Source organism: Bos indicus, chromosome 1 (assembly GCF_029378745.1).
Source record: "Bos indicus isolate NIAB-ARS_2022 breed Sahiwal x Tharparkar chromosome 1, NIAB-ARS_B.indTharparkar_mat_pri_1.0, whole genome shotgun sequence".
NCBI classification, from domain to species: domain Eukaryota; kingdom Metazoa; phylum Chordata; class Mammalia; order Artiodactyla; family Bovidae; genus Bos; species Bos indicus.
Genome location: NC_091760.1, coordinates 108,910,856 through 108,982,944, shown reverse-complemented (window position 1 = coordinate 108,982,944; position 72,089 = coordinate 108,910,856).

Sequence of the window (72,089 nt, the reverse complement as noted above, 5' to 3'; positions counted from 1 at the left end):
CACTGAAACGTAAGCTGTCTTGAGAGCAGGGACTTTGATCTGCACTCTGCCATATTCTTGGTGCTGAGAGTAGTGCCAAGAATAGCTCTGTCCAATAGAAATTTAATATAGCCCATAAATATGAGCCACATATGTAATTTAATATTTTCTAGCTGCTACACTTAAACTGAAAAGAACAGATGAAATTAACTTTAGTAATATATTTTATTTAACCCAGTATATTTTATATGTAGTAATTTCAACATATAATGAGCATGCTGCTGCTCAGTCACATCAGTTGTGTCTGACTCTGTGTGACCCCATAGACAGCAGCCCACTAGGCTCTGCCGTCTCTGGGATTCTCCAGGCAAGAATACTGGAGTGAGTTGCCATTTCCTTCTCCAATGCATAAAAGTGAAAAGTGAAAGTGAAGTTGCTCAGTCGTGCCCGACTCTTAGCGACCCCATGGACTGCAGCCTACCAGGCTCCTCCGTCCATGGGATTTTCCAGGCAAGAGTACTGGAGTGGGTTGCCATTGCCTTCTCCGATAATGAGCATAAAAATGACTAATATAAGATTTTATATTTTTCTTTTTCTGTGAAGTCTTGTGTGTATTTTACATTTACAGCACATCTCAGACTAGCCATATTTCAAGTACTGGGTAGTCTCATGTAGCTAGAGGCTATCGTGTGGGATGTGCAGGTGTGGAAGATAGTAGGTGCTCAATAAACATGTTTTTAGAAAGAATATTTCTTGATGAGTTAAAGAACTTTTAGACATTCAGGATACTGTTTTCAGAAATGCTGGTGCTCCCTCTTATGTTACAGTGAGGCGGGGGAGTAGAAGAAGATGGGGCTCTAGGATTTTGCCTCTGCCTTGAATGATTAAGATATCCTCCTATCTGGTCTCACTGTGTCCAGCCTTGATCCTGTAATTGTGATCCCCAGGAGAACTTTTTCCTAGAAAGAAAAGCCCAGCAAGTCACCCCCTTGTTTAATAACACTCCAGCGGCTTCTCTTAGACTTTAAAGGCTGAGTTCCTTACCTTGAATTGCAAGGCCCTGGATGATCTGGCCCTAGCCCTTTTCTCCAGAGTACCCTCTTCTGCTGCCCTCCTTGAGCCCCCTGCTCCTGCCACATGGGGCTTCTCTCTCTCCTTTCACAAGGAAGGCAGGAAATACCTTCCCCTTGTGTCTTTGTTCATGCCACTTCCTATTCCTGTCACAGTCCTTCCTCCACGCTCCTTTCCCTGCTTATTTCCTGTATATCCATCAGGTACAGGTTAAAATGTCACTTCTTTCAGAAAGCCCTCCCTGAACCCGCTGTCCTGTCGGGCTCCCTGATTCCTGGTGCTCTGCACCAGTTGGACGTTCCTCCCTCTCATTTCTCGGAGCTGTGCCCCCTGCGCTCTGAGACCTGGAATAACTTAGGAAAGAATACAATCGATATGGATGAGGGAGGCCTGGGAGACTTTACTGTTGTCATAAAGTATGCCAAAAGTCTTGGAACAAAAGGAGCAGATATTTCCTACCTGATAAAAATATGCACTGTGGGCAAGGCTTAAATAAAATACAGAAATCCTATTCCTCATGGCAATCCCTTCCCTCTCCTCACTGCAAAGACCAGAGGATTTTTCTAGAGGGGCTCAGCCATCAAATGTAACCTTCCCTCAATTGCGAGATGTTGGTTATTGGAAAACTTATGACTCATCTGTCCTTGAGTGTTGAGGGTTCCTCCCAGGCCCTCCTCCTCCTCAATTAAAATGACTTCCATAGTAGTTATGCTTAGTGTCTGTATCAGCTAGACTAGTGATTCTGAACCAGAGGAGCATCTCAGAATCACTGGGGAGTTTTCCTGAAGTACAGCTGTCTAATACTCATCCTCCCCCAATTCCCCTCTAGACCAATGACTCAGACTCTCTCAGGATGGGGCCCAGGAATGCATATTGTGAACAGGCTTCTAAGCCAACTCCAATATTTAGTCTGTGGTGAAGAATCACTGAGCTGGAGTGCAAATCCCTGAGCTGGGATCCAAGAAAGCAAATAGTCTAAAACCAAAGCCATTTCAAGTTATAACGGGTGCTTTTTTAATGAGGTGCTCTAGGGTCTAAGGGCAGTGACATTTCCTACTCCAGGAGAGCAGTCTGGGAGAACCATTAGCCAAGGCAGAAATGGCATCCTGTAGGGAAGGTGGAAGAATGCCATACCTGAGTGATCAGGCTTTATCTGTTCCTTGTGCAGCTCATAATCTTAACTTTTTATTATTGCACAGCTGCCAGTTCAATTTTACAATGCAAATAAAAGTCTGACATGTTATGACACTTAGCATGTATTGTTCACCGTATCTATTAAGAGATGAAATAGTTTATTAAAAATTGTTCTTAAACCACATTCAAGTGCACATTGATAAGCATGTTAATATAGTAAAATCTGATATTCCATATTCCACTGACCATGGGGCTGGACACTGAGGATAAAATGTGGTGCTTCTGTGTTTGGGGACCTGGGTTAAAGGAAGCCGTCAGTGTTGATTCTCACAATATTTTTATTCATTCAATTGCTACTTATTAAGGCCCTGTATCAGGGTCCTGTTTCTAGCAATAAAAGAAGATCCAAACCTCTGCCCTGTGGAGCTTATGTTTTAGTGGAAGTGATAAAAACAAGCAAAATAAATAATTACTTACATTAACTATATAGAGATAGAGATATGGTAATCACTAGGGAGAACAATAAAGCCTGAAAGGAGGATAGGAATTACTGCATGTGGAATGTTTTTTGAAAAAATTATTTACTTATTTTAATTGGAGAATAATTACTTTACAATGTTGTGATGGCCTCTGCCATACATCAACGTGAATCAGTCATAGGCATACTTGTGAGCCCTCCCTCCTGAGCACTGCTCCCCTTTCCCTCTCCCCATCCCTCCAGGTGGTCACAGAGCACTGGCTTTGGGTTCCTGTGTCATATATCAAACTCCCACTGGCTATCTGTTTTACATATGGTAATATATGTTTCCGTGCTGTTCTCTCAAATCACCCCACCCTCTGCTTCTTCCACTTCTACATCCAAAAATCTGTTCTTTATGTCCGTGTCTCCTTTGCTGCCCTGCATGTAGGATCATTGGTGCTGTCTTTTTAGATTCCGTGAAAGTGAAAGTGAACCTCACTCAGTCGTGTCTGACTCTTTGTGACCCCACGGACTGTATAGTCCATGGAATTCTCCAGGCAAGAATTCCCTTCTTTCTCTTCTCCAGGGGGTCTCCCAACCCAGGGATTGAACCCAGATCTCCCACATTGCAGGTGGATTCTTTTACCACCTGAGCCACAAGGGAAGCCCTTAGATTCCATATATATATGTGCATTAATATATAATCTTTGTCTTTATCTTTCTGACTTACTTCACTGTGTATAGACTCTAGGTTCATCCACCTCATTAGAACTGACTCAAATGCATTCCATTGTGTATGTACCACAACTTCCTTATCCAGTCATCTGCCAATGGACATCTAGATTGCTTCCATGTCCAAGCTGTTGTAAATAGTGTTGCAGTTGCTGTGTGTGGATGGACAGAGGTGGTGGTGGTGGCGGTGATATTTGAGCACAGACCTGAAGGAGAAAAGGGGATGAACTATTCAGGTATCTGGGAGTAAAGTGTTCTATGTGGTACAGTAAGTGCAAAGGCCCTGAGACAGGCAGCAGCATATTTAGAGTGTCTTCAGAATCACCACACAGTGAGGCTGGTGTGGAGAGAAGAGGGAAAGCAGGTAGGAAATGAGGTTAGGGAGGTGACAAGGGGCTGCAGCAAGGAGTTTCACTCTTACTCTGAATGAGAGGAAAAGCCAGTGCTGGCGTTTGAGCTGACGTGTAGAAGAGACAGCTTAATTTCAGCAGGATCACTCTGGTGGTAGATGGAAACACCCTCTACAGGAACCAGGGTGAAGCAGGAAGAACCTTTAAGAAGCTGTTGCAATATCCCAGGTGGGTGATAGAAGTGGCTTGAATCAGGGTGGCAAAAGCAGAAGTGGGAGAAGGGGTTAGATTCTCGACATATTTTGGAGGAAGAGCAAGCAAGATTTGCTGAGCATGAATGCCAGAGAGAAAGAAAAGAGTTAAGGATGAGACAGACCCGTGACATGTGTGCACCTGGAGAGATGGAATGGCAGTTCACTGAGATGAGAAGGATCACGGGGAAGCAGGGCAGGACAGTGCCCAGAAATTCAGGAACTTGTTTTAGACCACTTTACAAAAGCAAGTGGTGGTTCCCTTGCAGCACTGAGCTTGCTACTGTACACGGTTGCTGCTTCTGAAGTCTTAATGCTTCTTGTCACCTTACTAGCTCATGTCAAATGGCAACTTTTATTGGTCATATGCTTGTGAGAAAGGAATTAGGATGCTCCCAAATTTTGTTTACTGATATACAATTATTCCTTAAAAAGAAAAGTTTTTTTAAAAAAGTTTTCTTTAAACATTATAGGATTAATTTCTTAACCCCTAATTTGACTCTTTTCTGTGTGTCTGATTAAATAATTTGTCTTCCTTTTCAGAATGTCTGCTTCCAAGGAGCTGGATTAATTTCTCTCTTAAGTTGTTCCTTTTTAAAGAGAGTGACCCCACTCAGCTTTCTAACTTGTGAGAAACAGATTCATTCATGTTCCCCTTAGTGGTAAGAATTCATGGTAAAGATTCTATAAAATCCTTTCTGGGAAGAAGGATTGGGTGGGATTTTTTTCTTGCTTGATTCATTATTATATTTTTTGCATATGTATATATATCATAGAAAGAATGTAAGATTGCAGTTGAATAAGTACATAAAATATAAACAAATATGTGAGCTCATAGTGACACTAAAAATGAAATAAAACTCATTGGTCACCATTGAAGGTTGCTAGGGTACCACCTCAATATTCTGAAAACAATAAAATAATAAAAACAATCTAGCAATTGTCTGTCTTCCTTTTATACTGTACTTGAATCTAATCAATTGTTAAGGATTTGTTAAGGATTCCTTATAGAAGAATTGACCGAATTCAGACTTAAATTGAAGAAAGTAGGGAAAACCACTAGACCATTCAGGTATGACCTAAATCAAATCCCTTATGATTATACAGTGGAAGTGAGAAATAGATTTAAGGGCCTAGATCTGATCGATAGAGTGCCTGATGAACTATGGAATGAGGTTCGTGACATTGTACAGGAGGCAGGGATCAAGACCATCCCCATGGAAAAGAAATGCAAAAAAGCAAAATGGCTGTCTGGGGTGGTCTTACAAATAGCTGTGAAAAGAAGAGAAGCGAAAAGCAAAGGAGAAAAGGAAGATATAAACATCTGAATGCAGAGTTCCAAAGAATAGCAAGAAGAGAAAAGAAAGCCTTCCTCAGCAATCAATGGAAAGAAATAGAGCAAAACAACAGAATGGGAAAGACTAGAGATCTCTTCAAGAAAATCAGAGATACCAAAGGAACATTTCATGCAAAGATGGGCTCGATAAAGGACAGAAATGGTATGGACCTAACAGAAGCAGAAGATATTAAGAAGAGATGGCAAGAATACACAGAAGAACTGTACAAAAAAGAGCTTCATGACCCAGATAATCACAATGGTGTGATCACTGACCTAGAGCCAGACATCCTGGAATGTGAAGTCAAGTGGGCCTTAGAAAGCATCACTACAAATAAAGCTACTGGAGGTGATGGAATTCCAGTTGAGCTATTCCAAATCCTGAAAGATGATGCTGTGAAAGTGCTGCACTCAATTTTGGAAATTTTGAAAACTCAGCAGTGGCAACAGGACTGGAAAAGGTCAGTGTTCATTCCAATCCCAAAGAAAGGCAATGCCAAAGAATGCTCAAACTACCGCACAATTGCACTCATCTCACACACTAGTAAAGTAATGCTTAAAATTCTCCAAGCCAGGCTTCACCTATATGTGAACCGTGAACTTCCTGATGTTCAAGCTGGTTTTAGAAAAGGCAGAGGAACCAGAGATCAAATTGCCAACATCCACTGGATCATGGAAAAAGCAAGAGAGTTCCAGAAAAACATCTATTTCTGCTTTATTGTCTATGCCAAAGCCTTTGTGTGGATCACAATAAACTGTGGAAAATTCTGAAAGAGATGGGAATACCAGACCACCTGATGTGCCTCTTGAGAAATTTGTATGCAGGTCAGGAAGCAACAGTTAGAACTGGACATGGAACAACAGACTGGTTCCAAATAGGAAAAGGAGTACGTCAAGGCTGTATATTATCACCCTGTTTATTTAACTTCTATGCAGAGTACATCATGAGAAACGCTGGACTGGAAGAAATACAAGCTGGAATCAAGATTGCTGGGAGAAATATCAATAACCTCAGATATGCAGATGACACCACCCTTGTGGCAGAAAGTGAAGAGGAACTAAAAAGCCTTTTGATGAAAGTGAAAGTGGAGAGTGAAAAAGTTGGCTTAAAGCTCAACATTCAGAAAACCAAGATCATGGCATCGGGTCCCATCACTTCATGGGAAATAGATGGGAAAATAGTGGAAACAGTGTCAGACTTTATTTTTTTTGGCTCCAAAATCACTGCATGTGGTGACTGTAGCCGTGAAATTAAAAGACGCTTACTCCTTGGAAGAAAAGTGATGACCAACCTAGATAGCATATTGAAGAGCAGAGACATTACTTTGCCAACAAAGGTTCGTCTAGTCAAGGCTATGGTTTTTCCTGTGGTCATGTATGGATGTGAGAGTTGGACTGTGAAGAAGGCTGAGCACCGAAGAACTGATGCTTTTGAACTGTGGTGTTGGAGAAGACTCTTGAGAGTCCCTTGGACTGCAAGGAGATCAAACCAGTCCATCCTAAAGGAGATCAGCCCTGGGATTTCTTTGGAAGGAATGCTGCTAAAGCTGAAACTCCAGTACTTTGGCCACCTCCTGTGAAGAGTTGACTCATTGTAAAAGACTCTGATGCTGGGAGGGATTGGGGGCGGGAGGAGAAGGGGATGACAGAGGATGAGATGGCTGGATGGCATCACTGACTCGATGGACGTGAGTCTGAGTGAACTCCAGGAGTTGGTGATGGACAGGGAGGCCTGGCATGCTGGGATTCATGGCATTGCAAAGAGTCAGACACGACTGAGCGACTGATCTGATCTGATCTGATCTGATAGAAGAATTTCAGTGAAAATGAAGAAGGAATTATGAAACCATAAATAAATGGATCTAGGCCATGTTCATCAGTGGGCGGTAAAACCATTGTGGGAAAGGCAGATGTGGAACTTCATGATGGATGGGCCAGGCTGACAACACCTGAACCCACTGATCCGGCAATTTCAGCATGGCTCGAGGTTGGACACTTAAGGGGATAGGTGCATAGGGGTTCATTGTCTTACTCTATTTTTGTGATGTTTGAAACTTTTCATAGTAATACAGTTTTAAAAGACAAAAATATGTTTATATTATGCACACACAACATTTTGAACTACAAATAAGATTATATTTTCTATATTGCTTGCACTTACCCACTGAACTGATTTTCTGTGGGTTCAATATTGTTCAATTTAACTGGTCTCTAGACTTTCATATAGGGTAACTTTGCTGAGAGCTTTTATTTATCAGGACTGGTAGTGAGTATAGGAGATCAGTTATCAAGGACAAGCAAGTACTTTTCTTCCAAGACAGGCTTGCAAAGTGTACTGGCAGGGACCTCTTGAATCCTAAGAGATAAAAAAGAGAAACTTTAGGTGAGAAATGTCAAGGAAGCAGAAGTATTTGAAACTGTTTTCCTGAGCAGAGAAGGGATTCACAGACTGTCCACGCTGCCTTTTGGCGTCTTTAACCTTGGAGCAGCTTGGAGAGTGGTGGGGGGTGGGGGCTGCTTCCTGACCGTGGGTCGAAAGCCTCCTCCTCAGTATCTCCAGCTGTGCTGGCAGTCAGTCAGCTTCAGCCTCTTTCCCCTGGGTTCCAGAACTCCAACTTCAGCAGTTCTTCCTGGAGAGTTTGAGTCTTTAGGTCTGCTGCCTGGCATCCCAGAGGGTATAACTGTGGCCAGACACACGGTGCTTCAGCAGTGGCCAGATATCTCAAGAGGCTGCTCTGCTGAGAGGTGTTTGATGGGTAAATAGGGAGAGCAGCCTGGTGTGTGTGGAAAGAGCATAAACTTTGGAGTCAGACACAGATTTGAATGGTGGTTCTTCATCAGCTGTGTGTCTGTGGGCAAACCAGTTAATCTCTCTGTGCTTCCATTTCACTCCTTTGTAAAATGCTATTCCTGCTTTCTGTGGCTGTGATAGGGCTCTGTGATCCTGTATAAACTAAGCCCATGACAGTGCCTGACACTTGGCAGATAATTTAGGAATGTTCAGTTTCGATTTCTCTAAGACTAGGCTCTTAGAAGCTGTGCTACAGTGATTAGAGTTTAGGAGATGCAAGTGAGGGATCCTGGTTTGGGCCTCTGAGAGTCTGGGCTCTGTGGACTGAAAGCTGGTTTCTGAAACTGACAGGATCCAGGGTGAGGCTTCTCAGAGCCGAGGACCCTGCTTCCAGGAGGCACAGCATTTACCACTGCTTGCTGTCCTGCTGGCATCATTGTGTTTGCCTGTCTTAGCCAGGAAGCTCCAGGACGTTAGGGCCTGCAAGCCTCTTGCTGTCTGTGCTATCCTTCAATGCCTCATGTGCCACAGGGACTTTATACTGATCCGTACATGAGTGAATTAGTGTTCATGGACGCAAATACAAGTCAGAAAAAGGAAAACGCACCCTTAACCTAATCCCCCATTACTAACATTATGGGTTTTTATCCTTTCAGTCCTTACACTTATAATTTACAAAACTGGGGTCATATGGTTTGATAATCTGCTTTGTGAAAACGTTTTGACCATTTAAAAAATTTGTGTATGTTTTCCTATAAAATAATGACTACATAATAATCTTTGTATGTACATACTATGATTTTTATACTGGATGAATTCCTTGTCTTTAGACATTTAGGCAGTTTGTGCAGTATTTAGCTGATGTAAACAGCATTGTAATATTCTTTAAAAATTTTTATTTGTTTATTTTTGGCTATGTTGGGTCTTCCTGGCATTGTAATGAACATTCTTGCTGCCACAATCCTTGACCAAATAACTGATTGTTGTTGTTCAGTTGCTAAGTCATGTCGGATGCTTTGTGACCCCATGGACTGCAGCACGCCAGGCTTCCCTGTCCTTCACCATGTCCTGGAGTTTGCTCAAACATATATCCATTGAGTTGGTGATGCCATACAACCATCTCATCCACTGTCGCCCCCTTCTCCTCCTGCCTTCAATCTTTCAAGCACCAAGGTCTTTTCTAGTGAGTTGGCTTTTAGCATCATGTATGGCAACCCACTCCAGTACTCTTGCCTGGAAAATGCCGTGGACAGAGGAGCCTGGTAGGCTGCAGTCAATGGGGTCGCAAAGAGTCCGGCACGACAGAGCGACTTCACTTTCACTTTTCACTTTCATGCATTGGAGAAGGAAATGGCAACCGACTCCAGTGTTCTTGCCTGGAGAATCAAGGGGATGGGGAGCCTGGTGGGCTGCCGTCTATGGGGTCACACAGAGTCGGACATGACTGAAGCGACTTAGCAGCAGCAGCAGCAGCAGCCAAAGTATTGAAGCTTCAGCTTCAGCATCAGTCCTTCCAGTGAATGTTAGCTTTTCCATTTGAATACCAGTTTTATTTTACTTTTTTTTTTTTGAGATAATTGTAGACGCACATGCAATTATAAGAAATGATACAGACAGATCCTTCAGACCCTTCAGCCAGTATCCCCCAGTAGTAGGAAAGTGTATTGTATTTCTGCAGAATAATATCATAATCAGGAAATTGACACTGATACAACCCCTCAATGCCTAGTTTAAGTTTTTTAGTTTGCCTTGGCCAGACAGATGTTGTAGACACTATTGGAAGCTCTAGCTTTGCATTTTCAAGCAAGTTTCTTTCTTTTTCAGTCAGCCACCCTCTTCTGCTTTCCCCCTCCCTCTCCTAGGTAGCCTGTCATTATGGCAGTATTCTAGCTGTCTTTGTGCAGGTGTGTGAGCTCTAGATTCTTGGAATTCCAAGCACTGATGTTCCTTAGAGCCCCTGTGAAATAAGGTCAGAGACTATTTCTTCTTCTATCAATTTGTAGCCATCTCTTGGTTTCTACTCCTAATACCAGCGTAGGTAACAGCAGGGTATCAGAGCTGGCAGGAATAATAGATACAGTCTGCTGTCCATCAAGTTCACTAATTAAGGTTACATTCCTTTGTACTTATTTCAGATTCTGTGTAGTCACATTTTATATACATATGAAAGTGTGTCTGTTATATTACGAAAATCTCACCTTACACACAAGTGAAATAGCACAAATTTCAAATAAAAAATATCAAGAATTGTGTAGTTTCAAAACTAACATGCAGCTTGAGTGAAATAGTCACTGTGTTTACCTTTTGCTTCACCTTTTGCTTTAGCCCTGCAAATGGATGCACCCATCACGCTTTGTCAGAACAGGAACTTCTGCAAGTGATATTGGTGGCTGTTGTGCCTTTATCTGAAAAGGCACTGTTATAATTGAGTCTCTTTTTGTAATTGTAAAATAATGTCATACATGTATTTATTAGTGTCTTGGACAGATGCTGGTGCTAGCTCTGAAAATGTGCCTGAAAACCAGTAACTAGAAAGGAAGGGAGATGTGATAAAACTATTGAGACAAGTGTGTACTATGATACTCTGCTTTTAATTTCAGAGAGAGCATTTCCTGAAATATTATAGATAATGCCAAGGAAATAAAAGGCTGCATTAAAGGGAAATATGCTACTATGGTTGTAGATTTATGCACCAGCATCTTCATACATTATATTTATTCCAATGGGAAAATTAGTTGTGAATTATGCAAGTTTTGATTTATGCGAGATCTTGACTAATTTATCCCTTACATAAAATACATCCCCCTATAGTACTGAATTTACTTTGTTCATGATTCACATGGTGTGTACATTTAAGATGGGAGTTTGAAACTTCTTAGTCCTAGTGGAATTGAATTTCTTATTTTTACAACTTATGAAATTTTTAAGTCAGTTGTTTGAAATTCAAGGATACATTTCTCAAAGAAACAGTCATTGCATAGGAACTCACATTTGTTGATTACCTACTATATATGTGTTGGTGCTTTACATATTCTTTCTATTGGTACTTCAATAGAGCCCTTTCAATAACTCTGACATTCACCACCCTGAATTTGTAGAAGAAGCTTCCAAGAATCAGAGGTGAAGAAATGGGTCCTACAAAGATGAGAAGGCTAGGATTCAAATATACATATGTCTGATGAATATTTGATGTATATCCAAAACCTGTGTGTTGTCTGGGAGCCCATGGACTCTTGAGAAGTCAGTGTATGTCCGAAAAAATTGTAGGCAAAATTTTGTTGACCTGTGTATTCATTTTTCTGTGCAGAAGGCTCATGGCTTTCATCAAACATACAAGGGGTTTGTTAATCCCTTCTAGTGTTAAACACCCCAGAACCACACCAAAATCCCTCCTAAATGACCCACAGAGCCTTTTTTAACCCTCGCCACATATTAATCTTTGCAGTCAGCTATTTTAGGTGTTAATTAAACATTGATGTCTTTGGGAAAACATTTCACAGTATGCAGTGAAACAGGGTTTCTTTCTGCCCCACACTTCCTCTCAGAGGTTGGGGTGAAATCTCTTGGCTGCAGGACAAAACTCATGATAAGCCTCAAACCCCTTTTGCTCCTTGGGTTTCTAAGGGATCCCAGACCTGTCCTCCACATTTTGTTGGGCATCCATGCAAATGTACAAGACCACTAAAACAAGAATCCATCTGATTTCCTATTTGTTTCTCTCATGTGGCATTTTTTTTCACACATCAGTTCAGCTCAGTTCAGTCGCTCAGTTGTGTCCAACTCTTTGCGACTCCATGAACCACAGCATGCCGGGTCTCCCTGTCCATCACCAGCTCCTGGAGTTTACTCAAACCCATGTCCATTGAGTCGGTGATGCCATCTGACCATCTCATCCTCTGTCGTCCCCTTCTCCTCCTGTCCTCAATCTTTCCCAGCATCAGGGTCTTTTCAATTGAGTCAGCTCTTCACATCAGGTGGCCAAAGTATTGGAGTTTCAGCTTCAACATCAGTCCTTCCAACGTACACCCAGGACTGATCTCCTTTAGGATGGACTGGTTGGATCTCCTTGCAGTCCAAGGGACTCTCAAGAGTCTTCTCCAACACCACACTTCAAAAGCATAAATTCTTCGGCGCTCAGCCTTCTTCACAGTCCAACTCTCACATCCATACATGACCACTGGGAAAACCATAGCCTTGACTAGACAGACATTTGTTGGCAAAGTAATGCCTGCTTTTTAATATTCTGTCTAGGTTGGTCATAACTTTCCTTCCAAGGAGTAAGTGTCTTTTAATTTCATGGCTGCAGTCACCATCTGCAGTGATTTTGGATCCCAGAAAAATAAAGTCTGCCACTGTTTCCCCATTTATTTGAAGTGATGGAACCAGATGCCTTATGTTAGTTTTCTGAATGTTGAGCTTTAAGCCAACTTTTTCACTCTCCTCTTTCACTTTCATCAAGAGGCTTTTTAGTTCTTCTTCACTTTCTGCCATAAGGGTGGTGTCATCTGCATATCTGAGGTTATTGATATTTCTCCCAGCAATCTTGATTCCAGCTTGTGCTTCCTCCAGCCCAGCATTTCTCATGATGTACTCTGCATATAAGTTAAATAAGCAGGATGACAATATACAGCCTTGACGTCCTCCTTTTCCTATTTGGAGCCAGTCTGTTGTTCTTCACACATCATGTCTTAAAATGGTCATATTTATGCCTTATCTTCCTATTCAGTGACAAGTCTTCTGAGAGCAGGAGCATGTTTTGTTTATCTTGGGGTTTCCCAAGTGCCCTGGATCATGTATGACAGGGACAGAAAAGCACTGAAGTGTCAGATTCACAGGAATTTTTCTGTCCACATCCTGCTTTGCGTGGAGTCTTTGACTGATGTGGTGGCTCCTGGCCTTTGTGGGCTCGCTGTGGTAATGGAGCAGGGGAAGGCGCAGAATAGCAATGGTGGAGGAGCAGATCAACTTCAACTGCTGCTGCTACTGCTGCTAAGTCGCTTCAGTTGTGTCCGACTCTGTGCAATCCCATAGACGGCAGCCCACCAGGCTCCCCCGTCCCTGGGATTCTCCAGGCAAGAACGCTGGAGTGGGTTGCCATTTTCTTCTCCAATGCATGAAAGTGAAAAGTGAAATTGAAGTCGCTCAGTCGTGTCCGACTCTTAGCAGCCCCATGGACTGCAGCCTACCAGGCTCCTCTGTCCATGGGATTTTCCAGGCAAGAGTACTGGAGTGAGGTGCCATTGCCTTCTCCACAACTTCAACTACCTATGGGAAAAAAAGGAAACAACCAAGTGGCTTCAAGAAAGGTGAGGCTGATAAGAAATGAAGCTGAAGTTCAGTGTAGGCTTATTTGAAAGGAGAGTGAAGTGATGGGAGCTGTTCTGACAAGGGGCACTCTGGGGAGGGAGAGAGTAAAGATTGTGGAGAATTATTCTATGAACCTGTGTATCCCCCCCACCCTCCATCCCCATGTTTCTATCCAAACCCCCAAATCCCATGGATCTTCAAATCTTTGGGGCCTATGCTTCCTGTTATATTTCATTGCGTAGCTAGGTTCATGCTGATGGGAGACATGTAGATTTGTCAATTACACATCTCTTTTAAGAGCAGAGTAAATATAGAACAGTTGAGCAAATTGATTAGGTTGGGTTTTAGTAGAAATGCTTGCATGTTTTTTTTTTTTTTCAAATTTCAAAACTTAATTATAGGGATATCCCTGGTGGTCCGGTGGTTAGGACTTTGCCTTCCAATGCAGGGGACATGGGGTCGATCCCTGGTCAGGCAACTAAGATCCCACATGCTGCTGCTGATGCTGCTAAGTCGCTTCAGTCATGTCTGACCCTGTGCGACCCCATAGACGGCAGCCCATCAGGCTCCCCTGTCCCTGGGATTCTCCTGGCAAGAACACTGGAGTGGGTTGCCATTTCCTTCTCCAATGCATGAAAGTGAAAAGTGAAAGTGAAGTCGCTCAGTCGTGTCTGACTCTTAGCAACCCCATGGACTGCAGCCTACCAGGCTTCTCCATCCATGGGATTTTCCAGATCCCACATGACTTGAGGCCAAAAGAACCAAAACATAAAGCAGAAGCAATGTTGTAACAAATTCAATAAAGATTTTATAAATGATCCACATCAAAAAAAATCTTTAGAAAACTTAATTGTAGAACATAGCATTTTCATAAAATTTAAACAATGTTGAAGTATGTATAAAAACAAAGCTTCCTTTACCCTTCATGTCCCCCTCTCCTTTTCCCATCCCACATAGCCTCTGCTAATAATTTGGATTTGCTTATCAAACCTCTTTATGCAAAACTTGTCTTTCTATGGTGAAAGCACCACAGAGTTAGGAGAAGGAGAAATTCTCTTCTGGTAGTATGAAGTCTAAATAGTGACAGCCATAGAATTTCTTCACCCAGTTCGATCAGAAAATGTAAGTGCTTCTTCCACTTGTATCTCCCTTGCAGGAAACCATCTGCATGAGTAGGTCTGAAATTCAGAGGGTGTGAATGCAGAACATCCTGTAAGGAAATCTCTTAAATCTTTGTTGCCTCTCCTGACCACATAGAAATTGCCTTTCCTTCTGTCATTCATTTGGATAAGCTACAGCTGCTCTTATGGCTGTTTTTTCTTCCTTTTTTTGTTTTACAGTGTCCTTTCAGTCAGAACATCTTAGCAAATGCTTTCCTTTGCTAAGCTTCCCAAGGCCATGTCAAATAAAGCACCAGGAACATCTGAAATAAAAACAGCATCCATCACAGTGTTGAGGCTGGCTGTAAATCAACACGTTCGTGAAGTTTACAAACCATGGTTGACACTCATCAGGGGCTGCCCACATACTGGGGTGCAGACTTCCTTACTGAGTGACACTCTTTGTAGATGCCTAGCACTGTCCCTGAGGCCTTTATGGAAGCGCTCATCTGTGCTCCTGTCTTGTTTCAGCTCACTGCCTACATCCTGGTGGGGTCTTACTCTGTGTCCTTGTTGTCGGTCCATTGAGCCTCCTGTGTCTTCTTGGAACGCTCTTACCCTGCTCTCCCTGTCCCCTACTCTCATGCCCTTTTTGCAGGGCCTGGCTTAATGTAATTCCCTCAGATCCCCCACATCAGGTTTATCTGCCTTTCCTATCTCTATGAAGTGTTTTGTACTTCATCCAACACTTAACACTTAGAACTTCTTGGTTGATGTCTCTTTTCCTTCCTAGGTGGCAGCCTTCTTGAGAGTCAGGACAGTGCCTGTCTCCCTCACAGCTGTATCACCAGTGTCTCGCCCAGAACTTGACACAGAAAAGGTGCTCAATAAATAAGTTATCAAGTCATGGAATGAGGTTAAGAACAAGGTTTTCTAAACTTAGTTAATCAGAGTCACCAGGAGAAACTTGGTTGCAGTACATATTTTGGGCTCCTTTACTGTGGAGATTCTGATAGAGAGTCTAGGGTTGGCTCCAGAAATGTGTGTTGTTTTAAGCACTAAATTTGTAGTAATTTGTTATGCAGCATAGAAAACTTAACATAGTTAATAATAAATGAAATGATGCTGTGTAACAAATACCCCAAAATTCAATGCAAATTTAGGATGATAAGCATTTATTCTCATGCCCTCATTCTCATGCGGAGGTGTAGTATGGCATGGCCCATGTAAGCTGGGCTCAGTTGCTCGCTATGGGTTATGCTGAGGTCTACTCCACATATGCTGGGCTGAGGGGCAGCAGTTTCTCCTAATGGTGATCCACTGGTACTCAGGAACCAAGTCAAAATGTACAGATTCATCTAATGCCTATACTTGTGTCACATCCTTAACATTTCATTGACCAAAGCCAGTCACATGGCTTTCCAACATTTTCCTTTTCAATGGGAAATGAATTATTTTTATGATCAATAATAAAAAATATAAAAATTTGTCTGGCCTCTGTGTTTTGTTTACAGTGCCCTCATGTATACTAGCTCATTCTAGTCTCCCTGAAATCTTATGAAGAAGGCAGAACTTTTTTTTAAATTTCATTTTCAGTTGAGGAGAGAAGGGCTCAGATGGGTTGAGATTCTAGCAATTGGATGGTTTCTGTCAGAGCTGTGACTATAAGGAAAGTCCTTTCCACTGCTCATCTAATGCTCTTCCCGTGGCAGGGATTTCCCTGGATATAGTCAATCTCTGTTAATAGTGCATAGCAACACTGTTAAGTGTTTCAAGAACCATGCAAGTATCTAAGCCATTCTGAATTGTCACTCCCCTGAGTACCCTGCTCCCTCATTCCAGGCCTCTGTACTGGTCATTCCCTTGTGTGTAATGGTTTTCCCTGCTCCTCCTGACTCACAGTGCCCCATAACCTAACACCTCTACTTACTGTTCAGCTCTCTGATCTCAGCTTAAACTTCAAGAAGCCTTCCTTGGCTTGGGCTCTTTCTGTCTTCTCTCGTCATGCCCTGAACTTCTCTCTACTGTAGCAGTTAACTCACTGCATTAGTTACCTACCTGCCCCTTGGACTGTCCAGTGCCCTAAAGACAGTAGCTAAGCTATGCCTCCTTTTCACTGCCATGTGCTGCAGCACCTGGAACATAGTAGACAGTAAGCAGTGTTTGTTTATTGATTGACTAATGTTTTCTGCTTGTGGCCTCAAAAGTCACAGATGCTACTATTGATCTGTGAGTGACACCCTTCTCTAATGCTTTTATCTTGTTGTTTTACTTACTTTGCATAATCTGTCTTTATCCCCCCCCCCCAATTATTAAATAAAACCTGGATGATTTTTTAGAGTAAATGGGCCCAACTAGCAATTTTTAAATAACTGTGAAGTCTCCTTGACAAAAATAGAATGGTGATGGGTGTGGCATGAAAGTTCAGTCATCCTGGTTCTTGGCAAAATCGTGGAGACATTTAGATATTTAGACTCCCCATTTTCAATAGCACTGTGGGAAGTCACCATGCTTTTGAGAGGAGATTGACAAGGTCAAATGAGTGTTCTGGGGAGTTATTAATGGATGAGCAGAGGTGAATGAGGGATACCCAGGAGAAACTGCTATCCTACTGAGAAATCCTGTCAGCTTAGACCAGGGTAATGCTGGTAGGAAAGGAGAGGAGAGATAAATTGTGGTGCTGTGTGTTAAGTCACTTCAGTCATGTCTGACTCTTTGTGACCCCATGGACACAGCCCACCAGGCTCCTCTGTCCATGGGGAGTCTCCAGGCAAGAATACTGAAGTGGGTTGCCACGCCTTCCTCCAGGGATCTTCCTGATCCAGGGATCGAACCTGCGTTTCTTACGTCTCCTGCATTGGCAGGTGGGTTCTTTACCACTCGGGCCACCTGGGAATCTCTAGAGAGGTTCTAGAAGTAATGAAACACACTTATGAGAGATTGGTGACTTTGGGGCAGAGATGTGAGATTCCTGCCTGCCTGAGGCATTTTGGGTTCTGATCAAAAATAAGAAGCCCAATGCAGTAATCTGTGACCTAAAGAGGACAGCCCTCATGTGTCATGCAAACAGAATAGCCTTTGGAGTCAGAGATGAGTTACTTAACCTCTGTGAATTTCAGAATACACAATGAGGAAATAAAATGTCCCTCAAAATCAAATGAGATTGATATGTAAATATGATCAGTGGTTGGCAACCACCATTAAACATTCTGCACTATAACCACCCCAACTTGTTTGTATCTATTAAAAGTCTACTCAGGGGTGAAATTGCCATCTTCCCTGACCACTCCCACCTGAATGGTTCCTGCCTTAATGCTTGGAGCATTATAATCTGTATCTGGCACATGGTGCCTTTTAAATTTGGTTTGTTTTGCTTTGTCTTCAGGAGCTGATTGAATTGATCATACTCCTCACACTTGATGGATTGGTCCAAGCGAGGCATTCTCTTGCTTTATTCCTTTTTATTTCTCTCTACCCCTCCAGCAAACCACTTCGGTGTGTTTTAGTGTATGTCTTTTTGTTCATATGTATGCTTGCAGAATGTCTCTTGTGGTTCTGGGGACACATATTTTTAATTTGCATAAGTGATACTGTGTTCTACATCTCATTCTGTTTCTTTCCTTTTCCTCAGGACTGAATTTTAATGCTCCATTCCTGTTGCTATGGTGTGCTTCTAATTCATCACATTGACAGCTGCATACTATTCCATGCTGGGCATCCCTCACATTTTACTTATGCATTTTTCTGATGTCAGACCCCAGGGTGGCTCCAACTCCCTTTGTCACAAGTGATGCTGTGGTGAACATCCTTAAGTGTGTCCCTTTATGGCATTGGTTTTCAACTGGGGATGATTTTGCGTCTCCAGGGATATTTAGCAATTTCTGGAGACATACTTAGTTCTGACAAGTGGTGGAACATGCTACTGGCCTCTGGTCGGTAGTGCTGTTAAACATCCTGCAATAACAGAACAGTTCCCCCAGCAAAGACAGGGTCCCAGCTGTCAGTAGTGCCGAGGCTGACAAACTACCTTATGGTCACCAGAGAGGATTTCTTAGGACAAATCCCAAGCATGGGCTTGTGAGTCGTGGTGTATGTACATTCTCAGTTTAAGCAGGTGGAAACAGATTAGGGCTCCTGCACAGGACTTCAATACCTCACATCGCTGCCAGTACTTGGATCACCCAGCTTTTGATTTTTCCAACCTAATGTGTATAAAATGAGATTTGTTGTTGTTTTAATTTTTCTGATTATTAAAGAATTAGCAACACATCTTGGGAGGCCAGAAGACCACATAATTGAGAAGCTGGGAACCTGCCGTTTTGCCTTTTATGAAATTTTTACCAATTACCTGGTCTCTCTGAGCATCAGTTTTCTTATTGATAAAATCTGGAATAAAAATAGTAACCTACTTATAGAGTTACTGTTATCCCATTATTATCTCATCATCATAATAAATGAGACAATAAAAGTTAAGCTTTGCCTGGCGCGTAGTTAGCACTAAATGAAAGTGCTATTATTTTAATGATAATATAATATGATACCTTTCTTACTCAAATTATATACCTCCCAGTACTTGGCACATAAAAATGCTTCATACGGTGTCATTGAGTAAAGAGCCAAAGGCTGCAGGAAGAAGGGATAAGGGGAGGAGGAACAGGTACTCTTGTAACCTGGCCCACCTTCGAGCTGATGATTTATTGCTTCCACAGATGTTGTAAATCTCAGGGCAGCCAAATTCAAGGCTGCAAAAGACAACTCCATTCCTCTCATTTTCTGATGATGCACGGTCGCAAAGACAAGAGTCTACATTTTAAGGGCACTTTCTATTTATTAAATAAATGCCTACCAAGCTCCATGCGTTTCACATACAGATATATCATTCAGTTTTCATGACTGCCCTGTAAGGTAGATCTTTTTATCCCCATTTCACTGGAGCTTAGGTGATCCGCCCAAGCCACCTCCCTCTTAAGTAGTGAAGGATTTGATGTTGGGACTTCTGGAGTCCACCTGTTCCCTCTAGTTGAATTTAGGTGAGCTCTCAGAGAATATGTGTTTTCTTAAAACCTTTTTTATTGGAGTAGAGTCAATTTACAACATTATGTTAGTTTCTGCTGTATGGCAAAGTGATTGTTATACATATTTCCATTATTTTTTAGATTCTTTTCTTATATAGGCCATTACAGAGTATTAGTACTCTTGCCTGGAAAATTCCGTGGACTAAGGAGCCTGGTAGGCTATAGTCCTTGGGGTTGTAAAAAGTCGGACACAACTGAGCGACTTCACTTCACTTCACAGAGTATTCAGTAGAGTTCCCTGTGCTGTACAGTAGCCCTTATTAATTATCTATGTTATATATATAGTAGTGTGTATATTGGAGAAGGAAATAGCAACCCACTCCATTATTCTTGCTTGGAAAATCCCATGGACAGAGGAGTGACGTGGTTTATAGTCCATGGAGTTGCAAGAGTTAGACACAACTGAGCGACTAAACCACCACAGTGTATATCTGTCCATCCCAATCTCCCATTTTATCCCTCCCACCAATCTCCTGGTAACCATGTTTGTCTTCTACATCTGTGACTCCAGAAAACGTACTTTAGATGTGCAGTGGCTTCGGGAGTCCAGCAGCTCATGTTCTCTCATTTATTCAGTCATCAGATGAGTCTGACTGTATGCAGGGGTCTCTGGGGAACCTTGTACACTGAAACAAGGGTGTGAGAATTTCTGAGTGTCGTGTTACAGGTTCCTCTAATGGCTCCAGGCAAACAAAATACAACATGGTGTGTACTGGAGGCAGTGTTCTAATTCAGCTGTGGTTTGTGCAGCTAGGCAGATGATCTCTGAGCTGGGTCATGAAGCATCTCAGGCTCAATCCAAATGCCATAAGCAATGTAGAAACTGAGCTGAATACTCTGCCCAATTTGTACCCTGATCTTCGAGTTCTCTTCACAATTGGATTTACAGAACATCTTCATAATTCTGATGGTCTGATGGAAATACTGTTTGCCTGATCTCCATAAAAACTGACTTCAGGAAAGGTTAATTCTGGGCTATAAAAGGACTAAATCTTTTCCTGAACAAGCTTATTTCCTGCCTAACAAATATAATGAGCTAATTAATAAACATGAGCTCAATTTGGCCACTCTTCTGAAGCCAGACAGTCTGATTTTTACTTCTGAGAGGCACAAAGGGACAAGGAGAGCTGCATTATTAAGTGCTAAGTGGAGTCACCTTCCTTTGTGCCTGGTTCCTTGTAACCGCTCCTCTTATTTAAAGGCCAGATGCTCAGATCTGACACCTGGGAAGTTGAGAACTTGGCGACAATACCAGAAGGAAAAAGTGGTACTTAATTACCTTCTTGCACCTATCAGTTCCACCAGGAAGGCAGGCCCCAGGATAATGATACTGACACCCTGAAACTGGTGTCTTTGTGCTTCTCTTTGATAGCTATAAAATGCGCTGACATGTTTCACTGCAAATTACTTCTTAAACCGTTAACCATAACCTAATAAAGAGACATTTTGACAGAATAAAATGGGAGAGGTTATTTTTGTATAATGAAAAAATATTTATGAGTTGATATAAAAATACAGTCTAAGTGACATAACTTTGCTCCAGCATCCAGCATGGATCAGGTGGGCTCCTCCTTAGAATGGATTCAGCATTTTTGAATCTTTTGTGATGTGATCCAGGAGGAACTGCAAGTTTGGTTTTAGCGCAGAATTTTTTTGTAAGACCCAAGTTGTAGAATGGCTCAAAATAGAGGTGTAAGGTGATAATGGAAACCTTCCAACTCAGAGCTGCCTAGGACAGGAGGACTTAAAAGCTGGAGGTGGGGGTGAATATTTGGGGGGTCTCTCAGTGAGATTTTGAGTGGGTGGACTTTGTCTCAGAAGGGTTGGGCAGCCTGGGCTCCCAGAGCCATCAGATACTCCACTTTGACAGCTGTTCTGTGTAGGGCAGGGCCATCCTAGGGTGTGTGCAACCCTGGGTGTGGGACCCTGACTATATAAACAAGTCTGATTAAAACTGTGTTACAGGATTCCTGGGCCCAGACTAGGTAAGTGACGTACTGAAGAAGATTTAGGATAAAGAGGGGGAAGCAGTGCTGGCTTGCTGCTGCTAAGTCACTTCAGTTGTGTCCAACTCTGCGCGACCTCATAGACGGCAGCCCACCAAGCTCCCCCGTCCCTGGGATTCTCCAGGCAAGAACACTGGAGTGGGTTGCCATTTCCTTCTCCAATGCATGAAAGTGAAAAGTGAAAGTGAAGTCACTCAGTCGTGCCTGACCCTCAGTGACCCCATGGACTGCAGCCTTCCAGATTCCTCCATCCATGGGATTTTCCAGGCAAGAGTACTGGAGTGGGGTGCCATTGCCTTCTCTGAGTACTGGCTTAGGTGTTGGTAAATTGTCCAGTCATTGCCAGTGAACACCTGCGTGGTATCCAGGCTCTGTCTCTTCCTGTTCTCATGTGGAAGCCATCTCTTTGTGTTCTTTATTGTTAAATGCAGTCTTCCTGGCTAATTTCATAGCTCCCACAATCAGGAAAATGTAGCAGCGTTATTGTTGCTCACACTGCTGTGCATCATCACACTCTGTCTGTATGAAACCCAAACCATCAGTGGAGGGGATAAGGGGGGATCCTGGGGGCAGAGTGAGCAGAGGGGCCCATGTGAGCAAGGGCTGTTCATTCTATATCTGGCACAGCGTAGCACCAAGTGTCTGTGTCACTCGGGTCAAGTGAGGACACAAATTGGAAGGGCCTGATAGCCTCACAGAGTAATTGTCTTGAAGGCCCTGGGGATGGACACAGCCATGTGGGAAGTGGAGCCTGGCACAGGTAGTGTGGAGTCTGTGGGGATGGGCATTGGAGTGGGAGGGCCTCTCTGCTAGCTGGCAGCGGGGTCACACATTATGGAAGACCCTTGCTGCCACCACTGCCATCCTTGGGTGCTGTACACTGGAGGTAGCACCCTGGTCAGAATACAGACAGGCAAGAACCAAAGCTAGAGCCCACACACGAGGCTCAGGACTGCTGTGACCCTTTGTAAGTGATGTGTCTGACCTGAGTGAGAGTCATCCCCTATCTGTATGTCAGCACTTTGCACGAACCAATCTTGTATTATCCCAAGAAAGAAACACTCTGCCAGCTAGGTCACTGTGTTGGAACTGGAGCTTCCCTAAGATGACAACTGGATTGCTGGAGCTTTCTGAATCACATGCGGGGCTCTCTGTACAGAGCCTGGGGATAAACGATCCAGGAGTGCCCTGAAGGGGAGAGGTGGGAGCCATATGGTGCTGGTGCAGAGAGTGGCACTGCTGGCCCTGGCACATCCCAGGCGGCAGAGGAAGGTGCTACTACTGAGTGATAGCCATCTAGGACCTGGTCCAGACCTCCAAATCATGGGGGACTCTGAGGCCCGGGTCTAACAGTGTACATGAACACAGCTGGAAGGAGACCAAGCACTGGGACCATTGCGAGGCCTGAGAAGGGCAGTGGCAAGAGTGGTCACCTTTCAGCCCGGCTGCTCTTTGCCCCACAGGCCGCCCTGCCAAGCCCCGGGGTACTGTGATGCTCACGTGTTGCCCCACGGTCTCTCTGACTCTGTGCTCTGGATCTGTTTATTTGTTTTTGGCTTTCTTCTTCTAGCAGTACCTAAGAAATTTGTGTTTGCTTCTTCCATTTTGCATATTCTTATTCTCATGATTGCATCTCCAGTTTCTTTGAAATAACTAGCTGTCTCCTCCAACTCTCAGCATGCATTGTTGGAGCAGGACTATAGTGGGCCAGATAATAGTTTTGGCTTTATGGTTTGCATGGCTTCTGTTGCAACTACTTGATTCTGACACGGGAGAGTGGAAGCCGCCATAGACGGTATGTAAATAAATGGGTATAGGTGTTCTCCAGTAAAGATATTTTTACAAAAACAGGCTGCATTTGGTCTTCAGGCCATAGTGTGCTGACCCTTGCCTGAGAATCTAGGGCCTAAAGCAATGGCTTTAAAACCTTTTTGAATGTGAGCCACAGAGAGCACATATTTTACCTTACTACTTTATTTACTGTACACACACACACACTCACACACACACATATATAATTTAAATAAAAGTTTCATGAGGCTCTATTTTCTACTTTTAATATACTCTGGTCTATTCCCTTCCCTTCCGTTCTGTCTCATAGTTAAAACATGCTGCTGCTGCTGCTAAGTCGCTTCAGTCATGTCCGACTCTGTGCGACCCCATAGACGGCAGCCCACCAGGCTTCCCCTCCCTGGGATTCTCCAGGCAAGAACACTGGAGGGGGTTGCCATTTCCTTCTCCAATGCATGAAAGTGAAAAGTCAAAGTGAAGTCGCTCAGTCGTGTCCGACTCTTAGCGACCCCATGGACTGCAGCCTACCAGGCTCCTCCGTCCATGGGATTTTCTAGGCAAGAGTACTGGAGTGGGGTGCCATTGCCTTCTGCTAAAACATGCTAGTCCTGGTCCTGACTAATTTGATTTTATGACCTACTAAAAGTCACAACGCACCAATTTGAAAGACAATGCCCTAATGAGGTTGACCTCACTGAATGACCCAGGAGTGGGCATGTGGCAGTCAGCACATTCTGTTTCTTTCTACCCCGGGCCCTTCTCCCATCCTGCTAGCAAGGTATTCTGAGTTTATTTCCTTAGGGAAGCAATGGTCTACTGGTTTGCTTTGAGAGAAGAGTCAGTACTTGACTTTTGGCATATAGCCTAATTAAATGTAAAATTTGGAGACAAGGAAAAAGCATTTGAAGGGAAATGCTTTGCAGGGCCTAGTGTAAAATGAAATTGTAAGGGTCCTCATTAAAAACCAAGAATTCCTTGACGGACAGTCGAGCATTACACCAGGCAACCGGAGCCCTTCTAAGCACCAGGCCCTGTGTGGTTGTGTACTGTAAGCCAGCCCTCTGTGAAGACAACGTGGTGAGTGAGACGAAAGCTCCTATCCAAACTGGGAGCAGGAAGGGAAAGGAGAGAATGCGAGGGGAGAGGAGAGGATGAAGGGTCTGGGCTGGAGTGATGTGTGGATCTGAGTTTATTCAAGTCTCTTGATCTCTTCCAGCTCCCATGGGCACTTCTGTGAGTGGAGCCTGAGTCAGTGCTCTGGGACCCCAGTGTACACCTGGGTGAACACTGTTTTTCCTGCATGGCTCAGCTGTCTCTGCAGTATCTGGTGGAGACTTCCCTTCTGCAGTAACGATGTACTGCTGTTAGCCTTGGCCATAGAGCAGGAGAGATGCCCTGGAGGTGTGGCTTAGCCCTCCTCTCATTTACCTCTTTGGCAACAGCCCTCTGACATTCCCAGATGCTGCTGTGCCCTGAGATGCAGGAGTGCCATGGCCATCTGGCGGAGGGGTACCTGCATTTGGACGGGTGGGGTTTGTGTTAGTTTGCCAGGGTGACCTTAAGACGATGTCACAGATTAGGTAACAGAATAACAGAAATGCATTGTCTCACAGTTCTAGGTGGCAGAAGCCCAAGATCAAGGTGTTGGTAGGACTGACTTTCTTCTGAGAAATTCAAGGAAGAATCTGTCCCATGTTGCTCCTCTGGTTTCTGGTGGTTTGCTGGCGGTCTTGGGCATTCCTTGGTTTCTGCTGCATCAGCTCCATCCTGCCTTCATCTTTCACGAGGTTCTCCCTGTGTAAATGTATATGTCCGGATGTCCTCTTTTTATAAGGACACCCATCATAATGGATTGGGGGCTTACCCCATGCCAGTGTGACCTCATCTTATACCTACAATGACACCATTTCTGAATATAGTCACGTTCTGTGGTGCTGTGTGCTAAGACATCAGAGTATGAATTTTGGAGGGCATAATTCAGTCCATAAAAGGGCTAAAGGAAACCAGCTTGTCTTTCTCCTGAGCTGCTACAGTGGTGAAACATACTTCTATCAACACAGAACTGTAACCCTGGGAGAGGCTTGTGGCTTTGGGTTGTGTACCTGGCAGTTACTTACAGTCATCTTTTCCTTACCTACTTCCCACTGCTGAAGCTGCAGAAACCAGGTATTACCCAGGTTCTCAACTTTTGAGGCTTCCCTGGTGGCTCAGAGGTAAAGAATCCACCTACCAGTGCAGGAGATGCGGGTTCAGTCCCTGGGTGCAGAAGATCCCCGGAAAAGGAAATGGCAACCCAACTCCAGTACTCTTGCCTGGAGAATCCAATGGACAGAGGAGCCTGGCTGCCTATAGTCCATGGAGTTCCAAAGAGTTGGATATGACTGAGCAACTTAAACTACAGTAATAGCTTCCCCTTGCAGTTTGGGGTGGCTGTATGCCCTAGTTCTGGCTAATGATGTATAAGAGGTGGTCTTTGTAAAGCTTTTCTTCCTGGGTGAAAGGCGAGAGAGGCCAGTGGAGAGGGATACTTTTCCTGTTCTTGGAATGTTGCTGTGTGAGATGGAGGCTTGGTGCTATTCTAGTTTTCTGCCACCATGAGGGAAAGACAAGCAGAGTCACAGAGTGTCACACCCAGCACTGTGACCTCCATGAGCCTCAGACCAAATAGAGGAAGTCTTCCTCTGCCCTATGTGACATGTGAGGTGTTTGCTGCTGCTGCTAAGTCACTTCAGTTGCGTCTGACTCCGTGTGACCCCACAGATGGCAGCCCACCAGGCTCCCCCGTCCATGGGATTCTCCAGGCAAGAACACTGGAGTGGGTTGCCATTTCCTTCTCCAATGGATGAAAGTGAAAAGTGGAAGGGAAGTCGTTCAGTCGTGTCCGACTCTTAGCCACCCCATGGATTGCAGCCTACCAGGCTCCTCTGTCCATATTGCCTTCTCCGTGTGAGGTGTTTAAATGTCTATATTAAGACAGTGCTGGCTAGGTATCGCCACTTGCAGCCAACAATATGCCAACTTTTATAGAAGTTCTGCAAGAATAGTTAAATAGATGAGAGAAAATGATAAATACTATCATTCCTCTCAAAGTTTTAGAGTGAATAACAGCAATTCAAAGACTTTACAAAGTTTTTTTAACCCCAGTGTTTCATAAATATTTGTAACTATGAGACTTGTCTTATCCATCCTCACTTTCTCTCCTTCTCCCTCTCTTCTTTCCTCCCTCTCTCTCCAAAGACATCTGTTGATGTAACCATTGTCTCTTTTAGTATAACATATCTTGATGGAGCTCATTTTGGAAAACGCTAAAACTATGGTATCAGACATACTCAAGCTCTTTGCTGAAGCCCAAGTTTCTGACTTTTTCCTGCCACCCACACCACCTCTGTAAATTACCACTCCCAGCACATCCGTCTTCGAAGAGCAGACAGCTCACTACCCTCACCCCACTATGTCTGGAGAAACAGAGCCGCACACTTTGGCCCCCAACTTTGGGCAGATGGTTGACCACTGAGGGCCCCCTCGTGCCCCATGGGAGATCTTCCTAGATGAAGCAGTGACCTCTAATCAGATCATTTACCACCTCTCTCTGCTTCTATTAGAGACAAGCAGAAAAATGTGGGAGCCAGAGGCTGTGCTTAAACTGTCAGCTACAGAAGAGCCATTGTCACCCCGGAGCTGGTTGAGACTAAATTCAGGGAGAATGTATGTGCTTCCTCTCCAGGAGACAGAATGGAGCAGATGGCCTATTAGCCAGAAAGGAGTTTCATTAACATCAGCTGAAACAACTACAAAGAAGCAGCTTTGGTGAATACCACTTGCAGCTTCCAGGGGGACTTGGTTGCTTTTGAACAAAACCTCTACAACTTCCTGTCTTATGCTTTGTTGTTTCTGGGCTGGCAAGGTGGAGAATGAAGCCAGCTTTTGCTGTGTTATATTTGTATTGCGTTCTTTGTGTATTACGTTCCACAAAGGCTTCCCTTGTGGGTCAGCTGGTAAAGAATCCGCCTGCAGTGCAGGAGACCTGGGTTCGATCCCTAGGTTGGGAAGATCCCCTGGGGAAGGGAAAAGCTACCCACTCCAGTATTCTGGCCTGGAGAATTCCATAGACTGTATAGTCCATGGGGTCCCAAAGAGTCGGACACGACTGAGGGACTTTGACTCCACGTGTATACAGTTGTTTTCATCTGGTCCCTATGGAAAGCTGTCTTTGCTCTCCCCTTATCACAAGAGGAAAATCTACCTTGTTTCACCCCCTAAATCCACAAAGGTTAGAATGTGCATCTTGTGAATTGCTTAATTCATTCAGGGGGTACCTTCATAAAGTCGAATATCTCAGTAACTGCAGAGTGAAATTCACACACCTAGCACAATGAAACACACTGAGTAGTGGAGAGTGACTCTTAGTTTGGAATTAGACCAAGCAGACCACTAATGCCAGGCCTCTTACAGGTGATTTTTCAGTAAGTGACTGGAGTTTTCTAAACCTCTCTGTCCTCGTTTGTAAAGTATGTGTCCTGACCACGCCATAGCATTGTTGTGTGGATTCCACAGAGAAGGCTGAGCTCCTCATCTTATTCTGTGTCTGTAACAAATGGCAACACACTCCAGTATTCTTGCCTGAGAAACCCATGGACAGAGGAGGCTGGTGGGCCACAGTCCATGGGTCTCAAAGAGTTGACATGGCTGAGTAACGAAGCACGCACATTTGTAATGTTGGGCCTGTTCCCTGGTGAGTCATAAATATGTAATTAATAAATGTTGAATGAAAGGAGGAATGAATAAGGGTTACTGTTTCTCATGGCACTTTCAAATATTACTCCTAGCAATTATAGATATAGTTATTTGGTTTGTGAAATGGCTTGTTTAATATTTTGACACTTGTTTAACTACAAAATGACATAGAAATATAATAATAACTATAATGTTAATTTTTTCTTTTAACACAGATTGTCCAGGATCTAGATAATTTAAATAGATGTTAGAAGATTATAGATTCCCTCTCTCAGGTTGTAGTCAAATGGTTGTCACAGTGTAGACTCAGACCAGTTCATGCCTTCTTGCCTGTCAAGGTGCTCTCTGTTTATGTTCAGCATATGGAAGTTACAGTGTGTATGCTGCTGCTGCTGCTAAGTCACGTCAGTCGTGTCCGACTCTGTGCGACCCCATAGACGGCAGCCCACTAGGCTCTCCCATCCCTGGGATTCTCCAGGCAAGAACACTGGAGTAGGTTGCCATTTCCTTCTCCAATGCATGAAAGTGAAAAGTGAAAGGGAAGTCGCTCAGTCATGTCTGACTCTTTGCGACCGCATGGACTGCAACCCACCAGGCTCCTCCATCCATGGGATTTTCCAGGTGAGAGTACTGGAGTGGGGTACCATCACCTTCTCTGTACAGTGTGTATAAGAGCTTCCAAAGGTTAGGTTCAGAAGACAGTAGGGATAACAGAATAACTTTCAGGATATATGACTTCATACTTTTGAGGAGTGGCAATATTTCTTTTTTTTTTTTTTCCTAATTTTATTTTATTTTTAATCTTTACATAATTGTATTAGTTTTGCCAAATATCAAAATGAATCCGCCACAGGTATACATGTGTTCCCCATCCCGAACCCTCCTCCCTCCTCCCTCCTCATACCAACCCTCTGGGTCGTCCCAGTGCACCAGCCCCAAGCATCCAGCATCGTGCATCGAACCTGGACTGGCAACTTGTTTCCTACATGATATTTTACATGTTTCAATGCCATTCTCCCAAATCTTCCCACCCTCTCCCTCTCCCACAGAGTCCATAAGACTGTTCTATACATCAGTGTCTCTTTTGCTGTCTCGTATACAGAGTTATTGTTACCATCTTTCTAAATTCCATATATATGCGTTAGTATACTGTATTTATGTTTTTCCTTCTGGCTTACTTCACTCTGTATAATAGGCTCCAGTTTCATCCACCTCATTAGAACTGATTCATATGTATTCTTTTTAATGGCTGAGTAATACTCCATTGTGTATATGTACCACAGCTTTCTTATCCATTCATCTGCTGATGGACATCTAGGTTGCTTCCATGTCCTGGCTATTATAAACAGTGCTGCGATGAACATTGGGGTACACGTGTCTCTTTCCCTTCTGGTTTCCTCAGTGTGTATGCCCAGCAGTGGGATTGCTGGATCATAAGGCAGTTCTATTTCCAGTTTTTTAAGGAATCTCCACACTGTTCTCCATAGTGGCTGTACTAGGTTGCATTCCCACCAACAGTGTAAGAGGGTTCCCTTTTCTCCACACCCTCTCCAGCATTTATTATTTGTAGACTTTTGGATTCTTACTGACATGAAGGTGGAGGTTCTTGCCATTTATATATTAAGAAACATACTGAGCAAATATATATATTGAGCCAGGCATATATATATATATATATGATATTAATATATATGTATAATAATATATATGTATATTGTGACGTGATGTATATTGTGATAATATATATGTATATTGTGACATGATGACCACAATAAGGTTAGTTACACATCACCTCACATAATTACCTTGTATGTGTGTGTGTTGAGAACATTTAAGATCTACTCTCCTGGCAACTTTTAAGCACAGAACATAGTATTATTAATTATAATCAACATACTTCATGTTGTTGTTGCTGAGCTACTAAGTCATGTCTGAGTCTTTGTGACCTGCTGGACTGCAGCATGCCAGGTTTCTCTGTCCTTCACTATCTCCCAGAATTTGCTCACTCATGTCTATTAAATCCTTGATGTCATCCATCTCATCCTCTATCACCTACTTATGCTCCTGCCCTCAGTCTTTCCCAGCATCAGGGTCTTTTCCAGTGAGTCAGCTCTTCATATCAGATGGCCAAAGTGATACTACATGTTAGAGCCCTAGAACTTATTCATGTTATATCTGGAAGTTTGTATACTTTGTCCAACATCTCCCCATTTCCTCCAACCCCTGGGACCTGCTAACCACCATCCTACTCTCTGTTTCTATGAGTTTGGCTTTTTTAGATTTCACATGTAAGTGAGATCATAAAATATTTGTCCTTCTCTGCATTATTTCACTTAGTGCCCTCAGGGTCCATTTATGTTGTCACGAATGACAGGACTTTATTCTTTTTATAGTTGAGTAATATTCCATTGTGTGTGTGTGTGTGTGTATCACATTTGCTTTATCCATTCATTTGTTGATGGACGTTTAGATTCTTTCCATGTCTTGACTATTGTGAATAATGCTGCAATGAACATGGGAGTACATAAATCTCTTTGAAACACTAATTTGGTTTCCTTTGGATGTATACCCAGAACTGGGATTGCTGGCTTTTATAGTACTTCTACTTTTAATTTTTTGAAGAACTTCCACTCTGTTTTCCACAGTGGAATTGGTGCATCAAGTTACATTCCCATCAACAGTGTACAAGGGTTCTCTTTTCTGCACATTCTCACCAACACTTATTATTTGTTGTCTTTTTGATAATAGCCATTTTCAAATGTTTGAGGTGATATCTCATAGTGGTTTTATCTTAACTGCAATGCGAACCTGTTGCAGAGTTTTTAACAGGGCTAAGATTTATGTTTTTTAAAGATTGTGTTGACTGATGTATGGAGAGTGAATTAGGGTCACGTGAGAGTGAACAGTTCAGAGGTTATTGCTATAAGTCAGATAGAGGATGATGGTGTTCTGGATGCAACAGATGAAGGTAGAGAAAAATGGAGGAATCTGAAATACTTTGGAGGCAGTATCTCTGACTGTTAGAGGAATTGAACATTTGGACAATGGAGGAGAAGATGGATGATAAAGATCTCCAGATTTGGGGCCTGAGAAACTGGTTGGATGGAGGAACTACTGGAGGAGGAGTAATATGATGAGAAAGGTTAGATCTATAAACTCAGGGTAACTTTGCTTTCTTTTTCTTTTTTAATTAAGACTTAAATTTGTAGAGGAGTTTCAGGTTCACAGAAAAAATGGGGTGGTACATTTGTTGTGATTGGTGAACCAACACGGACACCACAGCATAATCACCCAAAGTTCATAATTTACATTAGGGCTCACTCTTGGTGTTATACAGTTTGTGGGTTTGGACAAATGTATAATGACATATATCCTTCATTATCAGACAGAGTATTTTCACTGTCTTACAAATCCTCTGTGTTCTGCCTGTTCACCCCCTGATGCTCCCCTTTTTATCTGCATTTCCACCTCCTACTGCCAACCACCTAATCTTTATACTGTGGCCATAGTTTTACTTTTCCTGAAATGTCATATACTTGGAATAAAACAGTATGTAGTTTTTCAGACTGACATCTTTCACTTCGAAATATGCATTTAGTGCTGGAGAGGGTGTGGAGAAAAGGGAACCCTCTTACACTGTTGGTGAGAATGCAAACTGGTACAGCCACTATGGAAAAGAGTGTAGCGATTTCTTAAAAAAACTGGGAATAGAACTGCCATACGACCCAGCAATCCCACTGCTGGGCATACACCCCGAGGAAACCAGAATTGAAAGAGACACATGTACCCCAATGTTCACTGCAGCACTATTTACAATAGCTAGAACGTGGAAGAAACCTAGATATCCATCGGCAGATGAATGGATAAGGAAGTTGTGGTATATATACACAATGAAATATTCAGTTCAGTTCAGTGGCTCAGTCATGTCTGACTCTTTGCAACCCCATGAATTGCAGCACGCCAGGCCTCCCTGTCCATCACCAACTCCTGGAGTTCACTCAGACTCATGTCCATAGAGTCAGTGATGCCATCCAGCCATCTCATCCTCTGCCGTCCCCTTCTCCTCCTGCCCTCAATCCCTCCCAGCATCAGAGTCTTTTCCAATGAGTCAACTCTTCGCATGAGGTGGCCAAAGGACTGGAGTTTCAGCTTTAGCATCATTCCTTCCAAAGAAATCCCAGGGCTGATCTCCTTCAGAATGGACTGGTTGAATCTCCTTGCAGTCCAAGGGACTCTCAAGAGTCTTCTCTAACACCACAGTTCAAAAGCATCAATTCTTCAGTGCTCAGCCTTCTTCACAGTCCAACTCTCACATCCATACATGACCACAGGAAAAACCATAGCCTTGACTAGACGGACCTTTGTTGGCAAAGCAATGTCTCTGCTTTTGAATATGCTATCTAGGTTGGTCATAACTTTCCTTCCAAGGAGTAAGCATCTTTTAATTTCATGGATGCAAGCACCATCTGCAGTGATTTTGGAGGCCCCCCCCCCAAAAAAAAAGTCTGACACTGTTTCCACTGTTTCCCCATCTATTTCCCATGAAGTGATGGGACCCAATGCCATGATCTTGGTTTTCTGAATGTTGAGCTTTAAGCCACTTTTTCACTCTCCACTTTCACTTTCATCAAGAGGCTTTTGAGTTCCTCTTCACTTTCTGCCATAAGGGTGGTGTCATCTGCATATCTGAGGTCATTGATATTTCTCCCAGCAATCTTGATTTCAGCTTGTGCTTCTTCCAGCCCAGGCTTTCTCATGATGTACTCTGCATAGAAGTTAAATAAGCAGGGTGACAATATACAGCCTTGACATACTCCTTTTCCTATTTGGAACCAGTCTGTTGTTCCATGTCCAGTTCTAACTGTTGCTTCCTGACCTGCATACAAATTTCTCAAGAGGCACATCAGGTGGTCTGGTATTCCCATCTCTTTCAGAATTTTCCACAGTTTATTGTGATCCACACAGTCAAAGGCTTTGGCATAGTCAACAAAGCAGAAATAGATATTTTTCTGGAACTCTCTTGCTTTTTCCATGATCCAGTGGATGTTGGCAATTTGATCTCTGGTTCCTCTGCCTTTTCTGAATCCAGCTTGAACATCTGGAAGTTCACGGTTCACATATAGGTGAAGCCTGGCTTGGAGAATTTTAAGCATTACTTTACTAGCGTGTGAGATGAGTGCAATTGTGTGGTAGTTTGAGCATTCTTTGGCATTGCCTTTCTTTGGGATTGGAATGAACACTGACCTTTTCCAGTCCTGTGGCCACTGCTGAGTTTTCCAAATTTGCTGGCATATTGAGTGTAGCACTTGAACAGCATCATCTTTCAGGATTTGGAATAGCTCAACTGGAATTCCATCACCTCCACTAGCTTTGTTCGTAGTGATGCTTTCTAAGGCCCACTTGACTTCACATTCCAGGATGTCTGGCTCTAGGTCAGTGATCACACCATTGTGATTATCTGTGTCGTGAAGCTCTTTTTTGTACAGTTCTTCTGTGTATTCTTGCCATCTTTTCTTAATATCTTCTGCTTCTGTTAGGTCCATACCATTTCTGTCCTTTATCGAGCCCATCTTTGCATGAAATGTTCCCTTGGTATCTCTGATTTTCTTGAAGAGATCTCTAGTCTTTCCCATTCTGTTGTTTTGCTCTATTTCTTTGCATTGATCGCTGAAGAAGGCTTTCTTATCTCTTCTTGCTATTCTTTGGAACTCTGCATTCAGATGTTTATATCTTTCCTTTTCTCCTTTGATTTTCGCTTCTCTTCTTTTCACAGTTATTTGTAAGGCCTCCCCAGACAGCCATTTTGCTTTTTTTGGATTTCTTTTCCATGGGGATGATCTTGATTCCTGTCTCCTGTACAATGTCACGAACCTCATTCCATAGTTCATCAGGCACTCTATCTATCAGATCTAGGCCCTTAAATCTATTTCTCACTTCCACTGTATAATCATAAGGGATTTGATTTAGGTCATACCTGAATGGTCTAGTGGTTTTCCCTACTTTCTTCAATTTAAGTCTGAATTTGGCAATAAGGAGTTCATGATCTGAGCCACAGTCAGCTCCTGCTCTTGTTTTTGTTGACTGTATAGAGCTTCTCCATCTTTGGCTGCAAAGAATATAATCAATCTGATTTCGGTGTTGACCATCTGGTGATGTCCATGTGTAGAGTCTTCTCTTGTGTTGTTCGAAAAGGTTGTTTGCTATGACCAGTGCATTTTCTTGGCAAAACCCTATTAGTCTTTGCCCTGCTTCATTCCGTATTCCAAGGCCAAATTTGCCTGTTACTCCAGGTGTTTCTTGACTTCCTACTTTTGCATTCCAAAAAAGGACATCTTTTTTGGGTGTTAGTTCTAAAAGGTCTTGTAGGTCTTCATAGAACCATTCAACTTCAGCTTCTTCAGCATTACTGGTTGGGGCATAGACTTGGATTACTGTGATATTAAATGGTTTTCCTTGGAAACGAACAGAGATCATTCTGTTGTTTTTGAGATTGCATCCAAGTACTGCATTTCCGACTCTTTTGTTGACCATGATGGCTACTCCATTTCTTCTGAGGGATTCCTGTCCACAGTAATAGATATAATGGTCATCTGAGTTAAATTCACCCATTCCAGTCCATTTGAGTTCGCTGATTCCTAGAATGTCGACATTCACTCTTGCCATCTCTTGTTTGACCACTTCCAATTTGCCTTGATTCATGGACCTGACATTCCAGGTTCCTCTGCAATATTGCTCTTTATAGCATTAGACCTTGCTTCTATCACCAGTCACAGCCACAGCTGGGTATTGTTTTTGCTTCGGCTCCATCCCTTCATTCTTTCTGGAGTTATTTCTCCACTGATCTCCAGTAGCATATTGGGCACTTACTGACCTGGGGAGTTTCTCTTTCAGTATCCTATCATTTTGCCTTTTCATACTGTTCATGGGGTTCTCAAGGCAAGAATACTGAAGTGGTTTGCCATTCCCTCCTCCAGTGGACCACATTTTGTCAGACCTCTCCACCATGACCCGCCCATCTTGGGTTGCCCCTGGGGCATGGCTTAGTTTCACTGAGTTAAACAAGGCTGTGGTCCTAGTGTGATTAGATTGACTAGTTTTCTGTGAGTATGGTTTCAGTGTGTCTGCCCTCTGATGCCCATCTTGCAACACCTGCCCTCTGATGCCCTCTTGCAACACCTACCTCTTGGGCGTGGGGAATCTCTTCACAGCTGCTCCAGCAAAGTGCAGCCAATGCTCCTTACCTTGGATGAGAGGTATCTCCTCACCGCCGCCCTTCCTGACCTTCAACGTGGGATTGCTCCTCTAGGCCCTCCTGTGCCCATGCAGCCATGGTGTGGGGTTGCTCCTCCCTGCTGCCGTCCCTGGCCTCAGGCGTTGGGTAGCTCCTCCCGCCCACCGCCCCTGACCTCGGTCGCGGGGTAACTCCTCTCATCGCCGCCCCTGACCTCGGAGGCTGGGTATTTCCTCTCGGCCACTCCCTCTGACCTCGGACGCAGGGTAGCTCCTCTCGGCTGCCACCCCCCTCCCCCGACCTCAGACGCGGGGTATCTCCTCTCGGCCGCCCACCCTGACCTCAGACGTGGAGTAGCTCCTTTCGGCCGTCCCTGCACCGTCGCAGTCTGGAACTCTCGGCTGCTGCCCCTGACCTCGGACGTGGGGTAAGTCCTCTTGGCCACCGCCCTTCGGGCATGGGGTCCTCCCAGCTTCTGCCCCTGACCTGGGACATGGGGTAGCTCCTCTCGGCTTGCTAGCGCGCCAGTCGCAGCCGCCTGCACTTAGCGCGCCGGTGAAATATTACTCAACTATAAAAAAGAATGTATTTGAGTCAGTTCTAATGAGGTGGATGAACCTGGAGTCTATTATACAGAGTGAAGTAGGTCAGAAAGAGAAGCACAAATACTGTATGTTAATGCGTACATATGGAATTTCAAAAGACCATAACGATGGTCCTATATGCAGGGTGGCATATAGGACACAGATATAAAGAACAGACTTTTGGACTATGTGGAGAAGGCAAGGGTGGGATGATTTGAGGGAATAGCATTGAAACATGTATATTACCATATGTAAAATAGATAACTAGTGCAAGTTCAGTGCATGAAGCAGGGCACCCAAAGCTGGTGCTCTGGGACAACCCAGAGGGATGGGTGGTGAGGGAGGTGGATGGGGGATTCAGAATGGGGGGACACATATGTACCTATGGCTGATTCATGTCAATGTATGGCAAGAGTCATTGCAATATTGTAAAGTAATTATCCTCCAATTAAAATAATTTAATTAAAAAAAGAAATATGCATTTAAGGTTCGTCTCTGTTTTTCATGACTTGATAGTTCATTTCTTCTTAGCACTGAATAACATTCCATTGTCTGGATGTCCACAGTTTGTTTATCCATTCCTCTACTAAGGAACATGTTGGTTACTTCCAAGTTTTGGCAGTCATGAGTAAATCTGCTGTAAACATCCACGTGCAAGTTTTTGTGTGGACATAAGTTTTCAACTCATTAAGGTAAACAGTGACTCATACAAGAAAGAATCTGCCTGCAGTGCATAAAACTGGGGTTTAATCCTTGGGTCAGGAAGATCCCCTGGAGAAGGGAATGGCTACCCACTCTAGTATTCTTGCCTGGAGAATTCCATGGACAATGAAGCCTGGTGGGCTACAGTATATGGGGTCTCAAAGAGTCAGACTTGACTGAGTGACTAACACTTTCATTTTCATGATTGTTGGATCATATGGTAAGAGTATGTTTAATTTTGTAAGAAATCATCAAACTGTCTTCCAAAGTGGCCTTGGCATTTTGCATTCCCACCAGCAATGAGAAATTCCTGTTGCTTCACATGCTTCTTAGCATGTGATTTTGTCAGTATTCTGGATTTTCACTAGTAGGTATGTAGTGGTAATGTTTTAATTTGCATTTCCCTGATGACATATGATGCGCAGCATATTTTTATAAGCTTATTTGCTATCTGTATATCTTCTTTGGTGAGGTATCTGTTAAAGTCTTTGGCTAGTTTTTAATTGTTTTTTTGTTTTCTTACTGTTGAATTTTAAGAGTTTCTTGTTTATTTTACACATGAAAAGATGTTCAACATCACTCATTATCAGAGAAATGCAAATCAAAACCACAATGAGGTACCATGTCACGCCAGTCAGAATGGGTGCTATCAAAGAGTCTACAAACAATAAATGTTGGAGAGGGTGTGGAGAAAAGGGAAGCCTCTTACACTGTTTGTGGGAATGCAAACTAGTACAGTCACTATAGAGAACAGTGTGGAGATTCCTTAAAAAACTGGAAATAGAACTGCCATACGACCCAGCAATCCCACTGCTGGGCACACACACCGAGCAAACCAGAATTGAAAGAGACACGTGTACCCCAATGTTCATCGCAGCACTGTTTATAATAGCCAGGACATGGAAGCAACCTAGATGTCCATCAGCAGATGAATGGATAAGAAAGCTGTGGTACATATACACAATGGAGTATTACTCAGCCATTAAAAAGAATACATATGAATCAGTTCTAATGAGGTGGATGAAACTGGAGCCTATTATACAGAGTGAAGTAAGCCATAAAGAAAAACACCAATACAGTATACTAACACATATATATGGAATTTAGAAAGATGGTAATGATAACCCTGTATGTGAGACAGCAAAAGAGACACTGATGTATAGAACAGTCTTTTGGACTCTGTGGGAGAGGGCGAGGGTGGGATGATTTGGGAAAATGGCATTGAAACGTGTATAATATCATATAAGAAGTGAAGCGCCAGTCCAGGTTTGATGCAAGATACAGGATGCTCAGGGCTGGTGCACTGGGATGACCCTGAGGGATGGGATGGGGAAGGAGGTGGGAGGGGTTCAGGATGGGGAAGAGATGTACACCCATGGCTGATTCATGTCAATGTATGGCAAAAACCACTACAATATTCTAAAATAATTATCCTCCAGTTAAATAAATAAAAGAGTTTCTTGTTTATTTTGTATAACAGTCCTTTATCAGATATATACTTTGCAATTATATTCTCTCAGTCTGTGGCTTATCTTCTTGTTCTCTTGACATTATTATTATCAGTGCAGAAGTTTTTACTTTTAATGAAATCCAGCTTATTAATTATTTATTTTGTGAATTCTGCCTTGGTGTTGTATTTAAAAGTTATCACTATACCCAAGATCATCTAGATTTTTCCCCTGTGTTCTCTTCTAGGAGTTTCATAGTTTTGCATTTTGCATTTAGGTTTGTATTTCATTTTGAGTTAATTTTTGTGAAGGGTGTGAGTTTTGTGTCTAGATTAATTCTCTTGCATGTGGATGTACAGTAGTTCCAGCACCATCTGTTGAAAAGATTACCATTGCTCTATTGTATTGTCTCTGCTCCTTTGTCAAAGATCTGTTGGTTATATTTATGGGGATCTATATCTGTGGTCTCTGTTCTCTTTCACCAATCTATTCCTCTATTATTTCACCAGTTCCGCACTGTCATGATTATTATAACTTTATATTGTCATGAAATCAAGTAGTACCAGTCTCCCATCTTTGTTTTTCAATATCTTGTCGGTTATTCTGTGTCTTTTGCCTTTATTTATTTATTTTTTGGGTAACTTTTAGAATCAGTTTGTCAGTATCCACAAAATAACTTGCTAGGATTTTGATTGGAATTGTTTTGAATCTATAGATCAAGTTGGAAAGAACTGACAGTTTTGAAAAGTTGAATCTTCTTATTCATGAGTTTGGAAATATGTCCTTTATCTTATATTTAAAAACATATCTGGGTTGTTTTCAAAAGATTCAACTTCTCATTTTTTCTTAGCAGCTGCAGGATATATTCATTGACAAGGAAAGTGAAATTTACATCTGTAATTCTTATGTTTTTATTTTTGAAAGCACACTTGTTATTGGCTGTGTTATGTTTCTTAGTACTTTTGATGCAGATGTTACAGATAGGCCTCCGTTAACTACCACACATTCATTTTGTTGAGCTGCATCAGGAGAAATGTGGGGAAATCAGTCATACTTTATGATGAAAGCAAGTCTACTTGGCATTATTTGGCAGAGATGCTGGTTAGATTTCTCAGGTTATTAGAGACAAAGAGCAACTAGGGTGAAAATTTCTGTTTATCCCTTCACTAAGAGCCAGTCATATTAGAAGATTTTTCACAGTGGGAGGAATGGTTGAAGGCAGATTAAGTGTTCCAACCTGCCAGAATCCTTCAACAGACTCTTTCCATACTTGGTAGCATTTGCCAGTGGGCTCCATTCATGTAAGGAATACGGTACTTATTCCTTAGCTTTTGAAAGGAGCTTACAGCCCCTTTCAGTTCCACTAAAATGTTTACTTTGATGAAGAATGGTTTATTTTAATTCCTAGGCCTATGGAATTAAATAATTGATAAATTTCTAAAATTGGTGCTTATTTTCTTGGTAGAAAATTTAAAAAGATTTTACTTGAATAAAAGCAATCTAACTATAGTTGAGGTCAAAGTGGGAGATTCAAAAGCTATCTTAAAGAGAATCAGGTGACTTCATTTATTTGCTCAAGTTGATAATCTGAATTAAATGGCATTGAGACACATTGCTAATCATACACTGAAATATCGAAATTGGGTACCAATCACCAGAAATTCCAATATAAATATATTTTGGATCATTTACTGAGTATATTCCAAGTTTCCCATTTATAGATTGTATGTCAAAACAGACAGTTCAAAAATATCAAGTTTAAGATCTATTCTTCATGCAGTGCAAGAGTTAAGTCATTGTGTGAAATATTACATTACCTTAGTATCCAGTATGGGGATGTGGAGAGCACCACGCTGCTGCTGCTGCTAAGTCGCTTCAGTTGTGTCCAACTCTGTGTGACCCCATAGATGGCAGCCCACCAGGCTCTCCCGTCCCTGGGAGAGTGCCATACACATTTAAAATGTCTTAAATTATTTGACATATGAAAATCCATCTGTGTTACTGTTTATGTAAAAAAGCTCTTCCTATTTCCTTGGCAGCAGCAATTAAGCTTCATTTATTCCAAGCTTAATGATCACAAAATATGGTGCATATACTCAATAAACTTAATTATGAAGACTACTGAGTCCTCCTTGGTAAATTAAATATATTTAAAACCCTCCTTCATGAAATTTAGAAACTTCAGATTCATGAAAGGCTATTTAAGAAATACTGAGATTAGGACAGAGGAAAGAGAATAAAGTTGTAGGATTTAAGCCGAGGTTAAAAATAATTTTGCAATTCACCAGTCCTTTATTGAGAGTAAGCAAAGGTAATTATACTCAAAAGTGAGAGACAATATTTATTTCATTTGTTATCATTACCTGGATCTATTTGCTTCCAAGAGTTACTGTAACAAAGCTCTACAGCTGGGTGTCTTAAAACAACAAAAATTTATTCGGCCTGAGATAAACTCAGGACCTTTAACTATATGCATCTTTGAACCTTGCTCTTAAGTTTCTGCTATCAGTTCAGTACTTACTGATATGTTTGACCTATTTGATCACTGGTAATATCCCAGCTTGAGATATTAGTTGTTTTAAATTGCTGGAACACAAAGTTAAATCCTGTGTTTGAAGAAAACCAGGAGAAATCTTCATAATTCTCCTCCTGGTACTTAAATACTAATCGTGAATTCTGCACTCCAGCACAGATTACAAGTAACAGTATTTTACTCACATACAATATGCTGATGTTGAGCTTTCTTCTCCTGATATCTGTGAGCCTAGAGTTACTGGTGTCAAAGTCTTTTCCACTGTGCACAGCCTAGGATACTATTGGTAGAGACTGATGGGGATAGCTGTTAAAAACTTCACTTTTTAGTGCCCATTACAAACTGATGATCTGTACTAATTTAGGATTGAAATTTAATTATGTTTACATTTAGGCTATCAATGTCAGCTTCTATAAAAATGATTACTTTTATATTTTGAGTCACCTAACATTAAATATAATTTTTCTATTTATTCATCCTTACAGCATCCCTGCTCTCCTCTCTACTTGTCACAGTACTTTGCATATGGTAGGTTAAATAAATGTTTAGTAAAAAACAAAGAAAATGATAGTAGAAAATTTTTGAAAACTTTCACCTACTACAAAGGGGGCATATTTTAAACAATTTGCTTTTAGAATTTCATTAAACTAACATTTACTATGAACTTATTGCATTTGAGATATTTTCCTAGGTAATGATAACGAATGGGACCTGGTCCTGGAGCTCATGGTCAAGTTAGGGAGATGGCCAGAAGTACAGGATTGTCACCAACTATGGTGCTACTTACATAAGTCTCTAGTTGACTCTGCACTTTCCCCATTTCCTAGGATGAGTGTGGACTTTCCCTTTCACTACCTGTTTAAAACCTCCCACCCCTGTTACATTCTGGATTTTCTGGAGTGTGGAGAGGTTTGATGGGGTGAGAACCAAGTAATGTCTGCTGGTGTGGGAGTACTGAGTGGTCAAGGGTGAGGTGATGGAGCAGAGGGGAGAGGAGAAGGACATCCTCTGTGGTGTAGAAGAGGGATCAGGTGGGATCCTGCTCACAGACCCTGGTGTAGGACATGCAAGACTCTCTTTGAAGGTGAAAACTGAGCTGGCCTTGGGCAAGGACTCAGTTCACATGACTTCCATTGGTTCTCAGGCCCCCAGCTCTTTTCATTTCCTTTGCCCTGATTTCTCCCCTTTTTCCTAGTAGCCTTGAGTCCCACCCTTCCCTCTGCCATACAGATTCTCCTCTATTCTCTTCTTCCATAAAAGAACTTATTTGTAAGATGTCTCCTTACCCTCCCACCCCCCCACCCCCCGCCCCCCCCCCCCCCCCCCCCGCCCCGCCGCCCAGTTTTTTCCTAAAGCTTTTGGAGGTCAGGAATCAAACCTTCAAAGGGGGAATATATTTTCTTTCATTCTTTGACTGCAACAAAAGAGGGGAAGAAGAATATTTCCATTTCCATATTAAAACAGGTTAGCACATTGATAATTGACACTTAGACACAAACAATTTTGGTAGGAATCCAGTGAGCTTTAGTAGAGGCAGATAGAAAAGTTTACGAGAGCTATAAACTTAGTCAAAGCTATGGGTTTTCCAGTAGTCATGTACAGATGTGAGAGTTGGACCATGAGGAAGGCTGAGCACTGAAGAATTGATGCTTTCAAATTGTGGTGCTAGAGAAGACTCTTGAGAGTCTCTTGGACAACTAGGATATCAAACCAGTCAGTCCTAAAGGAAATCAACCGTGAATATTCATTGGAAGGACTTTATGCTGAAGCTCCAATACTTTGGCCACCTGATGCAAAGAGTTGACTCACTGGAAAAGATCCTGATTCTGGAAGAGATTGAGAGAAGGAGAATAAGGGGGTGACAGAGAATGAGGTGGTTGGATGGCATTGCCGACTCAATGGACATGAGTTTGAGAAAATTCTGGCACATAGAGAAGGACAAGAAAGCCTGGTGTGCTGTAGTCCAAGGGATCGCAGAGAGTCGAACATGACTGAGTGACTGAACAACAACAACAACAGCGTGAGAGCAAAGTGGAGGGAGCCAGAGGTGAGTGCAGCCTTCCCTGGGGGAGTGGTGTTGGACGTGGGTTGGCAGATGTGTAGGATTTTAAGAGGGAATTCCAAGTGGGACAAAGATGTGCAGGAGCCATAGAGGAAAGAGCTTTGGGCAGGCAGGAGTGGATTCTGTGGGGCAGTGGTGGGCGCTGCGTCAGGGTGGCTCAGGAAGAGCTGACTGTGATGGGCCATGTAAGATGCGCTAAGGAGTTGGGTCTTGACCTTCCAGGCAATGAGAAACTATTACCTAAAACAGAGGCACCCTTTCCTGCCCTCCCTCTAAATCAGTCTAGATGTTAATAGCATCCCTCAGCCTCACAATAAATTTGGGATCGTCCTGCCAACTCGGGCTCACCCCGAGAAGCTGGTGAACAGCTGTCATCTAGTAAATGAACCGTATGTTTAGTAGGAAAGGCTCTGCCTTCTCGCATTCCTCCCAGCCTGTCTAGTTAATCAATACTTGTATATCAACCGAGAGCTGAAGAAAAAGAAGGGAAGATAAATTATAGTTGTTGAGTAAGATGGAACCTGCAGATTCATGGAGGCCTTCGAGGGAAAGGCAAGGTCTAATCGGCATTTCTTATCTTCTTGGCTTGGGTTCAGGTGATGAATGGAAATGGATTGATGGACACTGGTGACAAGGCCTGGAGCTCCCAGAGTGATGAACTCCTGCCACCCTTGTCTGCTCACTCTGTGCAAAATGAGGAGTTGGCTTCACTTTTTCCTTTGTTTTCCTCTTGCTGTCAAATAACTTAAAAAATCATTTGAAAAATGAGTTAAAGAGTCATCACTTGTCCTGCCATGTTGGTTAAGAGAGTAAGTTTAAATCCCAAAATAATTTTAAGTAACCCATTTAGAAGTAATACCAAAAAGGTTAATATTTATCAGGAAGGATACACATTTAAGTTTTGCCCTTTTCAGATATCATCTAGGGGGATATTTATCATTTCAGGTCTCACTTTATCTATACAGTTTTTGTCTTGAACACATCCTGGTGCCTCGCAGGCCTGACCGGGTGTATTTACTGTGGTAGAGCTTCTGTAAATCTTGTCTGCGGATGGGTACAGCCAGCGACTGCCTGGGTGAATTATTACATATGTGAGCATGAAAACGAAGTGCTCACTTGAAGGGCACAAATGTTGGGAGTTACCTGAGGGCATTTTGAAAATGGCACGTGTCTGTAACTATGATTTCAAAAAGGACATCTCATCTAATTAAAGGCAGTAGGCATCACATTAAAGTTGTAAATTATGTGCTTGGAATTTCATTTGGGATTCCACACGAAATCTCATTTCAGACATTTACCTGGACATTTGAATCTGGGTAAAGTGAGAGATGCCTCTGGACTCTATTTTTAAGGGCAGATATCCACTGGCTTCCATTGCAATAATTCTTGAGCTTTCCTGGCAGAACTTCTCCCCAGCCTTTCCTCTCCTGTTGATTTCCCCTTTTGGTGGCTGTTGGCCTGATGCTGTCAATGTTAGGATGAAGGCAGAAAGGTAGTTGACTAACAACCATCATTGGTGGGGGTGGATAGGAAGCCCAGGGGTAAAGAAAGGTATTGCTGTTTCTGTTTTTCTTTTCCTTTTAAAAAGTTTTCATTTTGTACATTTTTTTGTTCTGTCACTCAGTTGTGCTGGACTCTCTTCGAACCCATGAACTGAAGATCTCCCAGAGTCTGCTCAGACTCATGTCCATTGAGTCAACGATGCCATCCAACCATCTTATCCTTTGCCGCCTCCATCTCCTCCTGCTCTTAATCTTTCCCAGCATCAGGGTCTTCATATTGAAGTATGGTTGATTAACAGTGTTGTGTTAGTTTCAGGCATACAGAAAAGTGATTCAATTATGCAAACACATGTTTTCTAACTAAAAAGTGTGGGCAGTTGCCCAGGGGGTGTCAATGTAGGTTCTGCCTTTATTTAGAATCCTAACATCTTAGAATCTCATATGCCTGGGATCACACTTGAGATTTGGATTTAGTAATTTTGAGTGGGGAATCCCAGAAATCTGGCTGTAAATCAGACATTCCAGGTGATTATTTTTTTAATAGAATGTTGTTTATTTTTAAAAGTTTTATTATTATAGAAAATTTTAAGTAGTCACAAAAATAAAGTTAAATAATGAATGTCCATGCATCCATCACTCACTTTTATCAATTATCAATATTTTTTATCTATGTACCCATTAAGAGTTTTCCCCTATATATTTTAAAACCAATCCAGATAGCAGGTTGTTTCATCCATCTCTGGGATCAGAGTTTTCAGGGGCTCCCATTATGCAGGTGTGAGTGACTACTCACAGAGTTGATCTCAGTCTCTGATCCTCAGCCTTTGGATGTTGACTAGCACTGCTGATACCAAAGCCCTTATCCTAAAGCATAGTGGTAACACCTAAGGTGGCCAGCCTCCACTCTGCAGCTATTTGGTGTGGCCTGCATTTACTCAAAATCACATTGTTGGACTATTCTGTGTGACCCAAAGCCAAGGCAAACAAAGATACACCTACGAGGCATCACGTTTCAAGAGCTTAGAGATTATATCCCAGAAGCTAAGGGCAAAGAACAGACCTCTTTTAACCCTTTTTGAGCACAGTTAACTTTTTTTTTTTTTTACTGTATACCTATTACATTATTATTATTACAACAGAAGGAGAAACCATAACCTGCTCACCAGGGGTACCACTTAGAGTCATTCAGGAGCCATTCATCCCTCCTTAGGAGTGGAAGATCATTCTTGGGCTTGTTCAGGGTCAGCCCAGCACATGTGGTTGGGGGAGAGAAGATGAGCCTGTGAGAGGAAGGAATTGCCTTCTCTGTGTCCCCATTCTGTTAGCATATTGGGCAAGTGGTGATTATAAACACTGCAAATTCTACTTAATAAGTTAGTTTTTTTCAGGGGGTCTGAGATATTAAACCAAAGAAAACCAATACCATCTTTGGTCATAACAAAAGTGATGAAAAACAGTTACACTATAAGAAATGATTAGTCTTGAGTTGAGGTGTTATAAAATTAATGGACATTGTGGAATCTTAGTTTCCTTCTGAACCCTCCAAAAAGTGGTGGTGTTGATTTTTACAACTGGAATTAAAAAGAACTCTAGGTCACTTAACTCTTCCTCTTGCTCACTAAAAACTTCACTTAATCATCTCAGCCAGACTGAAACCTCTCCTAATTACAGAACCTCTCAGGAAAATCTGTTAGATGGGGCTCCTTTTCACTCTTATCAGAGATAATTGCAAAAATGTGCATTAACCATAGGTTATTGAGCAGATACCCCACTGCTTGCTAGGGCACCCAAACGAAAGGATTTATCCTAAGCGTCTGCCTTTGGCCAATGGAAGGAGCTTTGATGATGAGTCCTTACTAGCAGAAACCTTGTTTTACTCTTGTCTGCACTCTTAGTGCCCATCCCAGGGCTTGGCAGTCAGTGGGCTTTGCCTGAGAGCCTTCAAAAGGAACCCTAAAGTAATGGTTTCTGTATAAAGGTTTACTGTGTCCAGGTTAGCTTTAGTTTGAAAAACTTTTGAAAGAGCCTGTTTTATTAGTTACTGAAATGATCCACACTACGTGGCTCAGCTGGTAAAGAATCCACCTGCAATGTGGGAGACTTTATCCACGGGATAGCAGAGGGCAGATACACTGAGCGACTGTCACGTTCACACTTTCACTTTTACATGCAGAAAAGGAACTGGAAGCCTGTCATGGCATAAAATGTTGGGAATTTCTTTAACAAATTAAGCAAATTAAACAAATTAAACTTACTTTCACGGTGCTGAAGTATCACTGAAATAATAGCCAATTGACAGTTGATGGGAAGAGGAGAGAATGAAAAACTTAATAACATAGTAAACATACAAGAATAATTAGTAAAACTTGGTATCAACTTAATTAGCTTAAAATAATAATAGTTTATTTATATGTATATTTTAAAATGGGGTGTTTTAGCCTTCTTGGTCCTTTTATTTAAAAAAACTTTTTTAATTGGCTGATAATTGTTTTACAGTATTGTGTTGGTTTCTGCCAAACATCAACATGAATCAGTCATAGGTTTTTATTGAAATATTTCACATGTAAATTAAGTCATTCTTTTTCTGACTTATTTCACTTAGTATGCATCTAGAGATCCATCCATGTGTTGCAAATGGCAAGATTTTTTTTATGGCTTGGTAGAATTCAACTCAATCTTTTTATGTAGTACTCATCTTCTTTATTCATTTGTCTGTTGATGAACACTTAAGTTGCTTCCATATCTTGACTATCGGAAATAATGCTGCAGTGAACATTCACTTATCTTTTTGAATTAGTGGTTTTTTTTTTCCCTTTGGGTAAATACCCAGGAGTAGAATTGCAGGATCATATAGTAGTTCTATTTTAAATTTTTGAGGGACCTCCATACCGTTTTCCACAGTGACTGTATTGATGTACATTCCCACCAACAGTGCACAAGGCTCCCTTTTCTCCACATCCTTGCCAACACTTATTTGTAGTCTTTTTGATGATAACCATTCTAAAAGGTGTGAGGTGATATCTCATTGTGGTGTTGAATCCTTGGCATTAGTGATGTTGAATTCTTTTCATATATCTGTTGGCCATCCGTATGTCTTTGGAAAAATGTCTATTCAGATCCCCTGCCCATTTTCTAACTGGATTGTTTGTCCTTTTTGATATTGAGTTGTATGAGTTCCTTGTATACTTCGGGAATTAACTTCATATTAGATATGTTGTTTAAAAATATCTTCTCGAATTCACCAGGCTGCCTTTTTATTTTGTGGATAGTTTCCTTTGCTGTGCAAACCCTTTTTAGTTTGATGTAGTACCATTTGTGTATTAAAATTTTGAAAACAGTTTTATTGAGCTATGATTTACATACCATATAAAGTATTAAATTCCACTCATTTAAAGTATTAAATTCAGTGTTTTTAAAAATATATTTAAAGATATGTGCAACTGCCACTGCAGTCAGTTTTAGAATATTTTCATCACCTCAGACAGAAATTCCGTACCCCTTAATTATCATTCTCTTATCTTCCCCTGCCTTCTCCAGCCCTAAGCAATCGCTAATCTCTGTTATATCTCTGTAGATTTCCCTGATTTGGACATTTCGTATGATCGGAATCATATAATATGTGGTCTTCTGTGTCTGGCTTATTTTGCTTAGGACAAAATCTCTGCTTATTTGTTCTATAGCATGTATCAATGCTCCATCTGTATGGCTTCATAGTATTCCACTATAACACATTTGTATGATACATTTTATTTTCTATTTATCATCATTTGATGGATATTTGGGTTGTTCCCATCTTTTGGCTAATATGAATAACATTTTAGAAAATGCTCTTGTACAAGTTTTTGTGTGTACATATGATTTCATTTATCTTGGGTATATACCTGGGAATGGAATTGCTGGGCTTTTGACAATTCTGTGTTTAATTGAGGAGCAGCCAGACTATTTTCCAGGATGGCTGAATTATTTTACATTTCCACTAGCAGTGTATGAGAATTCTGAGATGTCTACATCCTTGCCAAAACTAATTTTCCATTAAATTTTTTTTTAAATTACAGCCATCCATGTGGATGTGAAATGGTCTCTCATTGTGGTTTTGATTTTCATTTTCTTCATGACTAATGAGATTGGGCCTCTTTTCATGTGCTTATTGGCCATTTGTGTATCTTCCTTGTAGAAATGTCTATTTTTCATTTTTCTTATTCAATTCTCCTTAAGCTTCATCTGAAAAATGAGGTTGTAATGCCTAGTTGTTAATAGAACTAAATGAAATGGTACATATAGCCGTTTAGTCTGTGTCAGCTCTTAATTAATAATTCTCATTATTGTCATCACTTACAACAACTCTGAACCTCTGTCTTTTCATCTCTATTGTCCTAAAACTTTGTGATATTTTCCCTAGTATACCACAATTATAAAAGTAATCACTGGTATTTAACATTAAATCATATTCTGTGCTAAGTCCTAATGGATAGATTTATTTGATTCCTGCAGACTATAATCTTGATATCTGATACAGATCTTCCCCAGCTTGAAGCATTAATGAGAGTGAAATGGACATCCTGGGAGATCATTTGGAGACCCAGTGTTTGAACCTCAGATTCCAGGTAGTTCAGGGATGGCGTTAAAGGCCTGTAACTGGAATGTCACACCAAGAAATCTCAAGAATTAGGTAGAACAAGAGTTAAGTAAATCTGTAGTAATAATTATGGATGGAAAAACACTGTCTAGCATAGCTAACTCTTAAAATAATAACAGTCACTTGCATAGCACTTACTTTGTGCTGTACCCTTTTATAAGATACATATAATACACTTATTTAACCTTCACACAAAATGTTGAGTAAATGGAATGAACAGATTCTTAATAAGTGCTTCTTTTGTGCCAGGCAGGCCCTCTCCTCTATGCTGGCAAACCAAGTGGTGAGCCAAAAGCACAGTTTCTACCTTCAGCGTCTGCAGTGTAGATAGAGAGATGACGTGGCTCAACTGATTCCATCAGTGATTGTGGATTACACTGAGATGGGAGCCACAGAGGCATGAACATGGTGCCGTGCAAATGCATGCTGGAGGGGAATTGCCTTTCTGGGGAAATAGATGAGCTGAGAGATGAAAGGAGTGTGTTGGCTGGGGTAGAATGAGATGCCAGAAGAAAGAGTAGGAGCCAATGTCCTGTGGCTGGAGGAAGCAATGTGAAGCTGAGAAACTGAAAAGTCAGGGTGTCTGGAATACAGAGAGCAAGGGGAGCATCCATGAGGTGAGCAAGAGCCCTGTAAGCCTAAAGGATTTTGGTCTTTGTTTTGAGAGCACAGGGAGTGATTGAAAGATTGTAATTAGGGGGATAACATGACCAGATTTCTGTTGCTATGGCTGCAACATGAGAAATAAAGGGGAAGGGGCCCAAGGGGGCTGGGAAGACCAGCACAGATGAAGACTTAAGTGAGCAAGTTGGGGGCATCCATGTTCATTAGGTGGATGACTCTACTGGCACGATTCACCTTTGTAAGGTTTGGGTATTTGTCTTCCCAGTCATAACACAGGCTGTCTTCCAGGTGCCAGCAAGCATCTGACAGGAAAAATCAATTTTGTGGACATATATGCATATGACCCAGAGACAGAACATGGAAATACTGAGCTCATCCAGGATGCTGTTCTGTTATAAATCTTATAATGCCTGAGATAAAGCTCCTCTCTTGGTGCCTTTTTAGCTCTTGACATCCTGCTCAAAGGACCTAATTTTGAGTCCATTTCTTCCTTGATTTCTTTTCCCAGCACTCTGCCCCTCTTTGATCTCTCCTTCTCTGAACTCCTATTAGAGTTTGTCATCTATTTCTAGTTTAGGTTTTTCAAGGTCAAAGCTTAGAGTCTTTACTGCAATTGGACCTCCCGCTGTCCCCAGGTGAATATACCTTTTTATGACCTCATGTTTCTGACAGCTGGGTTCTCCACAGGGAAGGTTAACGGCGAGGGAGAGCAGCATCCATTTCCACTAAATGATACCCAAGAACAGTAGGCATTAGAATCACGTTTGTTAGACTTACTTTGATTAGAGTCACTGAACATATATATATATATATATATATATATATATTAGCTTATATGAATAATCACTGAATTTAAATAAATGTTCAGTAATTACCACTACTACTGAGATAGAGACTCCTCCTTGCCCCTGCCCCCCACCCCCACACCTTTTGGTCTGTTCTCAATTCTGTGATCTGAATACTTATAAAAGTGCCTGGCACAAAGTAAGTTGCTCAATAAATGTTGCGTGAATGAGTGGATAGCTGAATGAGTAAATGGAGAATTTTCTGCATGTCAAGCACGTTCTATGTGCTTAACTTGGATAATTTTCCCTTAACCATTATAGCAGCTCTAGGATCTGAGTTTAGTATTATCTTTCTAAAGCAGTGCTGTCCAACAGAAATATAATATGAGTCATGTGTGAAATTTCAAATTTTGTTGTATAGCTACATTTTAAAAGGCTTTAAAAAGCAACATTAATTTTATAGTATATTTAATGTAGTTAAAGCATTTAATATTTAATCAATATAAAATATTAATAAAGTTTCATTTTGCCTATTTTGTCCTTTGTCTCTGAAACGTAGTGTGTATCTCACACTTATAGCACACCTCTGCTCAGAGTGGCAATAGTTCTAGTGTTCATTAGCCACATGTGGCTCCCAGCCATTGGCCAGCAGAACTCCAGAATCTAGGATGGCTCTAACTTAAGAAATACCTAGATATCATTAGGCAAACTTATTAATCCTTAATCATTATCAAGTTTCAGTCAATATAACCCAATAATTCTGTGAGGCTTGAATACAAGGTATTTTTTAGTTCCTGATGAATCTTTCTTCTCATTGACCTCCTTTGGGACTTGCTGTCTGATCCAGGACTTGAGGCCACCTTGCCGTCAAAGCCCCTCCAGAGGGATGTCCCCAGCCTGATTCTTCTCTGTGATTGGTACCAATAGTACCAACAATCTGTTCACATTGCTAAGACCACTGGGAGAAAGGAAAACATGGCCTTTGTCCTGCCTGGTCCTGCTGGGTCCTGAGCACTGGATCCCTCCCTGGTTCTCCTTGGCTCCCTTGTATACAGCGATCAAATTGGAAGGGAAAGAAAACTACACATTTGCCTCATGTGTGCCTTTTCCACCAGAAGTCTTTTCCTATCATTTTGAATTTAGAGTTGTGTCATTTCTACATTTAAGTTGAATAATTCTATCAATGATTACAACCCTGGATGCCATACTTTAGGTTGGACAAAGACTGCTTTTAAAAAGGAGAAATCTTATCTTTAAAAAAAAAAATTTCTGTTACAAATTAGTGCTTATATTTTTCAGATATAAGAAATGATTACCACCCATTTAGCACTTGGTCATTGTTCAGCTTTCTATTGCTATGAAATAAATAAAGCCCAAATTTAGGGACTTAAAACATTTGTTTATGTAGTTCATGATTTTTTGGGTTAGAAATTTTGGAAGGGCTCAACTGGATGGTTCATCTCGTGGCTGGGGAAAGATCTACTTCCAGGATAGCTTCTTCACCCCCAAGTGCCTCAGTACTTCTTAGCCTCTCTTGCTTACCATATGGCATTTCATCCTGCAGGATTTCTCCAGCGTAGCTTGGATGTCACAGACGGATGGTTTCATGGTGACTGCTATTCTTCCACGTAATTGGCTTGTAAGAGGTAGGATGCAGAAGTTTCCAGGATGGTAAAGGGCTATGCTTGGAACTGACATAGTATTACTTCTGCCATATTCTGTTAGTCAAATCAGTCACCAGGCCCAACCAAATTCAAGGGGGTGGAGAAATAGATTCTACCTTTTGAGAGGATACGTTGAGGTCATATTTCACATGAGCATGTGGGATGGGAAATACTGTTGCATCTATTTTTGGAAAATGCAGTCTGCTAGTTTTATGCCATCTTGGATGGTGTCCATTTGTCTCATATTTGTCTCTTTTCTTCCACTGAGGTTACATAAATCTTCATATACCTGCTTTTCTCTTGTTTTCTATAGAGACCATCAGTCCCATAATAGATACTAACTAATTATTATTGATTTGCAGATTGTTGTTGTTTAACTGGTAAGTCATGTCTGACTCTTTGCCACCCCATGGACTTCAGCATGCCAAGCTCCTCTGTCCTCACTATGTCCCGCAGTTTGCTCAAATTCATGTCTGTTGAGTCAGTGATGCTATCTAACCATCTCATCCTCAGCCATCCCCTTCTCCTTTTGTCTTCAGTCTTGCTCAGCATCAGGGTCTTTTCCAGTGAGCCGGCTGTTCACATCAGGTGGCCAAAGAATTGGAGCTTCAACTTCAGCATCAGTCCTTCCAATGAATAGTCAGGGTTGATTTCCTTTAGGATTAACTGGGTTCATCTCCTTCCAAGGGACTCTCAAGAGTCTTCTCCAGTACCACATTTCAAAAGCATCAGTTCTTCGTGCTCAGCCTTCTTTATGGTCCAACTCTCATACTTGTTCATGACTACTGGAAAAACCATAGCTTTGACTATACGGACCTTTGTCAGCAGTGTGTCTGCTTTTTAATATGCTGTCTAGGTTTGTCATAGCTTTTCTTCTAAGGAGCAAGTTTTTATTTTTCTGATAAAGTACCTGAAGATAAATTAATATTTGAAATTTTAGGAAAAATATAAATATTTTTATATTTGTACCTTACATTAAAACCAGTGTTAGCCACATGATTTTCTTAATTTCCCTAATTAATTTTTTTTCCTTTACTGTGCCCACCCTTCTAATTTCCTTCTAAATCATCCTTTTAGATTCATATTATAGCCATCTCCTTCATGAGGTCTTCTCCAGTTAACTCAGCCTATGTGATCTGTCCATTATCTCTACTCTAGCCATTTATGCTGGCTCCAAAACCACCCTTTTATACCCTGCCCAGTGATATTGAGCTGGCATCCTTCAAACTAGATTTTTCTTTTGTAACTATCTTCCTTTCAGGTTTCACCAATACAACACAGTAGAGGGATACTGGAAGGCAGGAACGGGAAGGAATGGCCTCGCTTCTTCCTGCCCGCTTGCTCTTCCTGCCCTGTCCTCAGCAGTTGTCCTCCTTAGAGAACAGCAGTTGTTCACCCAGAAGCAATGGCTAGTTCTGATTTAGCTCAGCTACCCACAGAGTAGGTGTGGGTAGCTCAACTACCCACAGTGTGGCCCCTCAGAGACACAGTGTCCTCTCCCTGGGAATCTGCATCCTAACTCCACTAAGCCACTCCTCTGAGCTCCTACTACCAGCCCTAGAGGGTAGTGCTACCCTTCCAGGAGTCTAGGTCTCAGCTCCAGGGGTCCTCTTCTATAACTTGTCTGATATCCTAACTCCTTCCTCTTGTTCCCCAGTCCTGAGGTTGGTAGTCCCTTCCTGCAGTTACCATCTCTATGTCACATTCAAATTCCCTTTTTATTTTCACCATCCTCCAACACCAATCTCTTATATTAAATTTTCTCTGTTGAAATACCTGGAGTGGCCTTTGTGTTCCTGACTGGACCCTGACTGGTATTCTGTGCATACTCCTAATTTGATAATTGTATAAACTGTGTACTGTTTTGTGACATGTTCTCTAGGTGCCCTGAGCTGTCATTTACTTGTTTTTTATTTTATTAAAAGAATTTTTTTTTTGGCTGTGCTGCAGAGCATGTGGGGTCTAGTTCCCTGATCAGGGATCAAATCTGTGCCCCCTGCATTGGAAGCACAGAGTCTTAACCACTGGACTGCCAGGGAAGTCCCTGTTATTTACATTTTTAATAATTGTTTTCTCATATTCCTGCCTTTCAACTTCATATTTTAAACTCCTAGAGAGGAGAGACCATTTCTCCTGGTGGTTTGTGATTTATATGTCATGTGTTTTACATGGTGGCTTGTACTAGCTCATAATAACTGTGTAATAAATCTTTATCAAATTTTTGAATCGAGTTGGCAATCCACGATAGAGGATGTGGAGTCCAAGGCAAAGGTCAGGGCAAAGGGATTGATTGCTCATAGAGATGGAGATGTTTCTCAGCCAAGTTATTATTGTGAGCGGCTGGTGGATGGGTCACAATTATAGGATGGCTGCATCAGGGTTGTACGTTTGGGAGGTTACATTCATTGTCAGCTGAAACCCTCTTAACTGGTATTTGAAAACACTCAGTTCCTTGAAGTAATTTTCCCCTCCAGTTGAGGCATTTCTAGTTGACATCTTCTAGGTTACTGAAGTCTCATGTTTTATTTGTTCAGGTTAGTTTCAAAACAGCTTGTTTTGAGCATACATCTTACTTAGGTGGTGAAAATTGAACTTACTTAAGTAAATTGAGATATTTAAGTTTGGATTGTTGTAACAGATGTGGGATGAGTTCTACTTTGATGTTAGTGGGGCTGTTCTTATATGAGCTTAAAGAATAAGGAGAAAACTCTTTACAGTTGTATTTAATGGTCTTCTTTCAAGACAACATCTGTGATGGTTTATGCTTCAGCACTTATGGTAAAGTGGAAATTACTTTGTTAAACTGATTTCTATCTTCCCCCACCCCCCCAAGCAACCCAACCTTCTATTTTGTCAGAGTATAATTTTCTCCTTAACATTGTCCTGTGTTGATCTTCCAAAACCTGTTTTTTTCAGTTTCTCCTAAGCACTTATATATTTATTGGAGTTAACCAAGCAGGTAAGTCCTATCTGATTCTTGACTTCGCTTTGCTCACCTTGCTGTGAGTTTTAGTAAAATAATGTACTTAATCAGGTGTCAGTGTTTGGATAATGGAGATTTCTGTGGTATCTTTTACTTTCTTTTGGTCAAGCAAATGTGTTGATTAATCTATGACATTAGATCACAAGATAGAAGCCATCAGAATGAACCTTTTTTATTTCTTTCTTGTTAATGGTTCCTGTCTAGATGTGTATATCATTTGGAAAAGGATTAATGGCCACATTAGCATCAACATTAATTGTAAGACCAGTCACCTGAAGAGGGATTTCTCTGTTGAATATCAGAATAAGCAGATAAGCCTACATGGCTTTTTTGGTATTAACAAGTACAAATTTAATCATCTATTTCTTAAATTTGGCACTATTTAAGGATCACATACTGTTTGTTTCATTTTGTTTTAATTAGATTTTAACTTGAGGAACTATATCCATGAAAAGAAAACTGATTACCAGTCATCAATGTGCAATTTTATGTTGTTGATTATGCAACCATCCTATCATCTCTTCTTTTTGCCTAGAAAGCTGATTCATATTTGGTGTTCATAGACAATTTAAGTGCTTTAATAATGTTTAGTACTTTCTGATTTTAGGATCTGATTTAAAATAAATTTGATTTATTAAATGTTTAGGGTGCTTGAACCATTGTTTGTGTATCAGGAATTAGTAGTGTATCCCTGGAGGAATAAATCAAGGCACAGAAGGAAAGTCTATGTGCTGTTTTAAAGTTAAGAAGAGATGCCTTTATAGCTTTCAAAAGTGTTTGAAAATTAAATGTTTGATTTATAAGGGCTGTGTACATACAGGGCTCAAATTATTCATGTATCATTTGGAAAATGTAAAATGCTTAATGTTCTGGCATTATGTGATAATTGCTATTCTAATATATAGTGTCTACTAAATCTTTCTGGGAGCGGGTAAGGGTGGCATTGATATACAGGAGCACATGCTTTGTGTGCTAGTAAATCATTCTTCCATTGAGTTAAGGCCAAGGAGGGAGCAGTGAGTGGAACTTAAAGTAATATTACAGTATCTGGTACTGTTCTAATCAAGAAATATGTAGCAGTGCTAGTGAAAAATGAGTGGAAACACAAAAATCCACTAAGGAGAAAATGCAGTCAGAGATTTATCAGTGATGCTTTTTGCAAGGTTTCCAAGAATCATGATCATCAGTCAGTAGAGTTGCTTTTCAAGGTTGAGGCCATCTTAATTCTCTTTTTTGTGTTGGTACCACTCTGACAACATGTTCTTTGGGGGTGCGTATTCATCAGTGAGGGCTTCCCAGTTGGTGCAGTGGTCAAGAATCTGCCTGTCAATGTAGGAGATGCAGGTTTGACCTCTGCATCGGACGATCCCCTGAAGTAGGAAATGGCAACCACTCCAATATTCTTGCCTGGGAAATCCATGGGCAGAGGAGCCTGGTGGGGTACAGTTCATGGGCTTGCAAAGGGTCAGACATGACTGAATGACTGAGCACACACATTCATTAATGAGCTAGAGTCCTCCTGGGTCTATCACTAGCCATCTGGGTGAACTTGAACACGTTGCTTCACCCTCTAAGTTTCCTTCATCTTCAGTTTCCATATAGCCATAGCCTACCTTGTAGGGTTAATATGAGTAAATGAGATAATTCATGTCCAGCACCTTACCTGGGGCTTGGCACACAGTAGTCACTTGATACTGCTGCTGTTACCATTTATCTTCTGCAGATACCTGCCCACAGTTATTTTAACAAAGACTGAAGGGGTACATGGTAGAATAGACTAGGAAGAGAATTAAGGAAGGACTACAAAATCAGTGATTTTATCCTCACAGTGCCAGTATAGCAAAATGGAACTCTCTGAGTAGGCATGATGATGTGAAAGACTTGAACCAAATGTGTGTAGGAACTAGTTGACTAATTTCAATACTTCTTTTTGAGTTGTAGAAAGGCAGTTCCACCCAGTGTGCTTTTTTTTTTTTTTAAATGTACTCTGGCCTCTATTGGGGAACTCACTTTCTGCCAGTGACAATATAGAGCTCAGTACATGATGAAAGGGGAAGTGTTCCTTAGCTACAATCACTCTCTTTTCTTTTCTGGAAATCAGAAGTCAAGGAGATGAGCAGTACACCTCAGTTTAGGAAGGTGATATATGAATGTATATTCAGAGTGTAGGGGTGAGGAGTGAGAGCAGACAAATAAGGCTAGATCAGATCAGTTCAGTTGCTCAGTTGAGTCTGACTCTGCAAACTCATGGACTGCAGCACACCAGGCTTTCCTGTCCATTACCAACTTCTGGAGCTTACTCAAATTCATGTCCATCGAGTCAGTGATGTCATCCAACCATCTCATTCTCTGCTGTCCCCTTCTCCTCCTACCTTCAATCTTTCCCAGCATCAGGGTCTTTTCCAATGAGTCAACTCTTTGCATCAGGTGGCCAAAGTATTGAAGCTGCTGAGTCAGCATCTGTACTTCCAGTGAATATTCAGGACTGATTTCCTTTCGGATGGACTGGTTTGATATCCTGGCAGTCCAAGGGATTCGCAAGAGTCTTCTCCAGCACCACAGTTCAAAAGCATCAATTCTTTGGCGTTCAGTTCTCTCTATAGTCCAGCTCTCACATCCATATATGACTACTGGAAAAACCATAGCTTTGACTAGACGGACCTTTGTTGGCAGAGCAAAGTGTCTGTTTTTTAATATGCTGTCTAGTTTGGTCATAGCTTTTCTTTCAAGGAGCAAGTGGCTTTTAATTTCATAACTTCAGTTACCATCTGCAATGATTTTGGAGCTCAAGAAAATAAAGTCACTCACTGTTTCCATTGTTTCCCCATCTATTTGCCATGAAGTGATGGGACCAGATACCATGATCTTAGTTTTTTGAATGTTGAGTTTTAAGCCAGCTTTTTCACTCTCCTCTTTCACCTTCATCAAGAGGCTCTATAGTTCCTCTTCACTTTCTGCCATAAGGGTGGTGTCATCTGCATATCTGAGGTTATTGATATTTCTCTTGGCAATCTTAACTCTAGCTTGTACTTCATCCAGCCCAGCATTTCTCATGATGTACTCTGCATATAAGTTGAATAAGCAAGGTGACAATATACAGCCTTGATGTACGCCTTTCTCAATTTGGAACCAGTCTGTTGTTCCATGTCCAGTCTTAACTGTTGCTTCTTGATCTGCATACAGATTTCTCAGGAGGCAGATCAAGTGGTCTGGTATTCCTATCTCTTGAAGAATTTTCCACAGTTTGTTGTGATCTACACAGTCAAAAGCTTTGGCACAATCAATAAAGAAGAGGTAGATGTTTTTCAGGAATGCTCTTGCTTTTTCTATGATCCAACAGATGAGTATCAGGCTAGATACTCTATGTCAATATTAGGATAATGAGTTCATTAAACATCTTTAAGAGCCAACTCTATAAGGAATATTTACTTTATTACTTAGAATACAGGAGAAAACCCATGCAGGAAATATCATGGATCCCTTGTTCTTGAGGATTATATCACCTAATGGCTATAGCTGCTGCTGCTGCTAAGTCGCTTCAGTTGTGTCCGACTCTCTGCGACCCCATAGATGGCAGCCCACCAGGCTCCCCCATCCCTAGGATTCTCCAGGCAAGAATACTGGAGTGGGTTGCCATTTCCTTCTCCAATGAATGAAAGTGAAAAGTGAAAGTGAAGCCGCTCAGTCATGTCCGACTCCCAGCGACCCCATGGACTGCAGCCCACCAGGCTCCTCCATCCATGGGATTTTCCAGGCAAGAGTACTGGAGTGGATTGCCATCACCTTCTCTGAATGGCTACAGAGTCTGAGGGATTCCAAGAGAGAGGCCATCACACACATGTGCATAGACACACACACACACACACACACACACACACAGAGGAAATGACCTACCTCTGTATGGGGAAGATCATGACACTACTCATGCCCATCTGGATTTTTTTGTCTCCTTACCCCTTCTTTGTCCTTTGGGGAAGGATAGTTGAAGCCTTGGCTTACTGGTCTGGACTATAGAGAGACCCCCAGATTCCAGTGGAGATAAAGTTACCAGTGAAAGTGAAGTTGCTCAGTCATGTCCGATTCTTTGTGATCCCATGGACTGTAGCCTACCAGGCTTCTCCGTCCATGGAATTTTCCAAGCAAGAGTACTGGAGTGGATTGCCATTTCCTTCTCCAGGGGATCTTCCTGAACCAGGGGCCGAACCCAGGTCTCCCACATTGCAGGCAGACAGATGCTTTACCGTCTGAGCCACCAGGGAAGCCAGTAGGTCTCCTAAAACAGTGACTCTAAAACTTGTTAGTCCTCAGGACCCATTTCCACTCTTAAAAATTATCGCGGACCTTAAAGAGAGTTTATGTGTTGCATCTATTGAAATTTACCATGTTAGAAATTAAAATTTATTAATTCACTTAAAATATCAATAGCACTAATCAATTCATACTTATTAACATTAATAGCAATTACTTTAAGCAAAAAATACATTTTCAAAACTAAATTAGAAGAGTAGCATTGTTTTACTTTTTTTCTACATCTCTTTAATGTCTGAGTTAATAGAATACAACTGGGTTCTCAGATTGGCTTCAGGACTCAGTCCAGTGTGGTCCCACACATCCAGTTGGCTCTGGAAGGCTCCATTATCCATTCGTGAGAGAACGTGACCAAAAGGCAAGTGACAGCATAGTATTAGCATGAAAATAGTTTTGAACTCACAGACACCCCTGGGCCCATGACTGAGGCTGGAAAGATACTGCTTTAGCTGATTTCAAGGAAGGAAGAAGAATGGCTATTACCTCGTAGTTTGGGGACCATCAGGAAGCTGGCTGTGTTGTCAGCGCTTAGAAGTAAGGCTGTGGCTCTACCCTGATTCTGCCGCTTTCTTACAACTGTGTGACCTTGAAGTTACTTAACCCTTTTTGCCTGCTTTTTCATCTTTAAAATGGAGTTTGCGATAGGATCTGCCTCTAATGGCTGTTTCGAGTCTAAGGGAGATTAACGTAAGCAGAGTGTTTAGCTGGTTCTAAGTGCTCAATATTAGCTTTGTTTCTTAGGTGTTTATCACTGTTAAGGTGCCAATCCATTATGAAACTGTTTCCACATCTAACAAATGAGGCTGGTCTAGATGGTCTTAAAGATCTCGCATAGCCCTAAACATTCCGTGATTTTGCTTCGAAGCTTGTCTTTCCCACATTACAGACGGGATATAGGGGTGGTGATGGTGTATACAGTTCTAGTGGTAAGAAAAAGTACTTGTTTTTCTGTTATTTTTGATAATTAGCCACCATTCCCTTTACCCTTCTCCTGCTTATAAGTCTGTTAAAAACTTTCAAGGGCTTTAAGAATAAAACTTGGTGAAAAAATTGTTGTTTGCTTGGGAAAAATTAAATTTAGCCCTTTCAGTTGGAGCCAATATAGATAACTGAGCAAACAAAAATTTACAAATTTGTTTCCAGGTCCCATGGTGGTTTCAGGTCAAAGTCATAATAGGGTTTATCTCATGTCTAAATTTAATTGAAGGGTAAATGAAATGATGCTGAGAGATTTTGCTGACTCCTCACTTTACAAAAATATACAGAGTAGGTAATAGACTTTTAGTGGAAGAGGAAAGTAAGGAGCCTGGATTCATGGACTGGGGCAGAAGAGAGAAAACAGGTGAAAAAGCATTTTGAAAAGGCAAACATTAGACCTGTAGTTTGATTGAGGACCAAGATCAAAAGAAATCAATACAAATGTTTTGGTTTATTTTTTTCCCCTCCATTTCCACTTAAGTAGCAGTCTCTAATACAATGGAAAGCTGGCACAAAGCGTATTAGAAAGGAGGTAAGACGAATGGGCTCAGCAGTAATAGGAAGTACGGCACGTGTTGCATGCTGCTTAGTTTAAATTTACTGGAGCCTTGCTACAGAGCCCTGAGGGGAGGCTTGGGGATTTGCATAGGAGGACTTTATTAAAAGGAGATACTTAGTGGATGTCTTGAGAACATCATCCCTAAAGCACTGTTGTTTGCTGTTGGCTTGCAAGGAGAGTACAATAGCAAGGCTTGACTTTGGTGTGAAAATGTGCTAGAATTCAAATCACAGAAGCTTGTGTCCATAGTAGCATCATGAATGGCAGTCATCATGGAATAATGCTAAAATTCTATACATAGAGGTAACTGTCAGGATAGCAGCTTTAGAGTTTATAGATAGAATTGTTTACCTGATATGGTATGATATTGGTAATTTTGATACTACTGACATCTCTAGAGTGATGCTTAATGTCGACTTTGCCATCAAAAGCCATTTGATATAATAATGGAAAGCAGGGGGTCTTGCAGGTGAGAAACGAGCTCAGGTTGAACCAGCAAACTGCTTCTGACAAAGACAGATATGTTTGTGCTCAAAGGAAAAGAATAATAGCTGTAATCAGATAGATCAGGAACTTTTACTTGTGGTAATCACTGGAAATGTGAATAATACTTTTCATTTTTCAAAAATATATAGATCAGAAGGAGCTGAACCTGGTTTGTTACTATTTGCAACCTAAAAAAAATTATCTCTTGACCTTATCCCATATGGAAGTAGAAGTCATCCACTTGCAGTTTGTTTCATCAATCAAAGCTGTTATCTGCCTGAGTCTTTCATCTATCCCAGGAAGTTTCAATATATGAAAAAAGCCCTAACATGGCAGATGAGCACACATGTACACCATGGGCTCTTCTTTTTGTGCCGAGCAAATATGTTCCCGATTCTGGCCCCAGACAGTTCTCTTGAACTGGAGACACTGCACCTCTGGTTGATGCTTTTGGAGATCCAGGACGTGGTTCTGTGGTTACCTGGTGCTATGGCAGATTTGTGCCCTGATGGCTGTGTCTGGGATCAGGCATCCAGACTGCGGGTCATTAAAATGGCCAGGAGGGGTAACTGGTGAGAGCAGCAGGAACCGCTTTTCCCTCTGAAAGACTGAGTGAGTTGACCTGTACAGCAGACAGACTTTTGTTGATGCTATTGGAAAGTGCCTGGCATTTTCTGGGCACATAGTAGGTGCTTAAGTAACAGTTTTATTGAAGTCCTCAGACAGTACAACAGAGCAGGATGTGCCCATGTAATATAGTCCTCGGATGATTAATTCAGAGAAAAGGCTGGAAAATGATTTCTCTTTTCTGTTTACACATTAGGCAATCTGCTTCAGAAAGAAAATGATGACATTTAAATCCCAATACTGTCTGTTCTTTGTAATAATTGGCACTTTAGCAAAACTCTGCTGAAATAGGAAGGATTGGAAGGATGTTTACCTCCCTGAAACTGGTGGAGAGACATGAGAGAGGAGGGTTTCTGGTATCGACTTCAGCGTGAATTTATGAAAATTACTTAACTTCTTTGTCCTCACTTCTCATCTTTCAGAAATGGGATGCTTCCCTGTGGGAGATGTTGCTAATGCTCAGCTCACCATGTCTAGTTCTCTTTACCTTTCATATGTGTGAGAGGTTTGCACTTGTCAACCCATTTTAAAGTGTGGTGAAACCATGAGGCCAGTATTGGCTAATTGAGTTGTGGGCAGAAGTAATGTGTGCCCATTTCCCAAGGAGAGCATTCAGTTGCTAGTGGGAGAATTCTAGCTTTGTCTTGTCCATGCCTCTGCAACCAGAAATATTCTAAATGGCAGAGCCTCCATCAGCATCTGAGTATCAGTGAGAAGGTAAGGAGCAGAGCTCTCCCCACTTTCACCTGTATCAGCATCAGTGCCCACTCGACATATAATGTGAACAGAGGTTGTTTCGGGTCTCTGGGGTGTGAAGGGCAGCTGTCACTACAGCTAACTTAGTTTATTCCGAATGATACATGCCCATTATTTGATTCTTTAACTTGAGAATTATTTTATTGGTTTTCTTTTTTCAATACACAGATGTCTGGTTCTCAGGTTTCAGAATCATATCCTGCTGGTTCAGTTTGCAGATTTCTGGGCCTTTTTGCCAGAGCATCAGACCTCAGCATACCTGGTAAGAGCTGCAGGTATCTGCTTTAAAGAAGCAAAATGGGTTTTTGCATGATTCTGATTCAGGACGGAAGACCACGCTTCAAGAAATGTTGTAAATCTCTATCATGCTATAAAGATTCTGGCAATTATTTCTCAAGTTCTCCTAAACAGACATGTTCAGATATTAGCAAAAGGTTAAAGGCATTTATAGCAGGAATAAGTATAATGGATATAAAGTTCACCAGCTCTGTTTCAAGGCTGCATGAAGCAGTGATAAAGTGAAGACACAGAGTGGTGATTAATAGACCTGACCACTTTCTAAATGAGAATTCTAAAGATTGTAAATCATTTGGAAATTGAAGTGATGACCTGGAAAACAAGTCAGAATTAAGAAATATCAAGTCAGAAATGGATTTAAAGAAGTAAAAGCAGAAAACATTGAGACATTTCTCTCACAGTTGATTTGGGAGCAAGGTGGAGAGTGCAAGTTACAGGGACCTTAGAGTAGGAGGAGGAGGAAGCTGGGTTGAACTCCACTTGTGGGCTTTGTCCTAGATCCAGATCTCCCAGGTTGATTCAGCATCTTGATATAGTGCCGCCATTTATGAAGATGATAGTTTTCTATGGATTGTGGTTTTTTGACCTTCTGGAGGTGGGTTTTTACTGATTTTGCAGAAGGAATTTGCTCCTCCAAATTTTAAAATAAAAGGCTTTTGGTTAATATAATGATTTTATTCCTTCCACCCACCCTCCAGCTATCTATCAATTCTCTTAGTACTAGAGACATGACAGACCTGTGAAGTTAGTAGCATTGCACACCAATTCCATAGACTCATTTAGGGATCCTTCCTCTTATAGTTGTCATGGGCGGTGGGGTGACTGCTCACAACTGCTAAATGCAGCAGTGGAGACAGAGCAGCAGCAGCATGGTGTCTCAGGCAGGGTGGTCCTTCTCAACCTGTGGGGTCTACTTGCTTCAGGATTCTGTTTAGAGAAGAACCAACTGCCCAAAGCAGAATCATCCATAAGAAATGGAGAGGGCTTATCAGGGTTTGGGTAGAGGAAAGCAGGAGCAGTACCCACCAAGGACATTAAATCCAGGAGACAGTCTAGCAAAATTGAAAGTGGTTCTGCTAACTGGTATTTGAGGTGTCCTGAAGTCATGGTCTTATACATTGAGCAGTTCATCTTCCCCATCCTGTTATCTTCAGGGAAAATCACATGGGGTCCACTTGTCCCCACCATTATCATTATGCTGCTCAGTCTATCCTTGGGTGACTCCTTTTTCCCTGGAAGTTTCCTTATGCTGTTCCCTGTGAACAAATGGTATTTGTATAAACATTTGAGAAGAGAGGGTAGAAGCAGTGGGCAGCAAAATTTGTTTGGTTCCTCTATGAGGGTTGGCCTGTGTCCTGCACTCTGCACCCTTGCTTCTACCCCGAAGAGATTCAGAGTATAAAATGCCAAAATATACCACTCTGGCATCGGATTATTTTGAACTGAAGGCAATTGATTAAAAGCTCTCTGTCTTCCCTCTATCTGCATAAGAGTAGAATATAAATTTCCCTTATGAAGGTGCCCCTCCCAGCATTTCTCATACCAGGAAGAGAATAACAACCTTATCACTGGAGATGAATGGTACCAAAGAAAAGTCTACACAAATAAACCTTGTGAAATAGCCCTTACCTTCTATCAGTTTCCCCATTTATTTGCCTTCCCATCATTTGCTACCCCTGGAGGCTCAAGGCTCAAGATCCTCTTCTTGTCACTTCTCTAAAAAATTCTTGTTCTTTGCTAAGATGCTATATGTGTCCAAGTTCTAGCCACCCCTCTGAGTTACTCATCACATGTGTATGCGTGATGTGCATATCAATAAACTTTTGTTCCTTTTTCTCTTGTTAATCTGCCTTTTGTCAGTCTAACATATAGGGTCCCAGCCTGAGAATCTAAGATGAGTAGAGGTGTTCACTGGAAGGACTGATGTTGAGGCTGAAACTCCAATACTTTGGCCACCTGATGCGAAGAGCTGACTCACTTGAAAAGACCCTGATGCTGGGAAAGATTGAAGGCAGGAGGAGAAGGGGACGACAGAGGATGAGATGGTTGGATGGCATCACTGACCCAATGGATATGGGTTTGGGTGGACTCCGGGAGTTGGTGATGGATAGGGAGGCCTGGCGTGCTGCAGTTCATGGGGTCGCAAAGAATCGGATACAACTGAGCGACTGAACTGAACTGAAGAGGAAATGTATATTTTTCCTCCCCATAGTGCCATATCCTCTTTTTTCACGTCATTATTTTAATGATTTTTAACTCATGTAATTTAGAAGGAAATGTTTTTGCTGAAAGGGAGAGAAAGCCAAACTAAAGTAGGTCATGAAGGAAAAAGAGAGTGCACACATATGTCGTATGTGCGTGCATGTCTGTGTCATGTACTTTGAATAGTCTAGGGGCATTTGTGTTGATTATGTCCCAGTGTATGTACTCAAATGATATTACCAGGAATCTGATTGTGTTTGTCTCAGTCCTGCTTTCTTCTGTGTTGTTTTATTCTAGGATTCTCCTAAAGAGCTAGCAGATATTCTCTTGACTTGCGTTTTTTCTAGATTAGTGAAATCAATGGAAGGAGAGTCCCAATTTCTCGGGAATTACAGAAGTTCTAGGGCTGACATCTGCTGGCTCTGACTGGCTTGTCTTGAATCATATCCCCTCCTTGAGCCCATTATGGCGCATGCATGTTCAGGTGGACTCTGCCAATCAGCCAGGCCTTGGCTGCATTCCCACCCCTGAATAGTGCAGGTTGGGAAATCCCACCTGAACCATGTGAAAGAGATGAGGGTAAAGAGTGGTTCTCTAAAGGAAAATCAGAATATTCTTACCAGAGAGAGCAGAAGTAGCTGCTGGAAGCCAAAATTCAGAAAACTGTCTACAGCAGAAGATGTCTCCTGGCTAGCAGTGAAAATTGAAGTTTTTAAATTAAGTAGGTGGGAGAGTGAGAATTGGATTTACTTCTTTCTCATTCACTTTATCAATATCAGTTTATGAGAGGATAAAATCTAGTTTTCATGAGGAATGTTCTTAGTTTGACCTGTTTTAGGAACCAAGAGAGAATTTGCATAATAGGATTAATGTGGCTTCTTATTAGTGACACATAGTCTAAAGGTCTTCAGGATTCCTATTATAAACTTCCATTTTACTCAAATATGCAAACTTGTCATTTTTGTCAATGAGAGGTATATTGTCATATGTACAGTTCAACATGTATTTCATTATTTTATAGTTGGTGCAATACTCTTTACTGTTTTTTATAATGAAAGTCACTAGTTGTCGTTCTTAAAGGTGCAAAGCAAAGTTCACCTTGATATTGCTTGAAATTTCACTTGAAATAAAAACTCCAGAGAGTTTTTCTGTGATGGAATTCTTTACTTTCTTAAATTCAGTATTAAGAAGATGGATTTTGGTCAAATCCCAGCCACCCAGTGAATGACAGGGTGACCTTGGACAAGTTACTTAGTCTTGTCTGTAAAACAAGATAATCAGAAAACCTCTGTTTCAGTATTGTTTAAGGATTAAATGAATGCTTGTAAAGACCTTAGAACAGTGTTTGGCACATTGTTAGGATTCAATAGATGTTGCCTATTCTAATCTTTTAGACATAGATGGTCTGAATTGTTAATTCCTTTCACAGGAGTTCTTTTTTGGACAATTTTATGTGCTTGTTGAGGGTAGGAGCTGATGGTTTGGAATTTGCAGGCTAAATATTTTTTACCCAATCTTTACAAAAAATTCCACACTGGATTGAGGTTTTAAGTAAAGAAAACTCTAACTTCTAAATGGTTATATTTATCATGAAAAAAGAAAAATAAAGCACTTATAAAAATTGTGGGAAAAAACCCTCCAAATTAATTCTCCATATTGGCAGATTATAAAAGCCTAGGCCTTTAAACAGGTAAGCAATTGGAGAAACTGATTCATAAATATTTTTAAGATATAAAATATTCAAAAGTATACATATATATACTTATAAATAATTGTGCACTCTCAGGGAGGTGAGATGGGGAAAAAGAAAGGGAGGAGAGAACTGAAGATGCTAGTTTGGGGGCTGGTTAAATCTACACTTCTGTTTTCTTCATTCTAGATTCTGCTCTCTGGTATTTCTGATCTGGGTTTTGTGATCTGATTTGACTCTTTCATGATTCCTTTTTCTAGCTTCATGTTTTTGAGCTGCTTCTGAGTCTTCTTGACTCTAATATGACACCTTGGGCATGCACCCCAAAGTGGGTATTTTAACACAAGATCCAGCCCTACTGAAATCGAGAGCATGTTTAGTTCATTCAGAGAAAAAGAAAAAATGTCTTCTCTAGTTATTTAACTAAATTGGGCTTTCAGTCTAAGAGAATGGTAGGCCTGGTATTTCCATTAGGACGTAATCTTATGTGACCAACAGACCAGTGAAAATATTGTGGTTTAAGAATTCATCTGAAAAAAAAAAATTCATCTGATAAAGCATAGCATCTCAGATAATAGGACCATCCTTCAGTTGGTTAGTCTAGTCAAAACTTCAATGGACTGAGTGTTTAAATGCATTGACCCATGTGATGTTTGCTTTTATCATTTTTTCTCCAAGGTTTTATGTTTAAACTTTGTGGAATTTTCCCAGGAGAAACATTTACTTACATCCATATAAAAACAGAGCACAACCCAGAGAGTTTGTTAAAATAAAGCACAATTGTCATTGGGTCTCTAATTCCTTATATGGAAAATTGATTCATTATATAGGACAGCATTTAAAGAACTATCTAATGTAATGGGTTTCAGTTGTTATATATTGCTTATTTTACCCTGATTTTATCAAATTTGCTTCCCAAAAAAGGCATTTATTTTTTATTAAAATTTTTTTTATCTTTACTGAAGATTTTATTTTTTTTATTTATTTTTAAAAATTTTATTTATTTTAATTGGAGGCTAATTGCTTTACAATATTGTATTGGTTTTCCAAATATTGACATGAATCCACCACAGGTGTACATGTGTTTCCCATCCTGAACCACCTCCCACCTCCCACCCATCCCATCCCTCTGGGTCATCCCAGTGCACCAGCCCCAAGTACCCTGTCTCATGCATTGAACCTGGACTGGCTATTTATTTCACATATGATAATATACATGTTTCAATGCCATTCTCCCAAACCATCCCACCCTCACCCTCTCCCACAGAGTCCAAAAGACTGATCTATACATCTGTGTCTCTTTTGCTGTCTCACATACAGGGTTATCATTACCATCTTTCTAAATTCCATATATATGCATTAGTATACTGTATTGGTGTTTTTCTTTATGGCTTACTTCACTCTGTATAATAGGCTCCAGTTCCATCCACCTCATTAGAACTGATTCAAATGTATTCTTTTTAATGGCTGAGTAATATTCCATTGTGTATATGTACCACAGCTTTCTTAGCCATTCGTTTGCTGATGGACATCTAGATTGCTTCCATGTCCTGGCTATTATAAAAAGTGCTGCGATGAACATTGAGGTACATGTGTATCTTTCAATTCTGGTTTCCTCAGTGTGTATGCCCAGCAGTGTGATTTCTGGGTCATATGGCAGTTCTATTTCCAGTTTTTTAAGGAATCTCCATACTGTTCTCCACAGTGGCTGTACTAGTTTGCATTCCCACCAACAATATAAGAGGGTTCTCTTTCTCCATACCCTCTCCAGCATTTATTGCTTGTAGACTTTTGGATAGCAGCCATTCTGACTGGCATGAAATGATACCTCATTGTGGTTTTGATTTGCATTTCTCTGATAATGAGTGATGTTGAGAATCTTTTCATGTGTTTGTTAGCCATCTGTATGTCTTCTTTGGAGAAATGTCTGTTTAGTTCTTTGGCCCATTTTTTGATTGGGTCATTTATTTTTCTGGAATTGAGCTGCAGGAGTTGCTTGTATATTTTTGAGATTAATTCTTTGTCAGTTGCTTCATTTGCCATTATTTTTTATCATTCTGAAGGCTGTCTTTTCACCTTGCTTATAGTTTCCTATGTTGTGCAAAAGCTTTTAAGTTTAATTGGGTTCCATTTGTTTATTTTTGCTTTTATTTCCAATATTCCGGGAGGTGGGTCATAGAGGATCCTGCTGTGGTTTATGTCAGAGAGTGTTTTGCCTATGTTCTCCTCTAGGCATTTTATAGTTTCTGGTCTTACGTTTAGATCTTTAATCCATTTTGAGTTTATTCTTATGCATAGTGTTAGAAAGTGTTCTAGTTTCATTCTTTTACAAGTGGTTGACCAGTTTTCCCAGCACCACTTGTTAAAGAGATTGTCTTTTCTCCATTGTATATTCTTGCCTCCTTTGTCAAAGATACGGTGTCCATATGTGCATGGATTTATCTCTGGGCTTTCTATTTTGTTCCATTGATCTATATTTCTGTCTTTGTGCCAGTGCCATACTGTCTTGATGACTGTGGCAAAATATTTCTATGCATATTTTGTAGTAGAGCCTGAAGTCAGGCAGATTGATTCCTCCAGTTCCATTCTTCTTTCTCAAGATTGCTTTGGCTATTTGAGGTTTTTTGTATTTCCATAAAAATTGTGAAATTATTTGTTCTAGCTCTGTGAAAAATACCGTTGGTAGCTTGATAGGGATTGCATTGAATCTATAGATTGCTTTGGGTAGTATACTCATTTTCATTATATTGATTCTTCCAATCCATGAACATGGTATATTTCTCCATCTATTTGTGTCCTCTTTGATTTCTTTCACCAGTGTTTTATAGTTTTCTATATATAGGTCTTTTGTTTCTTTAGGTAGATATATTCCTAAGTATTTTATTCTTTCCGTTGCAATGGTGAATGGAATTGTTTCCTTAATTTCTCTTTCTGTTTTCTCATTATTAGTGTATAGAAATGCAAGGGATTTCTGTGTGTTGATTTTATATCCTGCAACTTTACTATATTCATTGATTAGCTCTAGTAATTTTCTGGTGGAGTCTTTAGGGTTTTTTATGTAGAGGATCACATCATCTGCAAAGAGTGACAGTTTTACTTCTTCTTTTCCAATTTGGATTCCTTTTATTTCTTTTTCTGCTCTGATTGCTGTGGCCAAAACTTCCAAAACTATGTTGAATAGTAGTGGTGAGAATGGGCACCCTTGTCTTGTTCCTGACTTTAGAGGAAATGCTTTCAATTTTTCACCATTGAGGATAATGTTTGCTGTGGGTTTGTCATATATAGCTTTTATTATGTTGAGGTATGTTCCTTCTATTCCTGCTTTCTGGAGAGTTTTTATCATAAATGGATGTTGAACTTTGTCAAAGGCTTTCTCTGCATCTATTGAGATAATCATATGGTTTTTTTTTTCAATTTGTTAATGTGATGTATTATGTTGATTGATTTGTGGATATTGAAGAATCCTTGCATCCCTGGGAGAAAGCCCATTTGGTCATGATATATGATCTTTTTAATGTGTTGTTGGATTCTGATTGCTAGAATTTTGTTAAGGATTTTTGCATCTATGTTCATCAGTGATATTGGCCTGTAGTTTTCTTTTTTTGTGGCATCTTTGTCAGGTTTTGGTATTAGGGTGATGGTGGCCTCATAGAATGAATTTGGAAGTTTACCTTCCTCTGCAATTTTCTGGAAGAGTTTGAGTAGGATAGGTATTAGCTCTTCTCTAAATTTTTGGTAGAATTCTTCTGTGAAGCCATCTGGTCCTGGGGTTTTGTTTGCTGGAAGATTTCTAATTACAGTTTCAATTTCTGTGCTTGTGATGGGTCTGTTAAGATTTTCCACTTCTTCCTGTTTCAGTTTTGGAAAGTTGTACTTTTCTAAGAATTTGTCCATTTCTTCCAAGTTGTCCATTCTATTGGCATATAGTTGCTGATAGTAGTCTCTTATGATCCTTTGTATTTCTGTGTTGTCTGTTGTGATCTCTCCATTTTCATTTCTAATTTTGTTGATTTGATTTTTCTCTCTTTGTTTCTTGATGAGTCTGGCTAATGGTTTGTCGATTTTATTTATCTTCTCAAAGAACCAACTTTCGGCTTTGTTGATTTTTGCTATAGTCGCTTTTGTTTCTTTTGCATTTATTTCTGCCTTAATTTTTAAGATTTCTTTCCTTCTAATAACCCTGGGGTTCTTCATTTCTTCCTGTTCAAGTTGCTTTAGGTGTAGAGTTAGGTTATTTTTTTGAATTTTTTCTTGTTTCTTGAGGTAAGCCTGTATTGCTATGAACCTTCCCCTTAGCACTGCTTTTACAGTGTCCCATAGGTTTTGGATTGTTGTGTTTTCATTTTCATTCATTTCTATGCATATTTTGATTTCATCTATGATGTGTTGGTTATTCAGCAGCGTGTTGTTCAGCCTCCATATGTTGGAATTTTTAATAGTTTTTCTCCTGTAACTGAGATCTAATCTTACTGCATTGTGATCAGAAAAGATGCTTGGAATGATTTCAATTTTTTGAGTTTACCAAGGCTAGATTTATGGCCCAGGATGTGATCTATCCTGGAGAAGGTTCCATGTGCACTTGAGAAAAAGGTGAAATTCATTGTTTTGGAATGAAATGTCCTATAGATATCAATTAGGTATAACTGGTCTATTGTATCACTTAAAGTTTGTATTTCTTTGTTAATTTTCTGTTTAGTTGATCTATCCATAGGTGTGAGTGGGGTATTAAAGTCTCCCACTATTATTGTGTTATTGTTAATTTCCCCTTTCATACTTGTCTTACATATTGCAGTGCTCCTATGTTGGGTGCATATATATTAATAATTGTTATACCTTCTTCTTGGATTGATCCTTTGATCATTATGTACTGTCCTTCTTTGTCTCTTTTCACAGCCTTTGTTTTAAAAATATTCTATTTCATCTAATATGAGTATTGCTACTCCTGCTTTCTTTTGGTTTCTATTTGTGTGGAATATCTTAGCCCTTCACTTTCAGTCTGTAGGTATCCCTTGTTTTGAGGTGGGTCTCTTGTAGACAACATATATAGGGGTCTTGTTTTTGTATCCATTCAGCCAGTCTTTGTCTTTTGGTTGGGGCATTCAACCCATTTACATTTAAGGTAATTATTGATAAGTAATAATTGATAGTACTTATTGATAAGTATGATCCTGTTGCCATTTACTTTATTGTTTTGGGTTCGAGTTTATACACCCTTTCTGTGTTTCCTGTCTAGAGAAGATCCTTTAGCATTTGTTGGAGAGCTGGTTTGGTGGTGCTGAATTCTCTCAGCTTTTGCTTGTCTGTAAAGCTTTTGA